Below are 71,796 nucleotides of genomic sequence, written 5' to 3'. Positions count from 1 at the left end.
CATTAATTAGTTCTTGATCAGTGAATGGAGGGTTCAGGTAATGGAAGGAGGGAGGAATGAAAGGACGGTGGGACGGATGGATGCAGGTGCTGTCTTCACTCTCTTCTCAGCCATCGCTATGCCATCCTCTGGATAAGGAGATGGCAGCTCCAAGCGTGTGTTCTGCAGACCACCTGTGCTCTCCGGGTTGGTCACCCTGTGGATATCTGGATCATCTGATTGGATCAGAGATGAGATAATTAAGTTGACCTCAACCTGGGCCTTTAATGGACAACCTGATCCCACTTGCTATGCTGTTACCTCTCCTTAATGTTTATCATCCTTCAAGTCCCTGCAGCGGAGATGAGTGTCACTGATGCTACAGCTGGCTGCCATTATGTTATCTGGGGGCACCATGTGACCTGATTTTAGGGTGTCACTGCTCACCCCGGGCGGGCAACGCTATTCCTGAAAAGCTCTCATAAGGGGTGAAGATACCAGGATCTTGTCAGTCACTTATTCTTGGATGTCACATGACTGGGGGGACAGCGAGATGGTGTGTGTATTTTGGGGGTCACGACCCTGTCTTGGTGTGTTATGGGGTCTCAGATCTGTGCGTTTCTAATTCTAAGTGGGCTCCCACCTTATTTCCTGCCCACCTTTTCATTCATTCATCCTTGCTGGTTGAACACTAAGGTCCACTTGTGTAGTTCCCTACCTGGCCTGCAGGCGGCAGCACCTCGTCCTGGCACGTCCTCGACGCTTCACAGTGTGGCAATGGAGGGTTTGTGAAGCCAAGGCTGCCCGCTCAGTCTGACAAAACTAAACTCCCTTGGCATTTACTTTGGGATGGCGAGATATCCGGCTATCTGTGCAAACAGGCGGCTCATTAATGGAGCCATTGAGAGATGCCAGCGCTGGCCAACAAAGCCACGACGTGCCAGCTATGCATCTTCTCATCTCATTTATTTTCCCCTTCTGCATAATTCTCACAAACAAAGGCACCAAGCAAAAGAAATGCCCGGCTGCGGCCCCTCGGCCCATCAGGCCTGGGCTCATTTACATTTCTATTCTTCGTTTCTTGCCATCGGGATGTCCTTGTCAACAATGGTGAGAAACAGAAATGGGCCCGCGTGACAAGCCGTAGTGCCAAGGGGGCTCATGGGCATCCCAGCCTTGATGAGATCTGCCCTGCTGACCTGAGACCCCCAAATGGGAACAAAGAGGTGAGCTGGATGGGTGAAAGCAGACAAGAGGATAGCCCCTGTCAGGACAAAAGTGGGTGCCATGATGTGTCACTTGTCCTCCAGTTGGCACCTTGCTGGATCTCTAAAGTGCTTGGTGCCTACTGTGAATGGTGCCATATGATGCCAGCATTGACTGATTGATTGATTCTTTAATGAACTGATTGATTGTCAGTTTGATTAATTAATTCATTAGCTCTAATTAACTGTTTGTGTGATTGATTGATTGATTGATTGATTGATTGATTAGGTCTTCACATCCCAGCATGCTCAGGGGTGAGTAATGACTGCTGGCCAGGCGCTGTGACCCTCAACAGCAGAAGGTCCAAAGAACACTCACCCAGTTCACTGCACATCTCTCCCCACCCGGAGCCCAGGACCTTGAGCCTGTGCCCCCCGCCACACTTCTCATGCCCCAATGGTCTTTCCCTGATTTCCTGTGCCAATCGCCTTGTTGTTTTTTGCCCAAATGTGAGCAGCTCTCACTCTCGGCCCATCGGCGGGCACCTTGAGTGGTACTCGGCCGCAGTTGTCTGCTGCACAAAGCCCTCCAGAGACGGAGCGGGGCCCCCGCGCTGGCCACATGTGAGGATCTTTCAGCTGCCATTCTGATGTTTAGTCTTGCCCTGTCAGCACTTTTTGAACCTGTTCCAGAAAAGCTTTTAATCCCCATCATTCCGAGGGGCTTTTCCTTTCGCCGAGCTGCTCCAGTTGAGACTGACAGGCACGGCTCGGCTCCCGGCGTCATCTGACTGCTCAGAACATCTGGGGGAAGAAATGCCAAGTGCAGAGTCGCCCGCCACTTTTTAGTTCTGTTGTGCTGGACAGAGGTTGGCACCTATGGGCACAAAGCCACAACCACTGTGAAGGGGGCACCAGAACACACAGTAAGAGCAGGCCATTCTGTACAATAAGAAATGGGCACAGCAGGTGGGACCTCACTGTGCCAGCCTGAAGTTCTGGGCTGTAAGAGGTCAGACATGCTAATTTTGGAAAGGGCAGCAAGGTGGCACACTTGGACATGGCAGCTCCGGTGACCTGGGTTCATGGCCTTGCCCAACATGGATTGGCCATTTGGCGTGTGCTTCACCCCTCACCCCAAAGACACGGGTTCAGGTCAGCTGTGCTGGTGTGCCATATGATGGACACGGCCCTCCTTCCTGTTAGGTGCGACCGTCTGGTGGTCTCCACATTATAGACCCTAATTGTGCCACCTCACATGCACCATCCATCATTTCCCACGCGTCACTCCTTTTTTTTTTTGCTCATGTCATCACGCGTCCCCTTGAGGTCATATCCTCAACACCCCCATGTGACCCCCTTCAGGTTTATTAGGAGCCACCGGCAAGAAGGTGAAGCCAAAGCAGAGACCTCATCAGGACGAAGACGTGGGTGAACCTGGGCTGAACCCTGGCACACTCTGCCCCCCCACTCTCCCACTACCTGCTGGGCCCATTTAACTGCTGATGAGGAGGGGGGAACAAAAATACTAAATTAGTGAGTGCCCACCTACGGCCAGCTAATGCCAGCTGTTTATGTCACATTAGTGCTGTACCCAGACAGAGAGTGGTGCCCGCCCCCCCATTATTTAAGGCACATCATGGCAGGCTCCACGTGGGAGGAGTCCGCTAGGGGGAGACCCACCACTAGGGGGTGCCACTACATTAGTTCAGGTGTGGCGGTGCCAGTGGTGGAGCAGGTGGTCCTGCTTTATTACCTTTCTTGGTGCAAATGAAGGGGGGACACACTTTACCTGCGCTCAAAGCGGTCCCTTTTCTAGAGAGTGGGCAGGACCCCTGGGCACCAACGCCAGTTGTGACTGCGGAGCTCACAGACGAGTGCGGCTGATGGTATCGCTTGTAATTAATGCCGTCATGTCCTCGCTGTCTCCCTCACTCAAGTATTTTTGTCAGCGGTGGGAGCGGCGGCCCCCCGTCAGCATTCAGCGCATGGTGCGCCTCGAGCCTGTTGGCAGTCAGCCAGCCCAGCGGTTTCTTTTGCCAACCTCAAAGGATTAGCGAGAACTCAGAACTCGAGGGGCAAACAAACCCGTTCCTTGAAAGTAGCCATGGTACGGGGGGGACTTGTGGGGGGCAAAGCATTGAAGCAAAGGTCATTTAGAGTGACTACCCGCCCGTCCCCAGGTTTCTGTTGCATATAGCGCCTTTTCACAAGTTACACACCTTAGCAGCCGTTTGACTGTAGCCGTGAATCGGAGCTCACCAAGTCTGAAGAAATCCAGCTGGGCTAGTGGGCATGGAGCTGGGGTGACCCCAATAGCAATGTGGCATCGTGGAGGTCTTCATCCAAAGGGATTTGACTGAGTTTTTAAATTGTGGATTTTGTTCATAAACGGAGCCGTGAAGTCCCTCAAACAGACTTTAGGGGGCGCTGGTGAGCTGTCCCTGATCCCTTAAGATGAGAAGAAAGACCAAAGTGACAAAAGAAAAACAGAATTCCCCCTCCTCTTTCTCCTCCTCCTCCTCCTCCTCTTCCTCACTGCTTTTGTAAGCCCCAATCACAGCACCCTCTAGTGATCTGGAGAAACGTTTACATGGTTAATAAGTCCTTTGCCAGGGCCACATGGGGGCTGCATCGGGGGGCTCTCTTGTGGCCTTACATCGTTTAGGGGAGCAGTCCCCTTACCTGCTCAGACTTTCCTCTTCTCCACGGCGTCTCGTGTCACTGGTGTTAATGCCCTTTGAGCGTGAAGGTTGCCCCCTGGCTGCGTCTTCTTGTCCGGCTGTGCTGCCCTTTCAGGACTCCAGGACCTCAGCTAGTGAGTGCCACTCTCTCACTTGGGGACTGGGTGGCCTCTGAGGATGGCTTGGCCATTCCTAGTCATCTTCAGTCAGAACACATTGGCCATTGACTCCGCATCCCCGCGGCCCCCCAGCTCAAAGCCTGACATTGTCCAAGATGGCCACTTCTTCACTCCTCCATCCGTCACCTCCTTCCTTCCAGGTGTTTCCTGGCCGCCTGAAGGTGGCGCTGTAATGTCTGAGAGGCATCAGATCAGAAGGTCTGTGGATGACAACAGGACCGGTGTGGCAGGATGGGTCCCCAGCTCCATTTCCAGACTTCTTTCAGACTGTGAGTGGTGAGGACAGTGACAAAGCATCAGACTCAAAGGTGACCATGTTGCCTGCTTGGATGACTGTGGACCCCCCACACCAGGAGGCCTCCCAGGGCCCAATCACCGTGTTGAATGGGTGCCCATCGACCTCCCTGGCACGCCGCTCCCCTTGTCCCACCCGTGTTCACTTCCTCTGTGATTTCTCCATCTGCAGACCTGAAGTGTTTTCGGGATGCCCCTCAGGACAAGTGGACATTTTCTGCAGCGCCCACAAGCATCTCAAAGCAGGCCCGCCGGTGTCACTTCCTGCAGCTGCTCTGCGGCCCTCGTCCAATGGCAGGACCCCCAGCGAAATCGGATCCCGTGAAGTTTACCGGGCTGGAATCCGGGGAATGTCTGTCCAGATTTCCAGGCAGATTGTGCAGAAATGAGGTGGGTGGGGGGGCCTTCTCTCTGAGGGGCCGGTGCATACTTGGCCAAGCGGTGGTCTGACGGCTTGATAACGGCCTCCGGCCCACTGCTTCTGCCAGCCCCTCATGTGGATCTCCTGGTGTCGCTTCGTTTAATATTTGGATTGAATGAGAAGACAAAGAAAAAGAAAAAGCAGAAAAGAGATTGGCCAGCCGGGTGGGGGGACTGGTCACATGTCCTGGTCACTTCTTCACTCTCCGCCCGTCTAGAAGGGACTTCTCTAAATGACGGCCCATGGAGCCCACCAGTTAGTGTTTGGATTGGGGGGGGGGTCTGACTCCCAGGCTGAGCAACAGAAGGGCATCACCCGGAATGTGCCCAGTGTAGTGTAGTCGGCAGGACCCACACACATCGCCCGGCCTCCAAGTTGATTTGGTGTGCGCTTTTGCTCTTTGTCCTGTGACTCCTCCTTTTTTATTGTTACTGTTGTACATTTTATTGTAATGATATTTATTATTATTATTATTATTTATTGTTATTTCTTTTCCTGTTTTCCCTGTTCCAGTTTGATTTTTCTCGTGATGGCAGCCATGTTATTTACGATCACATGATGCGGAAGTGATGTCATGTGTTACATCATCACATCGTCCTTGTCTAAGATGGCTGCCCGCGTGATTTGCCCCACTGAGGCAGACAATAATGGCTTCCTCTTCCTGTCTTCCTTTTAGTCCACGCAGCCGGCCTGGCAGTGTTTCTCACTTTTGGTTTGGCCCTCGCCAGGCTGCCATTTTGTCACGTGTTCTTTTTCTTATTTCCGCTCCGGTGGGCTTTCTGCTTATTAATATAATATTAATATAATTTTCTCGTGTTGATGTCTGATGTTAGTTTTGTGGCACCTTGGGAGACACCATGTGGGTGGGGGGGCAGGTTAGACACACAGGCGCAACAAGGAGTGAAATGTGAACAACCAATCAGACTACAGCTGAGGTGTCAGTAGGCCCCGCCCACTTAGTGTATACAACGTGCAGAAGCGCTAAACGCATTATTTATTAACAAACACAAAAGAAGGAATACACAAAACATTCTGAAATAAAAACAAAATTAAAAAACAAAGACAAAGGAGGCGGGCTTGAGACCCCCTAGCGCCCACCCACACCAAGAACAAACAGCCTTCACAGAGCAGCACAAGCCTGACCATCAGTCCACCCGGACCTCCAGGTCAGACCACCTGGCTGAGCCCCGCCTCCCTCCTTGACTGACTGGTGTCACCTCAGGCCTGCACGGCCCCACCGCCTCCTCTCCTACAGAACCATCTAGAAGGGTCTTCAAATGGCCGATCCCGATTGGTGACATTTGAGTTTGTAGTTTAAACCCAAAGTGTGCCACGTCAGTTCAGGGTGGCCAGCCAGCCACTTGTGTGTTGGGGTCAGAGCGAGTCCCCACTCATGTCACCTACAAAGGACAGAAAGGAGAAGAACATCAAAGCACTCAGAAGGTCTCAGACGGTCAGACGCAGTCTGCCTTCTTCACGAGGATGAAACATCAGGAGGGTCCCCGTCTGAGCTGCTGCCCCCGAGCTCTGGCAGTCTGCCACCTCCTCCTCTGATTATTTTTCTCCCCCTTCGGGTGGTTTTGTTACCTGAGCCCGGGTGGTCTCGCCTGGAGGCCATGAAGAGCCGACGAGTCCAAGGAGAAGTGAAAGCAGGTCAGCCGCGCCTCACCCCACCGTCACTTCCTCCTTCTGCAGAGGACCTCCTGAAAACAAACAACCAAACCTTTACACTCAAGGAACTCCGAGGGCACAAGTGGAAAGTACCCAAAGCTTGGCCTCGGCTTGTCTGGGCATCAAGTGGGCACAAAATGGGGAAGTCAAGCCATCTTCACTTAACGCTTTGAGAGCCACCTGACTGGCATGTTCTTCCTCAGTGAGTCTGTGCCCACCACACGGCTGCTGGCCCCTTCGTAATGAGATGACACTCCTTGTTGGGCAGCAGTGGGCAAAACAGCATTGTCACCCTTAACTTCCAGGCTCCAGTGGGCTTCTCAACGGGCAGTGACCGACCACCATTCTCCTTTGCTCAGGGCTTCTGGAAGTTTATTTTTTCAGGATGTTTAAAATTAATGGGACCCCTGAGCTGGGCACCAACGGGTATGGCCTTCCTGAGGCTTGGTGCCCACCAGGATGTGGAACTATCAAGCAGTGAGTGACCTAGGGAGACCTCTGAGCTGCCTAAGTGGGGCCACCTGGCACACAATCAGATGAGCCCTTTGATGGACTCTGATTGGTGATTGATTGATTGATTGAGGTCAGCCCATATGGTTGGTTGGCTCATTGATTATTTCATTGGATGCTGAGATGTTTGATTGATAGATTGATTGATTGGCTACATGATTGACAGGTGCATCAGTCAGGTGTTTGGTCGATTGATTGCTCGATTGATGACTAAATGATACATTGGCTAGATGGTTGATTGATCATTCAGTTTATGGGGAGTTGATGGGCTGATTGAATTATTGATTAGTTGGATGGCTAATTGATTAACTGATTGATTCTCTAGATGACCAGCTGATTGTCCCATTGGGTGGCAGGGCCAATATCATGAACGTTTATATAGCGCCTGAAATTTTCTTATTGACCTTGGAGGGGTCTGTTCCCATTTCCAGAGCCTGGCACTTCTGATCATTGTGGGACACTGGCAGCGGGCATTGAGCACAATCATCTTTACAAGTCCGACGTGAGTGGACAACAAGCTGCCCAGAGTCCTAACTGAACTCCCATCATGTCGGTCACAGCGGGCATGAAGGGGGTGCCAAGCTGAAGGTCAGAGCCGGGCAGTACCTCAGTGAGGAGACCCTCATTCTGTTCAGCCTCTCATGTTCTTCAGATTTGTCCCTCTGCTGTTTGCCAGTGTTTTTCCCTCTTGTCACTTGTGGCCTGGTAATCGTCCCATTTCTGAGCGACCAGCAAACACGCACACAATGTCACACACACTCACACACACTCACATACACACACACACTCACACACCACACACCCACACACACACGCACACACTCACACACACACACACAGTCACACACTCACACACACACTATGTCACACTCACACACCACACACACACAATGTCACACACAGCACACACTCACACACACAGTCACACACTCACACTGTCACATACACACTCACACTGCACTCACACACACACACACACACACTCACACACACACACTCACACTCACACACACTCACACACACACACTATGTCACACACACGCACACACATTTGTTATCGCGCGCCCCCCGACTTCCGACGCGCCTCGCTATCTGCCCGCGGAGCGGAGCCATCCTGAGAGCAGCCGGAGGAGACGTTCTGAGGGCCCGCCGGAGATGTTTTGGCTTCTCGTATCAGAGCCACGGGACCCCTGGAGTCGCTGAAATTACAAAGCAGCCATTACGCGGCTCGCCGAGGTTTTGCATGTTGGATGCGTTCCCGAATCTCGAGGGAAGCGCGACGCTGAGAACCTCGCCGGCGTTCAGCGAAGCCTCTGAGCTGTTAACTGCCTCGCTGCCCATCATCCGGACGGGGGAGGGGGGTGGGGTGACACTGCGCGAGGCGGGTGGGGAGGGAAGCCCAACGGGAGGGTGCAGCTCTGCAGGGCAGGCATTGTGATGCCCGACATCGGGGGTGCTCCTTGGTGTTCGCCCACAGACTGAAAGCTCACTCGGTCTCCATTCACTTCATTTTATGGCTTTGGTCCCCCCTCAGTTTCTTTCCCATAAGGCATTGCGCTACGGTCTGCAGTATAAAGGTGCTATATAGAAGGGCACACCTTACAGGCATGCCCATCAGCACTCCTAAAGAACCCCTGACATATCAGAACCACAAGGAAAAGTCTGCTCAGGGCAGCTGGGCACACGTGGGTACAGGAAGGGTACGGGGTGTGGCATCAGTGGGCTTCCCACACCGGGGCCAGAGGGAGGAAGGAGAAAAGGGAGAGCAGGAGTGACAAGGGGGCCAGCGGGGCCGCTGTTCAGATGGGCAGAGGTGGCTCCCCTTTAACTCTTTTGCTGTGCTTTGCTGCTCCTCCATCTCATTGCTGTTAATGGAAAACCTTTTTGTGGTGACTTGTATTGTTTGAGGAATGGCTCACAAGCGCCCCCTACAGTCCCACAGTGAATACGCCTGGACGGTGCCAACACCTGGTGAGCCGCCTAAACAGAGTTGGGCTCTTTGACTCTGAAGTCTGACTTCTGGTTTTGAGTGGTCTGTTACTGTGACACAGGTTCAAATGTGTGTCCCCAGCCACCCTACTACTGCTGCCCCTACAGAGAAAGTTCAGGACCACCTGACCCCAAACGTAACAAACACGAAGTGAAGCCCATCAGTCAGCCAGCTGCACAGAGAGTCACCACTGGCATCTCGACTGGCACCCCATCTGGTCTCTGTGTGCTGCTGTTATCTGCAGGAACACCCTGGCAGTGCCCAATGGCATTCACACTGCACTCAGAGAGATAGATGGCTAGGAAAGGCACTATATAACAGTCAGACAGATAGATAGATAGATAGATAGATAGATAGATAGATAGATAGATAGATAGATAGATAGATAGATAGATAAAAGGCGCTATATGATAGACAGATAAGTAGATTGATGTGAAAGGCGCTATATAACAGATCTACAGACAAAGGCGCTATATAATAGGTGTGAAAGGTGCCAAAATGGCTACTTTTCCATTGGCACTTTGGTGTCTCCCATAAAGGGTCTTTCTGACTGAGTGGTCTCTCTGTGGTCTCTAAGAGTCGCTCCTTGGCTGTTATGGTTCTATCCAAGACATTTGTTCACAGTGCCCACCTGGACTTCAGCGACAAGCCCACCGTCACATTTTTATTCAAGTCAGGTCCGGTGACAAACAAAGCGAATGTTCACACAAGTGAGAAGTGAAGTCGGTGTGAGTGCCACATCTAATAGCCAATGGGCATGCGCCCAAGCTGTCGCCATGGAGATCCCCATCCAGCACGCCGGAGGCCGCGAGGAATGTGCGGAGATGCCATGTCCGGGGTTAAGCAGCTCGCTGATTATTCAGGCCAACATCCTGGAGGCGATCAAGCAGCCGAGTCTGAAATGCCAAGAGGGCACCCAGGCACTTTCTCATTCGTCTCCCCTTTGCCCGGGTCGAGGCGCGCGTTTTGGCCCTTTGTTTGCCCCTCTGTTTATAGTTCCGGCAGATCGCCATCCGGCCTCTTCGCTTGTGAAGTGCATGACTGGAATTTGGAGCTGGGAAGTAAAATGAGGCTGACTGAGGGGGGCTTGGAATAGAAGTGGGGACCCTCGGGCGTCTGACGCTTATGTTGTGTTGAGTGGAGAGGTGAGGGGTTGGGGCTTCAGTTTTGTACGTTTTTATGTCATATCCCCACTGTGCCAAGGTAGTGGCGGGTTGTCAGGCTGCCCACACTCCAGGGTGCCATGTGAGGATATCTGAGGATCTTTGTGCCCCAAGCTGCACCCGTCAATGTGCCTGTTTACTTCAATTTGGACTTTAATGCCTCCTGCTGTTTAGTGCCCCCCCACACACACACACACACTCTTCACAGCTCCTATGACCTTTTTGCCAGGTGGTACCAGTGCTCAAGTCTTCGCCCTCAAAGAGCAAACAGAAAGATAAAATACCAATAATTACACAAGCAGCGGGCACCCAAGGGCATATGGAGCCTGACCAGCAACTGAAGGACACAGTGGGCTGCCATGCTGGGGGGTTGATTTGCCACCAAGAGGCTAAAATGAGAAGAAAATCCTGAAATCAGATGAGAAGTGTTGAGATCGAGATGATCAGTTGATCGATGTACCTCGAGGGATCTGCCAGGGGATTCGGGCTTCTTAACCCCTGCCCAGATTACGCCAGTTTGGCAGCGACACATTTTTTAAACACTGTTTGTCTCTTTTTTACAGAGAAATTTTTAAACCATAACAAGCTCAGCCAGGACCCCTTAAACAGCGCCACCTGCTGGCTTGAGGTCTGTAATGAAGCGTATGGCACATGGGCCTAAAGCAGCGCCCCCTGCTGGCTTTACCATGTTAACAAAGGCGAATGTTAGACAGCATAGTGCCATCTGCTGCCTTGGGTTGTATCATGAAGGCCTCGTAACACCCATGGTGAAGGCCATACAGCGCCACCTGCTGCCATAGGCTTGTTAATGCAGAGCACACCAGATGGCACCTCTGCCACTTGATCCAAGTGACTTAGCAGGTGTTTGACCCACGAGGACATCTGATGGACTCCCACCTTTGACAACAGCCTGGTGGTGGCACTGTCCCTTTGAGTCCCTTTAGGTCACGCTCCAAAAGCTCCTTCATCTTTCATTGGGGGGTCCCAGATGGAGGAGAGAGGTCCATCTGTGCAAAGCCTGGGCACACAGTAGACCAAACATTGATGAAGAAGTGTCACATTAGCCCAAACTTTGGTGTGTGTGTGCCCCTCTCAGACCTTCGGCTACCTCCAGAGGTGCCAGGACCCTGCAGCCAAACTTTGCTTTGGTTTCCAGCCTGACTGGCCAAATGTGGCCGAGCTTCAGTCCTGTCACATCCTGTCACCTCCTGTAACTCAAGACGTGTGTTCATTACATGGAGAAACGAGACCTTAGAGCAGCTTGTGTCCCAGTGACTGTGACAGGATGACAGCTTTCAGAACAGACCAGGGGGTGACATGACGTAGTAGGGACGAGCAGACAGAGCGGACCGGGGACAGCCTGGGGACAGGCCACCAAGAAACATGCCCAGAGATTCAGGTAGAGACTGAGCCAGCTGAGACACCACTGTGCCATCATTTCTTTCTTCTGCGATATAGCGCCTTGCATGTCTGTTTTATATTTCTTTCTTTCTTTCTTTCTTTCTTTCTTTCTTTCTTTCTTTCTTTCTTTCTTTCTTTCTTCTTCTTCTACTCCAAGTACAATGCCCAGAGGGCCGTGTTGTTGACAGCTGCAGCTCTCTTTTCAAAGCCGCCAGCTGCAGACCCCCAGCCCCGGACTGCCCCCCAGCGCCAGTGCCCTCGAGCTTCTGAAGCACCGCTGGCCTCACCCCAGCTCACCTCACCCTCTACTCACGCCTCTCTCTCTCTTTCTCTCGGAGTGTGACAGGAAGTCAGGGAGATTGGGAATCTGAACCCCCCATCCCCCGCCCCCGGACACATCGGCGGAGTCATCAGGATGAGAGGTCAGTGGTCACTTCCTATTTGGTGACTCACCCACATGGGTTGGCCGAGCCTTGAAGACTCCAATGGAGAAAGTCGTGTGTGAGTCACGCACTCCAGAGGCGCCCCGGTCTGTGCGGGTGACCGCAGCCCAGAGTCGCATGGCACCACACGGGCAGAGGCGTGCCAGGGCCCATCATGCCATGTGGTGCTCAGCTCTTATGTGGCTTGTGATGGATATGCCCTGCCACTAAGGGGCCATGCTGCCTTCTGTCCTTGTGTCACATTTACTTTATTTATCTGGCTGACGTCTTTATCTGTGACGAGGCACAACTGGGCCCATTTCTTTTCTTTTCTTTTCTTTTCTTTTCTTTTCTTTTCTTTTCTTTTCCTTTCTTTTCTTTTTGGTTTGCTTCTCCAATTACAGCACAGGAAGGCGCTGAGGGTCACAGACTGGTGTCAGCAGTGGGATTTGATCCCACAATGTATCCTAAATATGAAAGGTCACATGTGCCAATGGGGCACTGGCGCTACTTCATGGAGGCCCCGTACACCACCCAGAAGCAAAGGGACAAAGGAGTGCCAACGAGGCCCTTTTGTGGTGGCTGTCCTCCCTCCCTTGTCCAGACTGGCAGCCCGCCATGTGCCAGTCTAGTCAGTGCCTCAGATTGTGCCTTCTTGTCACAGTAAGATGGATGAATTACAGTGACAAGCCACAGGGCCACCCTTGAGGCTGTGATCAAATGTCACTTGGGTGCCGGTGGCAGAGGCCATGAGGGCTCATAAATGACTAATCAGAATTCACAACTGGAGCCGACCCCACCACTGTAGTGGTCCACCCGAGTGCCGGAGCCACTTTGTGTTGTGTTGTGCCCTCTGTCTGCCCAAGTGAAATCCCCAGGATCCTGGTATTAGTCAAACGGCAGAAGTGGCAAGACGGTGATAAGGTGCCCTGCACTGAAAGGAGCTCCACCAGTTTAGCTTTCTGTGCCCACTTAGATTGGCCAGTTGCCCCCTGAAAATCTTAGGGTTATTGGAGGAGTCCTTTTTCACATTCAGGTGCCCTTCCTAATACCAGGCTCCTGTATCCTCCTTTTATAACATGCATGAGGGATTGGCACATCATTCTAATGCCAGGCCTTGTCCATTTCTGATGGCTGTGAAAGGCGCCATATAAGCTCATTTCTGGAGGTTTTTGTTTAACCCAAATGCCGAGTCTGCATCTTCCTCTTCCTCGCCTCAGGACTTCGTCTTCTGTTTTTCCACAGCCTGCCGCTCCAGGCCTTATCTGTAGGCTTTCCAGATTTTTCTTAACAAGTGGTCCCGGGGGGCTTGTGTAAATCTCAGGATTTCCTCCACACACTCAGCTTATGCTGCACAGCTGTTTATCTCTTTGTACATGTGCGGGCGTTAGAGCAGCTGATCTGAGATGATGATGATGATGATGATGATGATGATGATGGCACTGGGGGTCTGGACTTCTCTAATGCCATGCCAAGCAGCGCTCCATCAGTGGCAGATTTCTGGGGGCCTGAAGTGTCTGTGTTAGGGTGGCACACGTAGAGCTGATAAGAGGAAATGACTCTCATCCCTAGGGGGTCTTAAGGCACAGAGAGCCCCCATAAGCTCATCTTCCAGCAGCTCATCTGTATGCTTCTACAAATACAGACACGGAAATGCCACAAACCCTCCGAAGAGAAACAACGATCAAAAATACACCAAAGGGGGTACAAGCAAATGAACTCTTGGCTGGCCCACTTGGACCAGCAGTAACCCGGCCCCCCCACCACGTCCCCCAAACTGAGAGGGTCTCTTGCTGCAAGTCCGCCTGAGGTGTCCTTTAATATTCTGTGCCAACGCTGCCTCCCAGAGGCCCACGGGGGCATTACAGTCCTGCTGCAGCTGGGCTCCTGCAGTTCCTAGTGGTCTTCTGTGTCCTCAGGAGGAATTATACCCCTGGCAGCACAGAGCGCCCCCTGCTGACCCACTGCTCAAGTCAAACACTGGTGTCACACCTCAAATGACAGAGATGGAGGGCACAGTATAAATGACAATTCCACATGATGTACACAGACATAAACTGGTCTATAAAAGTGACAATTAGCTATTATAGGCACAAAATAAAAGTGTGTGAAAGGCGCTATATAAATGACACTTACATAGAAAGGACACCTGCCGCTCTGTCTGTCCTCTTCATCGTGGTGGCCATTTCTACCCCGGCCAGATCAGCAGGTCTGTGGGAACAGCAAGTTCTGAGCTTCATCTTTTTTCCTTTCGGGCTTTCCCTCCGTGCCAAGGCGCACCCCCCAAAGTACCAAATGGAAAACAGATGCACGCGAGCGGCGGCCCCTGTTGTGGACGCTCCTTAATCGGCCGGCCGGCCCGCACTCAGCCAAGGCTCTCATCCTCTGGCCTCGTTTCCCCAAAGACGCTGATTGTTTTGCAGACCACAGGGTTAGAAATGAGACCCCCACACACACTCTCACACACACACACACACGTGTCCCTGGATGGCCTGAACACCCTGATGCTTTCTTCTTTACTTTGGTTTGGGTCACTAGGAATGTGAGAGGCTGCAACTGGGTGGGCACTTGCCCTGGCACATCAGTTGTGAAGTCCAGGTGTGCCAGTGTGACTGGGGTACAACCCAGTCATCCCAATGGACATCCATGCCAACATTTGCATACAGACCATCTGAGACCCCAGACATAACCATCTGCAGCAGAGCAGGGTAAAGAGCCCCAAAGGGAGAGGTGGGTGAAATTTGAGGCAGGACAAGACCACTCAATGTCGCCCTGAGGCACGTAGAGGGGCACGGGCACCGAGCTGTCAGATCTCTAAAGACAAGGCCATCATGACTGCTCTTTCAAAGGAGCCTTCCTGTCAATGACGAGATGCTGGACACTGGCCAGCAGAGGGCACTGTGGGACAGCTGGGCTACGCCTGTCCGGGATGGGTTCATGCCCCCAGGTGTGCCCACAATACAAGCTTCAGAATGGCATTATGGCACACCGGCAGCAAAGCACTGCAATGAACTTCTGAGGGAGCAGCGCGCACACTGGGGTCCCGGACCCTCCTCTAGAAATTAGAGCGCCTGAAGGAAGTGTTTTGTTGGGAATGTGTCCCAAGCACGAACTTCACATTAGCGGGAATTACATATTAAAAAGTGGACAGCGGGACGCGCGCTCACAGTAACCGCTTCCACATGTCAGCCACGCTGCACATTTAGGGGGCTTGAAATGACTCGAGTGCCCTTGAGAGGGGGCCTTCTGGCGGAGTGTCTACTGCAGGCAGTGCAGCGGCGTTCAAACCCGTGTCCAGCTCATCTTACTGGTCAGCACTAGTTCTGCTGCTGGGAGGGGCTGGGAAGAACGGGGCTCCGTAGGTGCCAGGTAGAGAGGTGAAAGGCGCTATATAATGACAAGCAAATAAAGGGCTCTATGTAAAGGACTAGCATATGCAAATAAAAGGCGCTATATTAAGGCACTGTAAATACCAGCTGGCTATGTGAAAGGCGCCACATAGTGGATAAGGACTGGACCTGCAAACCTGCGACTTATTATGGGATAGGCAGCAGGGTCGCCACCCCCCCCACTCCATTGTGCTGGTCAGTGTGGTCTGAGGGTCTTTTCTAACAGTAAAGTGACTTGAGCTGCAGACACAACTGGCGAGACCAGCACTGGAGGAAAGTGAAGGTGGGCAGAGGGCACAAGTGAAAGGGGCTCAGCACTCCAAGTATATGGTCTCAGGGCATAGTACTGGCAGTGCCCAATCTGGTAACTTTGTTTCCTGCATGCCACTTTGCCTGAGTTCTCAGGGTGTAGGGGGCACCAATGCAGGTGCCAGGACCTGGCATATGGGCATCCCTGCAGCTCCTCTTTTGAACCCAAATCTTCTGGATGGCCGAGCTCAGAAGGAGCCAGATCTTCAAAGGGGGCGGCTGTCGACACGCCACCGCACAGCTGCTTGATCACAACAGCTGGAGGGCGGGTGGGCGGCGAGACCCCGAGTCGTATCTGTTACACACGCCCCACTGATGGAGTGTGCGACGGGAATTCTGCATGTCAGGCTGCAGTGCGCCCACCGGCATGTGCGCCACAAGAGGGAGCAAAGGAGAAGCAGGGTGGGCATGTCGACTGTGATGCCAAGGGGTCTGCCATGTCGAGCTGCACACACCATTCATATGTTTGTGGAGCAAAGGTCAGATGTGGACACACAGGACGCTTTTGGCTTTCACAGGAGGTTCCAATGGACTTGACCCATGGGTGGTCACCCTCAGCTTGTTCTCCAATCCATTCATCCCTAACCTTCTGTCCACAAGGGGTCCATTTAGAATGGCCAAGGAAAGTGACACAAACACAAGGACACGGTACAAGTGACACAGAGAGAACACGTCCACTCCACACAGAGAGTGACAGGACATTGGGCCAGGACAGCACGCCCATATGCCACCCAGGTCACCTGGCTGAAGAAGACAGTTTGAGGTGGGCTTTTTTCATTTCATTAAAGTTTAAAAAATGATGTGGGCTACCTGACATGTGCCCACCACTCGGATACAGGATCAGCCTGGCAGCAGCATCTTCATTTGCCTTTAGAGATTTTTAGGAAATAAGCTTTTACTGACAATACAAGGCACTATAAAACAAAAGGAAGAGTGGTTGATTGTGGTTGGCACAGTGGCTTCATAGAATTGGCATATTGGGTTCATATCCTATGCCCAGTTGTTGCCCAAGTTGTTGTGATTTATTCTTTTATTTACTGAGCTCCCTTATAAAGCTAATTCTCCCTGGGCACAAATCAAGTCCTATCAGTCTGTTATATAGCGCCTTTCACATCTACCTACCTCTCCAACCCTCGATGTGTTTTCCACTGGGTGCCCCCATTTATTTCTGATCCCCAAAGCGATTCTGCACCCTGCCCCTGTGCCCTGTCCACGCCTCACACCTGATGCTGCCAGGATAGGCTCCGCCCCCATGACCCTGAACTGGATTTATCCGGAATGTGACGTTTGACTCCTCCTTCCTTGATCACGTCTGAGCCACTCAGCAGTCGCCCTCCCCCTCTCCTCGCCCCTTCGCGTGTCACGTGACTGATCTGGATCTCTAATCTCTGGAGACTTGATTGTCTGACCACAGCTCGCTACCCCCGGTGCCCTCGCAAGGTGGGCTGTGAAGTCTAACTTAGGAATTTGTTGTGTGGCACCTGGGCGACAGGTGAGCCTCAACAGGAAGGGGAGCCCAGGAATTAATGCAGGAAAGGAGGGTAAATTGGCCACGTCGGGCTTTTTGTGCTTTTTGTTTATTTTTTCAGATGCCAGCCCTGTCCAACACTTGGCACAATCACGCCGCGTCTGCTCTTCTCCTGCCCCTTCATTTTAGTGGCGTGCGGCGTCCCGTCCTGTCTGAATTCCTGCCTGGAGCCCATCACTGCCGGGACTTGGGAAACCCGAAGCCGAGAACGAACGAGTCGCGAATATAGCGCCATTCCAAAGCGTCCGCGGGCAGCGCCGCCTCGCGGCTCTCGAGCTCGTTAAAAATAAAGGAGCGGCTCGCGCGCGCAGTGATACGCGTCTCCGCCGAATGCGAATCTGCGTGCACGAGCCTCAGGGGAGCGCGGGAATAAGCATCTGGTTAATGAGACCGCCAATATAAATTCCATCCATCCCATCATTACCAGAAAGAAACGTCTAGGAGGCCATTAAAGCGCTGCGGAGTCACAGCGGCCATTATAGCGCCTTTCCTGCTCTATGCCTGGACACCTGACATTCTAAAAATGGCACTGAAGGGCAGCGTGGCGTGGCGGTCAAGGCTTCAAATCCTACAAGTGACACGGTGGGACTCTGAGCAAAGTCACTTCACCTACCAGTGAACCATTTGGAAAACACACAAGAAGAAAATTAAATAGTTATTAGTTATTACAGACAGGGAAGGCGCTATATAATGGACTGTGGACAGACAGAAACGACAGGTACAGTACGACAAATAGTGCTGTGTGACAGACATACAGACAGCTATGAGTAAAAAGCCAAATGTAATCGATAAGAGCAGGAACAATAGGATGGATATGAAAGGCGCTATACAACAAATATACGGAGTATGAACATGTCGAGGTGTGTTCTGTCGGGATGGCACGTGGGGTGTGAGATTCTTTATTTTAACACGCCAACCCATCTGACTGCCATTAACTCTCAGGTGAGCGTCTCCACGACACAAATGCCCATCGCGCTCCCCTGCAGCAGGCGATGCCAGCCGGTGGTAGCCCATGTGATCTTCGGGGACGCGACCTGGAGCAGACACAAGCCCTTAGTCTTCATATGATATAGCGCCTTTCACAGGGCACACCCAGGTAGCTATAGCCCCGACAAAGTCACCAGTCACGGACCCTTGGATCACGACTCACTGATTTGTGCCCTGTGACGGTGACCAGGGCAGAAAATGGGCAGCGGGGACAAAACGGCGTGACAATCGGTCACGAAAGGGATTGGGAACAACCTGGGGGGCTCACGGTGTGCCGGGCAGTGTGGTCACCTCAGCGGGCTCTTCTGTGACTATAGGCGGTGCTCAAGGACCCCCTCTGCCGGCGAATTCGCGTGTCGTTTCGGATTGATGTGTTTATTGATTTATTTTTTGATTGATGTGTTTATTGATTTATTTCACAGCCATCTCAAGTCCCTTGGTCAGTCAGATGTCCACTCTTTCATTCGTGATGACGTTTCCTTTCCCTGCCTTTAAGTTTTGGTCCTTTCGATGTCGCCATGTGGTCACTTTGGCCGGCGTCGGCTACTTCGGCTCGTTGTCTTTCAGTCCGACAGCGCCACCTGCTGCTGTCCTTTGTCATAACGGGAATTCTTTGTCGCGATCCGAGAGACTTTTGCTTTCTGCCATGTTGCGTCATTTTTCTCACTCGCTTAATCCAGACCAGGGTCGCAGGGGTGCCTGAGCTGATCCCAGGTGGCATTAGGTAGGAACACACCAGTCCATCGTTGGGGCGAACACACTGGCACAACCTAAACACAGGCATACACACAGGGGCCAGTTTACTGTCGCCAATTCACCTAACCTGCATGTCTTTGGCCTGTGAGAAGAAACCCACTTGGGCACGGGGAGAACATGCTGACGGTTGATTTTCTGTATGTGAAGTCCTTCCAGCCCAACTACAGAAGTTGACGTCTTCTCAACCCTTGTATCTCGTGTCACTTTAGGCCCCTCTCTGGTGTGCTGTGTTGAGTTGTGTTTCTGTAGAGACGGCGCCACAAAGAAATAAGACCTCACGAGTGGGCGGAGCTGATTAATGAACTTAATTCTTGAGACCTGACTGGCATATTGGCATCACAATAGCACTGGTGGTAGTGGTGGGCCACTCAGTACTGCCACCTCACTGGACTACAACACGGAGGTCAAAGCCCGGGCCTGCTTGTTAGCGGTGTGGAGCTCGTGTGTTCTCTTCATGTCCTACTGGATGCCATCATGTTGACTGGCAATTCTAAATTGGCCTAACCAGTGTGGCCACTGCCTTGATGTTTGTCTGGCTGGCTCTGAACCTCAGGACCTTGAACTGGACAAGGAGACACCATCATTGGGCCGACACCTCATAGCTTGTGCCACTCAGTTCTGTTTATATAGATAGGAGACGACTTATTATTATTATTATTATTATTATTATTATTATTATTATTATTATTATTATTGCTGCTGCGGTTTTTATTTTTCTCGTCATAACAGGCCACACTGTCCACTTTTCACCTGACTGCCTGGTCACCATCCTCAGGATCCTTCTCGCTGGTCCATGGCGGCCACACCGGTCATCAGGCTCCCCCGTTTTAAGGTCCTTTTAAGTTGAGTCCCCCGGGCAGCAGCCTGCGCGTTCGTCACCTGATGCAATTCCAGACGTGTCCACTGGGTGGCCCCCTTTCTCCATTTTTCCGGCGTCCTCTTTCCGTTCTCGCGGACGCGCACTGGTAAGCCCCCCAAAGCCTGCAGGTGCCGATTGGACTTTGTTTTTCTTTGTCCCTTGTCACTTAGTCCTTTCCCGCACACTTATTCCCTATTCCCGTTTGCTGTCACCGTCATCGTCCTCTGACACCACAGCTGTGACGCCTCCAATTTTCATTTTCTTTCTTTCATTCTTTAGCTCCGCCCTTTGCACCCCCAACGGCTGATTAGTTTGGGTCAGCTGACCCATTATGGGGGTGGGGGGGTCATCAGGTTACTGTACTGAGTTACACGTCTTCTGTCTTCTATCTGATGCCCCCACATTAAAGAGGTCCGCATGAGTTGTCCCCCGATGCCACCTTGAGAGACCGCTGCACGCCCACACAAAGCAGTTCAACTCCAGAAAGTCGCTCCTTTTGTTAGAAGCCCCGCCCTCACATGGCGCTGGTCCTGAGGGTCCCCACTGAATGAGTTGACTTATCCTGGTGTCATGAGTGCCAGCGGCTCCTGAGGAGTGTCTTAGACCTGGACGAAGGCCACACACAGCTGGCACACGAGTGGATGGGCACCAAATGTGGACAGAGGGGTCCACACACTTTTGGATTGTGGGGGAGGAGGACACATGGAAGTCACACTTGTGTCCTCGAAAGGAGCTATGAAAGCAGAGAGACAGACAGACAGACACAGAGGACAGCCTGGTGACAATGGCACAACAATGTGCTTCATGGCCTGTCCCTAGAGTTTTCGTTAAGTGGGCTTTGGACCAGAGTGGATGGTTAGACAGATGTGGCACGAGGGTGCCAAGCTGCATGTGATTCTGGGATGCCATGTCAGTGTGCCACTTGGGATGGGCCACTCTGTTTGAACCTGCTGATTGTCTGTGGGCCGTCGGTCACTCGAGGGTGAGAGAACGTTGTGCCTGAAGTTACTGGAAGTTTAGTTTGACAAAGTGTGGTGTTTGTAAGTGTGGCACGTCAGATGGCACAGACCAGCCGATGGCGCTGCTGTCATGGATGGTGTTGCTACCACAGCCAAGAGTGATGCCATCCTTCAGGGGCTGAAGGCGCTCTCAATGGTGGGGGTCCAGCTGATGATAACAGAGGAAATGGGGGAGGGGGGTCCCCAGTCACCACAGAGTCACCAACACTGCTGTCACACAGCTATTGTGCCCACAAGTTCTCTTGTAAGGGGCCGCCCTCCACTTCAGAGAATGGCACCAGAAAGAAGAAGATGTCACTAAGACAAGTAGCCTGGGGACGAGGCTCAGTGCCACCACCATGTTGGAGTGGTATTATTATGTAAGGCTGGGGGGCCTTAGGATGGAGGGGGTTCAATAGTGGACAAGTGGGCGGAGCCTATGACAATGACTTTTATTAATATGATTATTATTATCCATGCCCATTGATGAGACTACCAGTGCTGTGCGTATGCTTATTGTTTTTAATGCCATCACTTTCAGAGTCAGCGGGGTCAGCATTAGGTGGGCTTTTGTGGCTCGTAAAGGCGCTATATATCCTGTAAAGACTGACTGGCTGCTGGTCTCACCTGCTGGGGTGTAAGGCGCTATATGATGGACATCTGAAAGCCTGCCTGCCCAGGACTCGCCCAGGACCCCCTGGGGACACTGCGGAGCGACTCAGCTGTCACCGAGGACCTGCAGCACAGCGGGGTCTGCGTGTCGATGCGCTCGTCTTGTCCTTCTTGCTCACACGCTGTCATCATGCATTTTTAATGGAACAAGAGTAACGGATAGCAGCGCAGAGAGAGAACAAAAAGGAGGTCATGTATAATGAAGTGACCACCGGGACATCGATGTCACACACGCAGGGGGCTCCAAATGACAAGACTCCATATTTCAAGTAAATGAGTGCCCCTCTAGTTCAAATGCAGCTACTGGACCCATCTGATCATGAAGGTGCCAAAGGAAGCCTCAGACAAGTGACATTAAAATGTTGACGGGCAGCGGTGGTGGGCAACTGAGCTGTCAGCTAGCCGTTAGCCCCCCCGCCCAGGGAGTGCTCAGGGCTAATGAGGTACAAGCAAGCAGGCCTTTGGAATTTAGGGGGAGATACCAATAGGCACCCCCAAATCATGCCGGGACCCTCAGCGAATTCCTGTTCGAGTTCTCCAATCATCCATTTCCCAAAGCCACTGGCACCAGCCCCCCGAAGCCCTCCCAGAATGGAGGAGACCCGGGCAGAGCAGAGCCCACAAAGGGTTACAAACTAGCTGATGGAGACGCCTTGCCACGTGCCCAGATGGCATAGAGCTGGCTGCCCACCGAGCTTTCCAAAACGTAAGGTCCTTTTGTGAAGACCCCCACTGCGCAGGAAATAAGTTGTGACAATCAATGCCAGCGGGCTCGAGCTCATCCCTGTGTGCGGCACAACGGAGCTGCCAGCAAAACAAAACGCTCAGAAAGTCATCCTGATGGCCCCCTGGAGCTGTGCAGAAGAGCTCTTTGTTGGCACCTACTGTGTGCCAGTGCCGGGTGCTACTCCCATGGCACTGCGCCAAAGACAGAAAAACAGGGAGAGAAACCAGGAGAGGAGTGAGGAGAACGAAGATCATTAGGAGCCTGCCAGACATCTCAGAACAGCCAAAGGGTGAGAGGGACGAGCAGATGGGGTGGATGGCATCATTTGTTACCAGGCATGTGCTTGTGGGTACCTGATGGGCGAGCAGCCTTGAAGATCTGAACAATGGAGATGAGAGCAGGGCATTCAGCCATCAAAAAAAAAACAAAATGACACCCAGTTCAGATGTGAGGGTCCCAAAAGTGCTACTGCCCACCCCACTACCTGGTCACTTAGTCCACACCCTGTCCATCTGTGTCCCCACGGTCTGCATGACAATTGTATTTGAAAGTGACAGCCGGGCCCCACTGTGCTAATTCTCTTCAGTCCTGTTGTCACCTCCTAACGTCCATTTGCTGAAAGCTTCTTCCCCTTCAAGTCCTTCTTCTTCCTCAGTTGCTCTCCGTGGTCCTGAATGAGCCCTGGTGGTCTCCACTTGGACTTTCTCAGGTGCTGCTGTGTCTTTTTGTACAATGGAGACCAGACTTCACGCAGACGTCCATGTGAGGCCCCACTAGTGTCATATGTCCTCCACATGTCACGGGTGTCACCACTGCTCTGTCCTGATTGGCTGGACTCTCCTGTCGTTGCCCCTCCGTCGCTCTCCGCGGTGCTGACTCGGCTCGCGTTGTGTTTCTGTCCTTTCTTTGTGTTAATATGGCGGACGGTTGGCTTTCAGTGTGTGATGTGCTTTGTGGTCCCTTAAGAGAGTCCCTTGGGGTTCATTTGGGGGTCTTTCCAGTGACGACTCTGTGCTTCTTGTGAATTGTCGGGAATTTGGAGCTCGTCTTCGTTTTCTGCCCTCGCTTTCTGGTTTCTGCTTTCGGTTGATTTCGGTTCTCGGGGTCCTCAACTCCTTTCTGCCTTTTGTGCTCCACAAAGCTGACTTTTGGTTCTTCTCGAGTATTTTTGAGTAATAAATCTTTTCCTGCCCAGGCCGTTATTACTAGCTGGGGTTTGACCACCATGGTGGGCTTTGTGCCTGGGGACACCTTGACGTGCTCCACTGGACAACACCACGCTGGCACTAAGAGCAAAACGTAAAACAATGACAAACAAATGACAGCCTCCGACATGGTGGCACGGCAGCATCACAAGCACAACGTTAAACATCTTCATGGCCACCAAACCAGAAAGGCCAGGAGCCAACAAACTGCGGGGTCTGCCAAACCACCGAATCACGGCGGGGAAAAAAGAGTGAGAAAGGAGGCAAAGTCACCAAGGTGGCACTGAACGGGGGGCAATGAGAAAGTACGACTGGGGGTGCCAGGCAGCGGTGACCCCGCGTCCTACCAAGAGCGCATAAAAATATCTCAAGTGTCAAGTGCGAGGGAGGAAAAGTGTCAGCCTGTCACACGTCTCTGTCACAGCCCGGGTAGGTGGCAATGACATCTGTCAGTGGGGGAGGCTGAGCACAAGTCCTGATGCCCAGCACTGGCACTGCCATGCCCAGGGGGTGTAGAGAAAGACTTCAGCGGACATTAGGTGGGGTGTGCGCGAGGCTCAAGAGTCATTCGTTCATTCATTTCTTCATTCATGTGATCATTCATTCCTTTGCACACTCAGTCACTTTGTCAGTCCTTCTTTCCTTCCTTCCTTCTTTCCTTCCTTCCTTCGTTTCTTCATTAGTTCATCCATTCAAATCCTCCTTCCTTCATTCACTCTGTTGCTCCTCCTTTTATTACTGAATTCATCCTCTCATCTTCTCGTTCCTCCATTCATCTCTTCATTCATTCCAGCTCTCAAACACCAGGGGGTCCTCCAGCACTGCCAGGTGATGCAGGCACAATGGGCACCTTCCTGGGTCACTGCATGACACCGAGATTACGTTGCTGTGCCCAAAATGGCCTCCTGGAAAGAAAAACAAGGGTCTCAAAATGGGAAACAATGCAAATCAGCACATCAACAACAACAATAAAGCGCCATGCCAGTCTGAAGCTGGCACAATTGCTGGACTCTGCAGAAGGAGCTCTAGATGTGGGAATGGGTCGTGACGGGGATCACGAGGGCCTTGAGACCAAATGGGTAAGTGACCTGACTGGCAGAGGATGGGCACAGGGGGGCATTTGTCTTTTGCTCACTCCAGAGTCTCCTTTCCGTCTGTGTGCCTTTATAGAACAAACGCGCCACTTTCGAGTTCTCGTTGACTCCCTTGGCACTGTTCTGAGCATCGCTGCCTCTGTTAAATAATGCAAGCAATAAATCCCACCTGATCAACAAGGACCACCAGAACTCGCTAGACACAGCACTGGCTACACCTGGCTAGGCCAGTGGCACTCCTTTCTCCGGTGGGCTTTTGTGCCCCCTTAAACGTGGAGAGGGACACGCACACACAACGGGCCAGTGTGGAGACGTGGGAGGAAATCAGAAGACCCAAAGACAGTTGACACGATCAGCGAGGACAAGCAAACTGCAGGGCGAGGGGGCACATGAACCTGCGCCTCACGAGGCACAAGGTGGCACCTCCTGGCAAACACAACCCCCACAGGACAGCGACCAGCCCTCAGGTCACCGCCCTCCATCACTGAGCACCAGCTGTGCTCTCCGCTCACCTTCTGGGAACATCAACGCTGACCCCAATCAAAGAGACATGTCTTCATGGTCGGACGCCACCTGTCCGAGCGGCGGCATCGCGTTACCGCACTGAAAACACAATCATTGAGGCGAACAAAGCAAGCGTGGCGCGGTGTATGATTGCCATCTTCAAAAGCGGCGGGCAGTGCAGATCAGCTTACGCTCAGGACGGCCACCAGCACCGGTAACCCGAGAGGACCGAGGGTAAGGAGACACTCGTGACAGGCCTTGACCTAACTGTCTGTTATATAGCGCCTTTCACATGTGTCTGTCTGTCTGTCTGTCTTTCTAGCACCTTTGAATCCTACTGTGCTTTTCACATCCATTAATCATCTAACATATTTCACAGCAGTCTGTCTAGCTGGGCCTCATATAGCACAGCAGTCTGTCTGGCTGGGCCTCATATAGCGCACGTCTATATAGCACATGTGTCTGTCTGGCTGGGCCTCATTTTTCACAGCAGTCTGTCTAGCTGGGCCTCATATAGCGCCTGTCACACATGTCTGTATGGCTGGGCCTCATATAGCGCCTTTCACAGCAGTCTGTCTAGCTGGGCCTCATATAGCGCCTGTCACACGTGTCTGTCTAGCTGGGCCTCATATAGCGCCTTTCACAGCAGTCTGTCTAGCTGGGCCTGTCACAGCAGTCCTTCACCGTTCACAAGGGTCTGTCTGTTATATGGCGCCTTTCACCCTCAGGGGCTGCAGACGATCGTTGGATTCTCTCGGACTCCGCCTGACCAGGTCATATGTGTTTGGCACTGAAGCTTTTTCAGTGCTTTGCAGTGGTGGCTGTGTCACTGACGTCACACGCTCACTCACTTTAATGACACACATGACTTATTCATGACGAGGCTCTGCACACAATGGCCCTCTCCGTCTGCTCAGTTCACACTCGCAGGTCACGTCTCACAGTCAGGGGTTCATGAAGGCGTCTCTGCCTTTAGCCAGTCAGTCGTTATTTTATGGGACATAAACACAGAACTGTAATGCGCTATATAAAGAAATGTGAAATGGGGTCCAGGAGAGATGGTGGACAGCATGAGTGGGCAATCAGAGGCTAAAGTCAAGTCAGTGTAGGGTCACTTGGCCACCATTCTTGGCCCATGTCCAGATGTTGCATGTGAGAGGACAGTAAGGCGCTATAAAGCCATTGTGGTCACATGTGATGCGCTGGCATAGTATGGACTTCAGGTGTGGGGCTGGAGGACAATGCCAAACAATGCTGCTGGTGTCTCTCACCTTCTGCTTTCTGGCCCGCTTGTTGGCTGGCATTGCATGATAACAGGCTTGGGATGGCATCTCCCAGGGTCACTTCATGCTGCAGTGTCCCAGTTGTGGGCCTCGCAGGGGCATCTCTCCTAAGACCACATCGGGTTGTGATTGAGTGCCACTGGAGGTACACAAAGGCCATGGCACTAGAATCCAAATCCTTGAACTACAGGGGCCATGTGGTGTCACCAGTGTGCTGCCTTCAGTTTGGTCATCTTCAGACACTTTGTCACCATGCCCTTCTCTACCACCCTGTGCACTGGGATACCTGGCAGTGGTCATTTTCCTTGCCAGGCCACAGCATTCCTAGGTGTGTGGTGTGGGTACAACCTGGCATTATGAGACTCCCTCTTATGTGCCCAAATCTGCCTCTACAATACCAATTCATCAGTCCACATGAGCCAGTAGCTGCCATTTATGCCCGTGTCCTGCTTGTACTTGGCACTAAGACGTGCCATGAGATCCCAAGACCTGTGAATTTTTCTATCAGCTCAGGTAGCAGAGCCCCAGCACCATCAACTAGCATGGCATCAGGACAGTCTACAGGAGGGCGTGAAAATATAATACTGGCAGCTCAGCCTTTAGAACTTCACCATCTGTACCTGTGAAAAAAAAATATATGCTGTATATATATATCAAAAATAAAAAAATGAAAACACTTTTGAACTGGAAAGCCCCTCAGAGTTTCATTGAAAATGCATGGCGTCAAGTGACGGGTAAGCAGCCAATTGAAACAAATCAATCAATTAAAGAACCAATACGATAAGTGGGTGGGACGACCAGCTGCCAGCTACACAACATGTCAATATGGCACAAGCAGCGAGACACTAGTGGGCAGCAGTGAGACCTGCCAACAAATGAATGGCACACTTGTGGGGGGGTCAGATGGTAGGGAGGTGCCATGAACAGTAGGGCAAACTAATGGGTATCATGGGAGTGTGGAGGAAACCCAGCAGTCAAGCACCTCTGTAGGTGTGGCCCCCTAGTGGTTAGGACTTGGAGACGCCACCACTAACCCTTCAGGTAGGTCTTCAGCTGGCTGGGGTGCTGAAAATGGAAACTCAGAGCCATCTGTGCTGTGAGACGCTAGGAAAGGTGCCATACCCTGCAAGACACCATACCCTGAAAGGTACCATACACTGAAAGGAGCTATACACTGATAGGCACCATACCCTGAAAGGTGCCATACACTGATAGGTGCCATACCCTGAAAGGCACCATACCCTGAAAGGTGCTATACACTGAAAGATGCTATGCCCTGAAAGGCACCATACCCTGAAAGGCGCCCTACACTGAAAGGAGCTATACACTGATAAGTGCTATACCCTGAAAGGCGCTATATAGAACCCGTGCACTTCTCACACTTCCATCTTGCTGATTTTCAGTCTTCAGACAAAAACACAGAGAAACAAAGAAACTGCCCCAATGAGGGACCTGGGCAGGTGGTCAGTGTGGAGGTAGTAAAAGGCGCTATATAAGATGAAGACCCTCTCAGCTGCAGCACAAGGTCAACTGTTCTGTCCACTCTGCTGGCCTTTGGCCTGACGTGCCAGAGTGAATGTTGCAGTCATATAGAGCCTTGAGATGGCGCCCACTATGTTTTATTGAATCATCATGATGGTGAGCTGGCCCGCATTGCTGGCTCCGTGGTGGCATGAAGGAAGTCCATCCAGCCACCAGTGCAGACGTCTAAAAAGAGCCTGAGCCAGTGCTGACAATGGAAAGGTGCTATATGAAACCCAGCATCACCTCCGCTCCCTCCCTCCCTGCATGCCCCCGAGGAAGCCAGAACACCTGCCAGGGCTCAGACGTCAAAAAGTGGGCACATATGGAAACTCCTCAACCATGGAAAGGCACTATACAGCATGCACTTGATCTGAGACCCCAAGGTGTGGGATTCTCTGCAGTTGTCACTGTCACCTGCTGATGGATTTCCTTCCTAATTCGCCACTTCGAGTGGCCTCGCTAATCCGTGAACGTCTCCACTTCTCGTGTTTGCTGGCGGTGGGCTGCCCCATTCCTGCTTGTTCTGAACATCGACATCAAAGACCCCGTGAAGGGTCGCCTGAATAGATTAAGAAGGGCTTAGTGCCGGTGGGCTCAATTGAGTCACTTGTGGGGGTGCTGGTGTGTGCAGGTATTTTTTTTATTATTTTGTTTTTATTGTTTTTTTTATTTATTTTTATTTTTTCTCCAGCCGTCTGGAGTTTTTTTTTGTTCTTTCTGTCCACCCTGGCCATCGGACCACCTTACTCCTTTTCTATGTTAACTAATGTTGTCTCATTTTAATTTCTTATTTTGTCTTTTATTCTTCTTTTCTTCATTGTGTAAAGCACTTTGAGCTACTGTTTGTATGAAAATGTGTGACAGAAATAAATGTTGTTACTCAGAAGGCCTGGGGACACAGGGGGTCTTCTCAGGGTGGTCTGTCTGGACTCCTCACAGCTCTCCCAAGTCTTTGGTGTTCTTATTTATGGTGGGTTCAACACTCAGTATGGAATCGGTGGTCCTATGGTGCTCATGTCCTCACCAGTCACCAGTGTCTGCTGCCATAGCTACTGCTGGCACCTAATAATGGTGCAGACTGAACCCTGAAGCTGCCCAGGCCCCCCTGCCACCCCCTTCAGCCTCTGCGTAGCTCCACTCGATTGATTTTCATCTTCTCTGCTCGGTGACGTTGGCCACAAGTGCCAAAGGGATCAGAGCCCCCCTTCAGGCGATGAAGAGCTCGCCATCCCGGATTGGCGGATTAGTGCCATCCTATTTTGTGAGCGGCAGGACGGGCAGAAGAAAGCCGAGTGGAATCTGCTAATCATGCAATAATAGCGGCTGCTGGTGCGTGAGCCGGCGGATTAGGGGCGCCCTTAGCGGGCCTGATGGTCCGGGGGGCTTGGCGTGTGCAGAGAGGGGGGGGACTGGAAGGCTTCATACAACTGGGCTGCTGTCCACTCCAGAAGGCTTGTGAATTTATATAGCGCCTTTACGCTTGAGTGACCCCGCTGCCAGCTCTGTGCCAAAAGATGAAGTGTGGACAGCAGGAACAATTGAAGCTATGAGTTTATATAGCGCCTTTCCAAGTGTGATCACCCCCACTCCAATGTCATTTAGCAGGCACGTTGTGGTGACGCCGGCCTCAGTTGAGGGTCTGTGATGTTCAGAGGAGGGCAGCAGGGTGGACCCCTGCTACTGCAGTTTCTTTGCTGGTATGCTCATTTAGAATGCCCGCTTTTTAGTGCCCGCCTCCCCCTGACTTACACAGCCTCTGGGTGTCCTGACTAGGGATCTATGGTGCCACCTATTGACCGGGGGTTGACATAAGTCACCGGACAGGCAGGTCCACAGTGGACAGGTGGCATGGGAGTGCACTTCCTGTATGTCACTGGGTAATTGTGGCCTTCTTAGACCTGAGGGTCACGCAGGAGGACACTTGTGGCAGACCCTGGTACGCCGAAGTCAAGCAGCTCCCTACCACCACTGGAGGGTAATGGCAGCTAATGGCAGGAATTTATCTTCTGCTTGTCAGGGAGGCAGATGGAAGCAAGAAGTGCAAACTTAATTAGCGGCTTCATTTGAGAGGGACAGACGGGGGGGCAACGTGCTGGGGGTCGTGGGGGGGCACATTATTAACAAGACAAACATAAAAAGTGCTGCGTGAGTGTCACACATGGGACGGGGATGACTGTGCGGGTGGCGTGCATTTTCCTGACAAGAATCTATCCAGATGGCCTACTGGAGGCTGGCAGAGAAGTACCAGGGTGAGGACTGGCCCAGGGGCCACGGAGTCTCCTTTAAGGGAGGGTCTGAAACTGGAGCTAATCATTGGGATTGACGGTTGTTTCATTAATGACCCTGGTGGCACAAGAGAAACAAATCTGCGCCATTCAATTGTTTTCTGCTTACCCGCCATGCCTGGCACATCGACATGGCTTTTGGGAATGGGTAAGAAATAAAAGTACGCCCACCTGTGGGAAATTTAGTGCTGCTAAAGAGGACCTTGGGCACAGGCAGGAAAGGCGCTATATGCTGCTGTGTTCGAATTTACAAGTGGAAAAGACAAAAACTGGGGGCTTGAGTGCCCCCTGGAGGAGCTGTGCAAGATCAGAATATGCCAATCATCCATGTGGCGCCTTTCATGTCTTCAGTTGTCTGCTCCCTGCCTCGCCTTTTCCTGCCTTAAGTGTCGTAGGGCACCATGGGTGACATCTTCAGTAGACCTGAGGGCACTCGTTCATTCATCCATTCATTCATTTGTTTATTTGTTTATTTGCTTGTTTATTTGTTTGTTTGATTGTTTATTCTTCGCCCTTTTTTTTGTCCTTTTTCATTTTTCAATCCTTGGTTGTATATGTGAATTCCCATTGGCTCCCCACCACAAATGCCCCTCCAAGTACCCCTGGTCCTGGTCCTTCAGTTTCAGGTGGGTCATTGAGGTGATTGACCACCCGGGTTGAGCTGCTCACTGGACAGCCAGCCTCCCAAGACGTCTCAGCCCCTGATGCTGCGTCTCCCCTCGGACCACTGAGGCAGTACGCCGAGTGACGGGCATGCCACCCTGCTGTGGTCCTTCCTTGGCAGCTGTTTCTCATGTGGCGGTGGCAGCGAAGCTTGATGTCCCTTTTTTTTTTTGCTGTGCCTTTCAGACTTCACTGCACTCTCTGTGGGGTCTCGAGGGTCTGCAGCACGGCTTTTGTTTGATAAGAAGTGCACAGGAGGGAGGATCACAGGGAGAGAGCACAAAGCAAAGTCTGCTCCACGTGGGCACACCTGAACCTTGGTGGGTACAAATGGGCCAGTAGATGAGGGGTGGGTGCCCGGCGAGGTGTTCACTCTCAGTGCCAAGTGGAGTGCCCATCCGCAGGTCCGCCAAGTGGATGTTTCACAGCTTTGCTGCTTTCCAGGTCAGTTCAGATGCCTTTTGATTGTTTAATGAATGACTTATTGGCCCATGTTAATGTGCTCGTTCAGGCTGGCACTTCATTAATTATACTCAGCTGCCAGCTTTGAGAACGCGTGGAGGGCGCAAACTCAACGCTTCACAAATCAAGAAGCGACCTGCGATGGACAACAGGAGGGTCCGGTGGTGAGTGAGGCCTCCATGTGGGTGAGGTCACCAGTGGTCACCCAACCGATACACAGTGGAGGTCCGGGTGAGGCTCTGCCAGGCCACTCCACCCAGGTGACGTCAGAGCAGCCCCTTGTGTCATAGTGGTGGTCTGCTCTTTGGTTTGAAGACCTCAGCCACATGTCACCGGGGTCTCTCATACTCAGTGTGCTGCTGGCCAGTGACAAAGGGCAAGAATCAGAGGCCCCAATCCAGATGGCAGTGCCTCCTGGTGTGCCCACTGCAGTAGCACCTCTGGAGATATTTGAAGTCAGGAAAGGTGACCATGCGAGGGACTCTAAAGGTCCATGGACAGCCATGTCGATTAGCGGGGACTAAACTCTGAGGTCCACAAGTGACGGCCCCCATTGTGGCCATTTTGGGTCCCTTGTTGTGAGGTCATTAAGACCATGCAGGCTGAGCAAAGGACCCTCGAAATGGTCCAATGATGGCTTCGTAGATTAATATGGGGGATTGGGCCACAAATCCACTGGAATGGTTTGGGCTATCAAAGTGAACATGATGACGAAGATGACGATGACGAAGATGATGCCCCTGAGGACCTGGTGAAGGTGCCCGAGAGTGGCCTTCACAATAAACTTTCAGTTACTACTAGAATGATGCTGGCATTACTATTAAGAGCATTGATCAGAAAGATACCATCATCATCATCATCATCATCATCACAACATGTTTAACCCGCTTGTCAAACCTTCAATGGAATCTTAATATTAATTAAACAAATCTGAGGAATAATTAATATTAGTATACTATTAGCTATGCATTGTTAGTATTCATTCACTTCAGCTTGATTTGCATTACTAATTGTTAGGAATTGTTATTGTTTATTTGACAGTATTTGAATTTTAATGCTATTACTGCTATTATTATTATCATTATGTTTATTAATATTAATGTTATTAGAGCAGCATAACACAACATGCCTGCAAGTTATTATTATTATGATTATTAATTAACCTGCTTCTCCTGTTTCCATTAATTCCATTATTATTATTATTATTATTGGTGTTATTATTCTTATGATTTCTTATACTTACATAACACGCCATTCTAAACTGTTATTATGAATGCTGCCACTGCTATTGTTATTATTATTATTATTATTAGGACTATTTGTGTGCCCGTATTCTTCTTCTTATTATTAGAACCAGCAGAGCCCACTGCCACCCCACCGCAGCCCACCACCCATTCCGTTGTTCTCGTTCTCCTTTTTTTTCCTTTATTTTCTTTTTGTTTGGATTATTTTTTTGGATTTTCGTCTCCTTGCCTCCCGGTGGTCTGCAGATGACTGCAGTGGACTCCAGATGTCCCTTCCTTTTCTGAAGCCACGATTACAGGGGGCCAGAGGCATAAGGCTGGCGTCAGTCATGGATGGAAAGCCAGTGTGTGACAGGTCACAGCCACATGTGCCCACACAACACAGACTGGCAGCATTGCCATGGTACTTGGCACATTTCTAAGTGGTTGATTGCCACCTGAGTCAATGGCAGACTCGTGAAGAGGCCGGAGAGCAGTGACCCGTGATGGCCACCATACAATACAACACAAAGGACAGACAGTCTGCTCGTCTCCCTGGACTTTTGTCACCTCTCTTTGTTTCCCCAAGGGGAGCAGGGCATCTCATAGGTTGGTGGAGGTGACACATGGTGCCCGTATGTCCAGGGCATTTCAGGATTACTAAAGGGCCTGCGTGGTGGTGATTCAGGGCCAGCAGACTGATAGACACGCTTTGTGCCGAGGCCACCTTGTCAGACTGTCCTGCTGTCCCCGATCCTCCGTGGGCTGTGGGCGCACAACGTGAGAAGTGACACAGAAGGCAAGGGCACATCTTAATAAGAGACGTTGTCATTTAATAAACGTGTCATCATCCATTAGAGTAAAACAATAATAAAAACAAAACAAGAAAAATCCCACCCAGCTTGTTCTTGCCAGTCCACATTCTGGGCAAAGAGGAAGACTTCTAGAGAGGTCAAAGGTCATCCAGTTATCCCTTCAAGAGAACGAAATCAGCCAATCGCGAGCGTCCGTGCTGCGCCAATGTGGAATTCAAGAGCCCGATTCGTCCGTCTTTGGATCAACAAGCCAATGGGGCACCGAGACTGGGACGCCTTAAAAACGGTCAGCAGACGGGTGTCAGTGCCCCTCAGAGGTGTGCTGTGGCACCACAAAGTGGGTCGCCTGGTCACTTCAGCCCCTCCATCCCCAGACTAAGGCCTCAGCGTGAGCCCCCAGTAAGGTGGTCCCATCCTGACCGCTAAGGCACTCGACAGCTAGCTTGGTGACTGGGGTGCCAACAGGAGGAGCCTTTCTTGGGGGTTGGGGGTTTTGTCCGAATCAATTCAGCGCCCACTAGTGACATGAGGTGTTACTGCAACGAGGCCCAGTGCTGGCCTGTCACCTGACCACAGTCACTACGGGCACACGTTCTTTTACTCTCCTCAAGGAGATTCCACCTTAAAGGAGCAGACTGGGCAGGCAAGGACATCAACACTGGCATTCCCAGAAGGCCACCAAGAAGCTGAAGATGCGTTGCTACGGTTACCTCTTGTGGGACAAGTAACAACAATCCCAGCACCGTCACATCCTTTCGAAGGTACAACGGTGTCACATGGCAGGTCAGCAGTGCCTTCCCAGAAGGCAGTGCAAAGGATTAAGGGAGTCACAGCAGGATGGCGTGTGGCGCTGACCCTGTGGACCTCTGATTCCTGTTGAAAGTGTCTTGGTGTGAGGGGGGGGTCACCTTGAAAGGCGCTATATTAAGGTGCTCTCTTAGATAAGGTTTGCTGTGCCCTCCCTTATTGCGACTTGCATTGAGTGCTGCTATTAAACCATGAAAAGATCTTTGTGAGGAAGGCGCTATATAGCTGCCTGGGGGGTCTTAATTATGAAAGGTGCTATATAACCTCAAGATGGATTTCATTCCAAATTGATTGGCGGTGAGTTAACATGAAAGGCGCTATATAACGGAAAAGTTGATCTCATGAATGTGCAATGGGCGCCCATTTGAAAGGCGCTATATACGGTTTGGATTGCTCTCCCTTTTCTCTTTGTACGGTGCTGTCGGCTGTTAAGCTATGAACGAAGAGAAAGGCGCTATATAGCATGAAGGCTGATGCATGTACTTTTAATTAACGTGAAGAGCTGTGTGAGGGGCTGAAAGGTGGGTGCTACATACAGCTAGAACTGCTTTGTGACTTAAGTACCGTGAAAGGCGCTATATGACATCTCAGCTGGCAGTGCATTTACTGGGAAAGGCGCTATATAGCAAGCACTGTCATTGTGCTTTACTGTGACTGGAGCTCTGAAAGGCGCTATATAGCAAGCACTGTCATTGTGCTTTACTGTGACTGGAGCTCTGAAAGGCGCTATATCGCTCTGCTTTACTGGATTTGTATTCATTTACATGGAGTTGAAAGGTGCTGGTATCCCTGATATTCGTATTCAGTCCCAGTCAGCTCTCCTTACAAGGCGCTATATGGCGCACGACTGTCTCGGCTCGCTAAGCTTCTTCCAAATGTGTTCATCTTTGCAGTGCTGGTTATTGCTTCATGGTGGAACTTACGCTGAAAGGCACGTTATCAAGTGATGCCCGCTGTGCGCATGTGGGTACAGCTAACTGACACAGCACGGGCCCTTTGAACCCTTATTGGGGTTTGGCAGGTGACAATTTGAAGAGCCTGAGCCACAGGATGCAGACTCCATGGGGACCCAGAAGGTCTTGGACTCCTGGGGCACAAGCCTGGTTTGAAGTTTATGGTGCCTTTACATGACAGAGGGCTTGATTGCGGGTCCAGGTGCCAGCCACGTGAAGGCACTCGAGGGACCTCTGGCTTTTATTGCTTCAATTGACCGGGTAGGGGGTGCAGTGATACCATGTCGGTGACCCCTTGGCCTGGACAACGCCAAAGTCCCTCCAGCTCACCCAGCTGTCTGACTGGCCGAGAGCAGTAGGCCTCTGATGGTGTGTGTGCCAGCTGTGCCAATGGGTATCTGGGCAAAAGTGAAACTGAGCAAAGGTGACACACTGTGGAGTGACGATGAAGACCCACTGAAGCTTCATTCAGGAATGCTAGACATCCTGGATGGGTTGTGGTGCCTCCACTGTCCCTCCCCTGGGAAATGCCACCTGTGCCCCAGGATTCATGGACCACCTACAGTCTCAGGCATGAGTGCTGACTTCTGGGGGATGTTTAATACGTTTGTGATGATTTTGCTAGCCAGCTGATCAAGAGGAACCCCCTTAGCGCAGAACAAACGTTGGGCATTTCAAATGTCCCGCACTTTGGGATGAGGGGGATGAAAGGCGCTTTATACGGGGAAGCTGATTGATTGATACGCTAATGTGGCCGTTAAAAGTCCACATCCTCACTGGTCTGGATTTCGGCTCGGCGCACATCGCCCATTGGATTTCAGAGCAGAGTGTTACACGCACGCCAATCACGTCCACCTGACCGGGCAAATGTGCGCTGCGGGGCACTGTAGGATGGCGTGGATCGTGCTCGATAAAATAAATGGTATGGAGACTTTTCTTGTCTGGCCTCAATAAACTTAGGAACCTCAAGTTGTGTGAGAAAGGCGCTATATATGAGGAGGGGGCTTGTGAGATGCCTTCCTCTTCAGATGTCCTCACCCGTCTGTGACGACATGTGAACCGCTTGGTGGCTGAATGTCAGCAGGCTGTCCTGCCTACTACACCGTCTGGGACTCCATGCCCGCTGCAGCACACAATTAGAAGGTCCAGTGAGTGGACATCAGTGCTACGGAGGGTGGACTGCTTTTTGGTTGCTTTGGTGACGTCATCACAAATGCCATTGTATGCTCTGGATTGCTTTGTGGCTCCCTCTGCCCGCTATTTACGTGGCAATGCCAGCTGGCAGTCACGCGAAGTGTCAGGTCGAGTAAGACGGGAGTGTGCGGCTCACAGGGTCCGAGCCTTCTGGTGGAGCAGTGAGACTTGGCGAGGAGCTCGTGGCTCCCGTTTCGTCGACTTTGCTTTTCCGTCATTAATTCTGCGCCCTTTGCCCGCCTTCGTGATGCCCTTTTTGGGTTTCTGCCTGTCAACTCCAGTACTGCTGACCCTAACGCAGGGTAGACTACTAGGGGGAAAGTGGGCCGATGTCTCAGAGCGTGGCGTGATTGGTGGGGCGATCTGGAGGACGAGAGGAAAGCCCAAAGGTACACAAAATAAAACCGTTTCGGTGACTCGTCAGCATATCACGCTAATGAGTTACGACGCGAGAGAATCACAGTCTGAGACCACTGAAGACGGGCGGCTGTTCAGGAGTCATGTGGTCGGCGATAGCAAATCAACACGTCAGGGACCAGAAGGGGCCGGCTGTGCCATAGCAGGCATCGTCCCAGAGTGCCGAGGGTCAAAGGGATGAGGGGGACTTTGGAAGTTTCACATGAAAAGCAGTTTACCAATATGGCTGCCGTTTGGAGCTGCTGGTGTAGTCGGCAGGATATCCCGCTGTGTGCCCCACAGGGAAGACGTCCAGAAAGCCGCGCCCACTGATTTCATGCCCTCCGGCAGGACGCCACTTTAAAACCGAACTCCTACCCTGACGTCTCGTGGACGCCGCACGTGATTGGACTTGTAGAATTTGTGGGGCGATTTGGTGGACCCTCAGGACGAGACCGCCGGTCCGGTGGGCTGTGAGCGCCAGTCTGGACGTTACATTGGGGTGCCTTCAGTTCTCGCCTTTCTTCGTAACACTAGAGGGCGCTGCACGGATTAAGAAAATATTCACACGTGAAAACGTTTTGATGGCAATATTGCTTTCTGTTATTGGGATGTCTGTGAAAAGCTAATAAAATTTCATATATAAATATATATTTTCATATTTACGTATATTTATATATATATATATATAGAGAGAGAGAGAGAGAGAAGTGTATTCCTAAATAAATAACTCTCTAATAACAGCTACCCTTAACACGAAATCCCCCGATGTCCCTTTGTGCCATTCAGCGTATCGTTTCTTTGTTTTCTTGCATCGTCATGGTGATGCCGTCCACTGCAGATCCCGTACCGCCTCTCAGAACCTCACTGGCTCCGCCCTGCTTGGATTGCGGTGCACCCTGGGAGCCGAGACGGCGATACCAGAAACGACTAAAAAGTCACCAAAGGAGGTGGAGGAGGAGGAGGAGAAGGAGGAAGAGGAGGGGCCGCGGCAGGCTGGCTGTCTGTACAGGCCGAAGCGAAGCGGGCAGGCGGGCGGGTATTTAGGCGGGCGCCCTCCTCGTGTCTCGTCTCCCTGCATTGCTGCACTTAAAGCTCCTTACAAAAAGAAATTCAAGTTTTCTCAAAGGAAGGCGAGGATGCCGACTCGAGTCTCCTTCTGCCCGCAGGTGGCACCCGTGTCTCCTTGCCCCGTCATGTTTTTTTTTCCCCCTATGGCACTTGCACCGATGTTCTCGTCGAAAGCCACCCTCGGCCCTCAAATCTCCGACTCCCTCCTGTAGGACCTCTGGTCCAGCGCTATGGTCGCCTGCAGCCGATCGAACTCGTGCCGGCTGTCCGGGCTGAGGTCCCCCAGGACCCTGCTGTCCTCGTCTTCCTCGTCTTCCTCGTCCTCCTCGTCCCTGCTCATGAACGCCAGCTCGTTCTCGTAACAGAAGGAGTTGGCGCTGGGCACCAAGAACTTGTTCTCCACCATGTCCTTGGCACTGCAGCGCGGCGTCGACGGCACCTCGTAGGTTTTGTGGAAGTGCGAGTAGTCCACCTTGAACTGGTTCTTCTCCTCGAAGAGCACCGGCTCGAAGCGGTGGCCCCACAGGATCTCGGTGGACAAGTAGGAGCTGCGGGCCTGGGTGGTCATGGCCGTCGCCTCCACCATCCCCTCCAGGATGACCACGATCTCGAAGTCGGCCGCCTCCAGGTCCTGCTTGCTGATCCCGTACAGCGGGCTCTCTTCGTCGATTTCGTGCAGGATGGTGATGGGCGAGACCAGGAAGATGCGATCGAGGCCCTTGTCGAAGCCCACGTTGATGTCGATTTGGTCGAGGGGTATGTACTCGCCCTCCTCGGTGATCCGCGGCTTTATCAGCTGCGCCCTGACGTGAGCCTCCACGATGTGGCTCCTCCGCAGGTTGCCCACCCTCCACATGAGGCAGAGTTTGCCGTCCCGCATGGCGATCACGGCGTTGTGGCTGAACAGCAGCGTCTGGGCTCTTTTTTTGGGCCGCGCCATCTTTGCCATGATGGCGCCGATCATGAAAGAGTCGATGACACAGCCGACGATGGACTGGAAGACCACCATGAAAACGGCGATGGGGCACTCCTCCGTGACGCAGCGGAACCCGTAGCCGATGGTGGTCTGCGTCTCGATGGAGAAAAGAAACGCGGCGACGAAGCCGTTGACTTGCAGGACGCAGGGTTTGAAGTTGTCGTCGCCCGTCGGGTTGTCCAGGTCGCCGTGGACCAGAGCGATGAGCCAGAAGGCGAGTCCAAAGGCCAGCCACGACACGAGGAAGGCGAGCGAGAAGATCAGGAGCATGTAGCGCCAGCGAATGTCCACGCAGGTCGTGAAGATGTCCGCCATGTAGCGCTGAGACTTGTCGTCCATATTGGTAAACTCCACGTTACACTGGCCATTTTTCTTCACGAAGCGATTCCTGCACTTGCGCCGCGTGTGGATTTTCCCGTTGCCGAAGCCGTTCACTCCGGGCATGGTGGTGAGCCTCAGGCCGTCTTCCTCCGAGGACACGATGCTGTAGCGGTTCACCTTGCCGACGCTCATTCCTACCACGGGTATGAGAGGCGATCCCGGGGGTCTCGTAGTCTCCTCCGGCACATGGAGAGCGACGTGCTGCTGCCGGCCCCTCTTTGCGCAGTTGACATCCGGTGGACCCCTGGGAAGCAAAGAATATCAGCATTAGTCTGGCACGAACGCGCACACCTCAAGGCAGACCACCACGGCAGACCCCTCGGACTTATTGTTTTTGCCTTTTCTTTGATCCTCTTTCATTTTTGGATCACAGCGAAAGATCCTCGATTTGCCTCCGTCCCGCTGTGCCAGGGGTTTTTACGGTTTCCCCTCCCTTGAAGGGCCTTTTTTACGTATGTGCAGGCAGCTTGTGGAACGGTGGTGGCACCTGTAGGGGGACTTGGGACAGCTGACATGTGGGCACACTTTTAGGGGTGGGCACAGAAAGGCTGCCCCACTGAGAATGAGAGGTCATAGAGGAGTAAGGGCCTGAGTTGGGACATCGAGGGAGGCACAAACAGGCCAATAGGACCAGTCACCCAAAGCCAAGAGGACCTCACCCCGCAAATCGACTTGTGCGCTGGCATAGCCCACTGCGATTTGGGATCCTGACCAGAAACTTGGACGCCAATGGCAGCACAGTGCCATCTTAAATATCGGCAGAGCAACCGCATCACATGTCATGGCATCCAGTCGTCAGTGGGCAGCAGTGGTGGTCCGTTACGAGCAGCACATGGAAGGTGTCACAAAAAGTGACAATAAAATTATCAATCATGACACAAAGTCAGGCAAACCTCAAGACCTCACATTGTGAAGCAGTGCTGTGCGCGTGTGTGTGTGTGTGTGTGTGCGTGCGTGAGTGTGTGAGTGAGTGTGTAAATGTGTGTGTGTGCGTGCGTGAGTGTGTGAATGAGTGTGTGTGTGAGTGCGCACATTTGAGTTCTGATGTGTCCCTGCCAGTGTGTATACACACATACGCGTGTGTGTGTTTAGATGCAGGCGGTGGGAGTCCAGTGAGTGTGCACACGTGTGTGTAGGTGTGTTTGTGAACACGTTAAGCGTGTATGCACTTGTCCATGAGAGTGTATGGGTGAGGGGGTCTTTGTGAGTCCCCCATCCAATCAGCGTTGTGTGCTGATCGAGGTCTCTGCCTATGAGTGCTTGAATGCCCCCTGCCTGCCGGCCGCCCCCCTGTGCCCACAACGGCTGCACAGAACTCCAAGGTGCACGACTGCCTTTTATGATCACCGATGCCCACCTCGCTCCCCCCAAGTCTTCCTCTTCGTCTCCTCACCTCTTTTACTCAGGGGATCGGCACCAACGCTATCATTCGTGCTTCGGTGGTCTTCACACCACGTCGACACACCGAGTGCCGCAGTCCCCCTTCTCCTGCTCTGTCTTGTAATAACTGATCGCTGTGAAAGGCGCTATATAAAATGAAGACTGGCTGCTCCTCCGTTCCTGCACTGCCATTCAGGTAAGCGGTGCTTTTCAAACTCTGTGTGTTGGTGAAAGGCGCTATATTAAATGAACGCTGCCTTTTTGTCAGTCTGGCCCCCAAATCTCCGGCCCACCTCTGTGGATGCATTTTTCATTTAGGGGTCACTTCAGTCGTCTCTCACGGGTTTTCAAATTCACTCCAGTGGGAGTTCTGGGGGAAGCTGCTTTGGATCTCTCTTGACAAGTACGGGGATGAAGCTCAGGGTCGGGGGGCTCATGCAGGTCCCACCAGCCGTCCATCCATTCACTTACTGATCTCATAACACCAGCTGAGAGTCAGGTAGTCCTGGCAGCACAAGGGCCAGCACCCCAACTGAAGTAATTGGCACAGCTTGTGGGGTGTGGAAAAAAAAAACATGAGGGGCATGGGATGGACACACAAACTCCAAAGACAGACCCAAATTTGGAGCCAGGGTTCTGGTGCCAGGACATAACAGTCATAAACATTGTGCCAACATGCCATCATGCCACTCCTTGAACCAAACAGTCGATTGGTTTGCATACAAAATCTCACTGACATGGTGGACATGTTGTCACCAGGATTCTGACACCAGTATAACGTGAAGGGAGGTCAGGGGTCTTTGGCTGTGTCCCTGTGCCATCTAAGTCTCTAACTGGCACCCTTTAGGACCTGCCTGTGCCGTCCATTGTCACCATTGAGCCCAAAACTCGTCACACTCCTCAAATCCACGGACAGTCGCAGCCCTGCAGGTCCTGTAGACAGACGGGCGCGGTCTTGGTTTGATGCCGCCTCGTTCTGTCTACACTTGCGTGGTGGGCACCAGCTTCGCTTTGAGACCCTCTAACCTCTACCATCAGATGGACTTGGCTGGAGTGATGCCAACAAAGAGCCGTCCGCTTATTAGATTCGAAAGAAAATGAGGAACGGGGAAACCCACCGAAATCCAGCGCCGGTGTCACATGCTGTGTGACACAAAAGGGCCAAGGCATAGGAGGAGGCACTGTAACTGCGAGCAACGCAAGAGCTGTGCCCACCAGCCCACCAGCCAGATAAAAGTGGCAGGCGTAAGACAAGGCACACGAATGCGCATTCTTTTACACGAACACATGCGTGCAAAACGTGACGCGATCATCCCTGGGGACTTTCAATCAAGCTGAACTGAGTGTGGCACATGCGCCATGGAAAACCCGCAAACACCTCGTGGAGACAAATAACAAAAACTGTTATTGGAAAGTGATGAGCGGGGAGGACTTGTGGGCAAATGCTGCTGCTGGTGGAAACCCAGACCAACATTTAGACCCTGGCATCGACAACTGAGGGCAACAGTAGAGGCTCCGGAGTGAAATCCACTTGTCTGCACAACGTAATTAGTGACGTACTGGACACGGCGGTGACTTCAGTGACATCTGAAATGAAAGGCTGGCTAAAGACATCAGTAAATGAAGATCAGTTAGGAAAGAGTCCGGCGTGGGTGTCCTCGGCGAACGTAACAATATTAAGAAGAGGCTGGCATGATTTGGGCATCTATTATATAGTGCCTATCTATCTATCTATCTATCTATCTATCTATCTGTCTGTCTGTCTGTCTGTCTGTCTGTCTGTCTGTCTGTCTGTCTATTTTATAGTGCCTTTCACATCTATATATCTGTTATATAGCGCCTTTCATTTCTATCTATCTATCTATCTATCTATCTGTCTGTCTGTCTGTCTATCTATCTGTTATATAGCGCCTTTCATTTCTATCTATCTATCTATCTATCTATCTATCTATCTATCTATCTATCTATCTATCTGTCTGTCTGTCTGTCTGTCTATTTTATAGTGCCTTTCACATCTATATATCTGTTATATAGTGCCTTTCATTTCTATTTATCTATCTATCTATCTGTCTGTCTGTCTGTCTGTCTGTCTATTATATAGTGCCTTTCACATCTATATATCTGTTATATAGCGCCTTTCATTTCTATCTATCTATCTATTGATCTATCTATCTGTTATATAGCGCCTTTCATTTCTATCTATCTATCTATCTATCTATCTATCTATCTATCTATCGATCTGTCTGTCTGTCTGTCTGTCTGTCTGTTATATAGTGCCTTTCACATCTATCTGTCTGTTATATAGCGCCTTTTTACTTGCCTAGATACAGGGTATGACGTGTTGATTTCCCAGCTTAGTCGCTCCAAGTCGCTGAGCCCCCTAAACGAAGATCAGAAAGCCGCGCAGTTCCTTGCTGGCCCAGCAGCTCTTCAAATCCCCGCTGCCCGCCCCTCAGAGCCGCACATGCCATCCCTTCACCCGCTTGTTTCTTGGCTGCAGCACCGGACGACATTAGTCATTTTACGGTTTGATCCACGACACGTGAGTCGCTTGGTTAAAGGCCACTGTCCCCTTGTGTGACACGTGTGACAAGGCGGGTTGCCGTCACCTCCGCTTATCTGTCTGTCCCTGTGAACACCCAAAGATGCCTCCAAGGGTGCCCCCATGTAGTCACGTGTGTGACAGACTGCCAGACCCTCCAAGTGGTGGGCTGGCTAGGCTCTGCCCCCCGTGACCTTGAGCCGGATTAAGCGGCAGATCGAATGCCTTTTTGGGACTCGGGGTCGTGTTGCCCGTGTCCCTCGCGTTTCTTGTCACGTTTCTGTGGTCCGTGTACTCGGTGCAGCCGGGAGATATTTGGGTTTAAACTGAGTTTGTTCCTCTGGGTGCCCGCGACGGCTGCCGAAGTTGTTGTCTGTGGCACACTTTATGCCAGCGCTTCTCCACCTTTAAGTATTTGCGACCCGGGTTTTCATAACAGTTTTAATTGCCCCCTAAGGTTTTTTTGAAAGGAGCCCACTAATACCAGTTTGTTCTTTTTTTAATGTATGACATATCCTGATGCATATTTTATTATACCCACTTAACTTTTATCGACATTTATCTAACTCTAGATTTATTGTTCTACTATCAGAATGCAGTTTAAGTTCATTTGTTTTGGTTTCAATTGATGTTTTTTTTTTCACATCTTCGCCCCCCCCGTTTGTTACTTCACACCCCCCTAGGGGCGCCCGCCCCACAGGTTGAGAACCACTGCTTTAGGGCACGTGCCCCCGTCGTCACCCCTGTCCCATTTCGACAGCTCTCTGGTGAGCACAGTGTGGCAGGCCGACCCCTGGCATTCAGTCTCTTGGCGCCTTAGCAGACTGACGTATCCGCGACGTGGTGCCCAAGCGGCTCTTCAGAGTGACGCCTTTAAACCCTCCACATGGGGGTCCCAGAAAGCGCCTTTTACTCGCCCCAATATAGATAACAACAGGGGGGCTCAGCTCAGGGGGTCTTCATCTGTCAGTGTCCCGGTACGCCGCCTCCCAGACCATTCAAGGTTTCTGTTTCGTCCACACATTTGGGACCTTTTCAAACCAAAGACCCCGTCCTGGATGAAACGGTTCTTATCGACCCCACAAGGAACTACACGACCCCGAAAAGAGCCACCAGTGGACCGGAAGTCCTAACCGAGTTACACTTTTGTGGCACAAATGCACTTTGTGTTCATCGGTGGTCTCGGGTCTGCTGTGACCACCGCTTTTGTCCTCCGTGTTTTGTAAGACTGGGCTGGAAAGGCTCTATATGGAGGCCCCCGACCCCTCGCCACGTTCACGTGGCACAGTCAGTGTCGCTAAACGCTTGTGACAGCCTCATCGGGATTTTGGAATACATTAAAGCCAATCAAATTTAGCCGTGTGACAGCACTGCATGATCAGCGCCACCACCGCCGCCACCGCGAATATCCGGCCTGAGGTCGTTTGTAGCGTGACAGCGGGGACCCGAGGGCAGCTTCGGCGGAACTCAGCAAAGTCATGCAGGCTGGCAGTGAATGAGCCAGGCGTCTCGGGGCTGGGGGGGCCTGGGGGGGTCTGGGGCTGTATTAGGAGCTCTACAGCTGCAAAGACATCGGGTTCGGCTTTATATCGTGCCCCTCAAATGAAACCTGGAACATCTGGAGAGTGGGGACCACGTCGTATGGGACACACCTTCCTGTGACGTCACTAGGCATTGTCCCTGCTCAGGTGGTCAGCTGTGCCCCCGTAGTTGTTTACGTGAAGGAGGAGAGAGACAAGAGCTGCGGTTTAGGGCTAAGCGTCTCGGCCAGAATTCGATTCGATTCTGCTGCCCTCCTCCTCATCTCACGCCTCGAGGGCAGCGCTGCTGGGCAGCAGTCACAGGGGGCGAGGTGGGAATACCACAGGGACAGAGCGCCAGTCCTTGGTCCGGTCCTAAGAGGGTCAAGCCCACATTAAGAGCCCCAACTCTCAAGCCCACGGACTCCCATTATTTTACCGTGGCGTGGGGTCTCCCACCCCTGTGATCAGCACGCAGAGACTAAGGGGGGGTGCGGGGGGGCGGTATTCCCACTTGATCATTTTGGCACACTGTGACTTGATTGTGTCATCAAGGGTGTAGGGGGTCCTCCTTTGGTGATTTTCTTTCATCGAGAGGTGGCATTGGTATAAAGGGGCACCCAGAACACCCTGATGGCAGACCCGCCTCACTTCAGGTGGCTGAGGACTGTCACAATGGGTGGGCCTACCTGGACAAGCCGACCGTAAAGCAGTGAGTGGGGAGTTCCTGGAGGGAACGCAGACCGGGCATCTTACAATGTCACGTTTTATAACTTCCGGCTTGAGGTGGGTGGTGTCGTTGCCCGGGTTTGCCACCCAGTTTCACACTTCCGAAGCAGTGCCAGCTCGCCCCTTTCTCTGACACAGGCATTTAGGACGTCATACGGGAAGGGGGCTCACCTGTCTGATGTCTCAGCTTTTTCAGACCACTCAAAGCCTTCACGCTCAGCCGTCACTAGCTGAGATTGCAATAAAGAATGTGCCAGTCACACTGCCAGTCGCCCAGTCTGACATCCTGTCCAACTGGAAGCCCTCTAAAGTCCCATTGGAGTCAGATGCGACTTCCAACTCCTAAAGTCTATCAGCGTGGGCACATGGCCACTGGTGAGCTGAATGGGCTCACAAAGCTGGGTAGAAGTGTGGCAGACAGGTGGTACCAGTCCTTGAGTGAGCAAGGTGTGTAAGGCGGGCACAGGTACCATGCAGCTGGACAAAAGTAGCCAGTCCTGCTGCAAAAGAAACCAACGGTCATCATAAGGGGCAGCTCTGGGCTGTGTGCCAGGTCCAGTGGCCCATCTCTGGCCCCCCCAGAGTGTTACCTTCTGTTCTGTTTTATTAAAGACCCCTTTGCACCCACAGATGCCATACCCATGAAGCCTCGGCACTCACCACTATGCCCCTGTACTCCTGTCTGTATGCAGCACTTTCGTTTAATTCATGTCACAGCCTCTCCCAGCAGCAGTGAGCACCAGGCAGGACCCAACCCTGGTGGGCACACTCACACACACACCCACAATCAAATTCTTATGGTGCCAACATGCACAGCCTTGGGGACATGGGAGAAGAACTGGGGACCAGTGACCGGCAGCAGAGGGAACAAGGCCAGTGGGGAGTGCCCAGTTGGTGTAAAGTCTTTGTAAAACTGCCAAGGACATGTGGACACACACACACACAGACACTGAGTGGCCAGGGTAGGACTTGAGCCCAGCACCCCGGGGCAGCATCTGTGCCAACCTTCTAATTCATTATTTTACAGGACCATGGGGGCACAACCATGCCCCTTCTACGAGATGACCCTGGGTGGGCTGCCAATCAATCACAGGGCACAGTCCTCGCATGCTAATGCTCATTTATGGAAGGTCTATTCAGAAATGCCAGTCACATTTTTGGTAAAGGAGACCTGGAGTACCAACCTACAAAATCACAGGGAGAGCATGTCAGTGCTAGGCTGGCGATCACGATGCCAGGGCTTGAACTAAGGTCACAGGTGGGCTTGGGTACCCTGCCAGCTCAAACTCATTACAGTAATGGGTGGGATTCACGTGGCCCCCACATGTTCACCCATTGTGATCCCATGAGGTGGGCTAGGCGGGTGTCCCCTCGGTCACTTGCTGCCCTCCCAGTCCTCCTGATACGTCTGATGGGTGAAGCGCCTCGAGCTGGTGGTGTGAAGCTGCACTCAGTAGGATGAAGAATGGTCAGCTCGTCCAGTCCAACATGGTGTCAGTCAGCTGCGATTTACTACACCAACTCAGACTGGCATAGTCTGTGACCCTCGCTGTCCTACCAAAGATGCAGATGGTCATCGGGGGGCAGCAGCACATGAGGGGGTCTGGTCACTTGATCTGGATGTGACGCCTCCACAGCCGCTTTAAGCATCAGATTCTCACTCGCTCACTCACTTGACTGAGAGTGCCCACTTGCAGCCCACCCCACAGATGGTTCTATTTGCAGATCGTGGCACCCACTTTGCCACCCTGCCTGTTATTTTTAGCTTCAAGCTGGTTATGAAACTCAGTGATGGCCCAATTGCACCCGAGACGTCAGCAATGGCAACCTGGCCTCTTCCTCATGCTCAGTGGCAGGGCTGGCAGAGGCTGGCACAGTAGCAGGACTGGCACACACAGCTATCTGCAAGCTGCTTTAAACCAGCTGACCCTTGAGGTGGGCTTGCTGAGTTCTGCCTACACATTCAACCATTTATAACTGGCAGCACTGGGCACAGAGCAGGGCTGCCATGCAGGGTGTGCCAGCCCATCTGTAGGTTTCTGTACTGCCACACCAAGAGAGGAAACTCACAGAAGCTAAGAGGAGCAGACAGCCACCTGTAGGGGGCACCACAGCATGCTGTAGTTCAGGCTGTTTAACACATCAGTGCCACCCACTGTGCCAGCAGATGGCAATGCTTTCTTATGATCCTCCCATCTTTGGACCCTCATCCCCCAGATTTAAAGCCAGGCGAAAGCTCAGTTTCTATGTCTATGATGCCCACCAACTGACATTGTCCCTTTGGCCTGCTGCAACTCCTCAGGTCTTTCTGTGTCACTGACAGCACTGGCCTGCATGGTGGACACTCACCGTGACAGGCGCTATATAAGCCCTTCTGAGGCCGTCCCTGACTCCCAGTGTGACTCTGAGTGCGTCAGTTCACCTGAAAGTCCGACTGCATACAATGAGGGTCTCAGGGCAGTGTCTTCTGAGAAAGGCGCTATATAAACTCATCTCAGAGTGGCCAGTCCAGCAGAGGGTGCCTCAGTGGGTCAAGTATGGAAACAGCAGGAGTTTGTGTTCACGTTGAGCATTCTGGGATTTTGAAAGGCGCTACATAAAATCAGAAGTGTCACTCAGAGGGACTAAATTCAGGCAGTGCACACGCTAAGCATTTTGGCATAGTGCTGTCTATAAAAGGCGCTATATAAAGTGAGACATCTCCATCACTTGATGTGAGTCAAATGTTTGATGTTGGCAGACACATGCCAACATGACACTCTTCTTTAAGTGCCCCCTGTTGACATGTGCCCATTGGCTGGCTGTGCTTTGTGGGTCATGTTATATAAATCTGGTGGTCTTTGTGCCCCCGAACCCTGTAAATGTCCCCTGTTAGACTGTGATGCTGCCCTTCCTGTCTCCGTCTCTAAGCGCTGATATTGTGGCTCGTTGGCTGGCGTGACTGGTGGCCTTTTGATCGTCACTGATGTTTAGTGACAGTCTGTACTCGGTGGGTTATAGTGCCTTTCACTATGTAAATGACACAAGCCTTTGAGTGTGTCACAAGGTCCGCGTGTCAAGGCTGCAGCAGGCTCAGATGTCCTGATGGGCCCGTCCTCTGTGGTCGGCTCGGATCGGCGGTGATAATCAGCCATTGTGTTCCAGAGCTGCTGGCCAAGCGTGGCACTTCCTATGAAGAGCTTTAAGCGGACCAGCTGGCCACGTTTCATTCGATCAGCTCTTCTCCTGTGGGGCGCTTTATATCGCCAGCATAGTGCATGAAACCGCATTGGCTTAAATAAAGGCCCTACATGGCACAGGCCACTTGCCAGGCCCACTATACAAATTCAAACACCAGGCTTGGTCTGGCCTGTCACCCTTATGGCGATTGTTCTAGAAATGACAACAAGATGGCAGTTGGCAGCCACCACAAACGGCCAAAAGGTGCCGAACCCTTTAGGGACGTCAGAGTGAAAAATCACATTCAACCTTTGGCTTGCAAGGGGCCTGAACATCAGGCAGGTGCCATGCTGAATGGGCACCCACTCCCAGAAGCTCTCCTATTAAGCAATATTTGGGGGTGCAGGAGGAAAACTGGCAGAGAACACATAGATGCCACACAGAAACAACCAAGACCAGCATTTCAATGCAGGAGTGGCATCAGAATGACTTATAAATCAGCCTGGCACAGACAAATCAGCCTGGCACAGACAATCAGATGCATTTGTGTCACCAGTCCAGTCACTGATGTGACAAATCATGTCGCTGTGGCCCGATCTGGACCCCTTTGTGGTTTGCAGCATCTCATCGTGGACACTGGTGTCCCAGTTTTTGTGGCCCTTTGGTCAGATTGACAGCCCTGTTAGCTTATCATTTCACCATCTCAGCAGACTCAGCCAATCAGGTGTGAGGGGCGGGGTGCCAGATTTAAGGTACAGAAAACTACAAATGTGTGGGAGCACTCAGTGGAGCATCTGCCTGTCTGTCTGTCTGTCCACATCTCTGCCTGCCTGTCTGTCTGTCCGTCAGTCCATCTCTCTGCCTGTCCATCTGTCTGCTTCTCTGTCTGTCTGTCCGTCCATATCTCTGTCTATCTGTATGTCCGTCAGTCTGTCTGTCTGCCTGCTTGTCTGTCTGTCAGTCTGCTTCTTTAACTGTCTGTCTGTCTGTTTGTCACTGCTGGCTGTCATTCTGGAAATCTATTGTCTGTCAACCATAAACAATGTCTACATCTGTCTCCGCCTGTCAGCTACTGTATATAGTGCCTTTCATATCACCCTGCTGTACAGTTCCTTTCCCATTGATGTACTCATTTTATAGTGCCTTTCATACTTTCATTTTCCTATTATATAGTGCCTTTCATTTCACTCTGTGCCATATATTCACTGTGCCCACATGAATGTGTGTTTTTGCATTTTATGCTCTGCCAGTCTCTACTGTCCCAGGTGGGTTTTCAATGCCCCCCAATCCAAAGCCACTTCTTTTGTTTGTTCATGTTGTGCTCGGACTTCATTTCCGTATTTCTGTGAGATGGCAGACCTGATGGACTCGACTGCTGAGGTTGGCACTGACAATCCTTGAGCTGCGCTGAATGAAGTTGCCCTCTCTTAAGGGGTCTTCATTCACCTAATGGCCTCAGGTGGTGTCAGAGCCCCTCAGAGTGAATGGTAAGGACAAGAAGGCGCCATATGCGTGTCAATAAGACGAGGTCCCGGTCCCGACTCGTCAGTCACACCCTAAGCCACACCCCAGACAGGTCAGGGGCCAATCAGAGGTGCCCGCCTCTCCCAGCTGACGCGGGCCGATCAGGAGGCCTCAGTCTGAGCAAAGAGAGACGTTGAAGATGCCGCCGCGAGGAGGCCGAGGAGGCGGCGGTGACATTTTCTGTTTCCTGGTTACTGTCTCCGGACTCGGCTAATTGCGTTTCGCCGGCTCTCTGATTTCCCCTCGGATTTATAGAATTATCGGCCTCCACCTCCTCAGTCATGCTCTGCAATAAATGTCAATTCAGGCAGAAATGAGAAGGTCAAACATGAGAGCCGGCCGTCCGACGCGGCCCCAGCGTGCCGATGCTTTTCCTCGCCAGTCCATTTGCAGAGCGACTGATGCATTATGGATACAAATTGATTGTTCACGGGGTGCCCGATGACGGGCTGGCAGCATCAACTCAACAACGACCTTTGGATTAGCGCATTTCCCAAATTTGCTCATTTTACGGTTAAGGTTTGATTTTGGGAAACACGTGCCACCTGAAGACTGGCAATGCCCTCTCAGGGAGGACATGCAACTCAGTGGGCTCATTGGTGCCAGCTGGACTGCGGCATTGTGCTGGAAAGCACTTTATTGAGGGGGTTATGGCAGCCCTCAAACTCTGAGGTCCGCTCGAAATTGTGGCGATGGGCACTTCTAGGTTCTGAGGCGGGCATAGTGTTGAGATATCCTCTGAATTAGGGGGCCTGCGTTCTGTGTACATCGGGTATCGGTTCTCAAGCATAGCGTGAGGTGGCATGTGGATGAAGGACACTGTTCATCCATGTGGCATACTCTGACCCATCTGTTTTCATCATGCCATGTGACCACGCCCACAGAGACCCACCCTTGACCACACCTCCAGACACACACTCACCACACAGTCACGCCCACCTAGTTTCGCTCTAAATACACCACACACAGCCCCGCCCATGTCCCGCCTATAGTTTTGTTCAGGCCACACCCACTCCTGATGTGCTGCCAACTGCCATTTTGTGACCCTCATTCCCTGGGTCCTTGCTGCCACTGTCAATTATGTCATAGCCCCCCCTCGACTTCCACATGTCTTTCCTTTCTGCCCGTGCTTCTGCTAGTGTCATCACCTGCTCGTCATTGGTCTTTCCATGCCATTGCTTTGATAGACACAAGACTGTCACCACTCATCTTGTCACTCTGCCCCCATTAATCTTCATTCTGAGGGTAAGGCTGGGTACATCGAGCAGGTGGTGGTGGCCCAGAGCAGGCTGGTGACACAACACACTTCCTTGATATTCCTGCACCACCACATCCTTTATACTTCAATGCCAGTCAAATGTGAATAAAGGGCCTCATAAAGCGCCTGGCAGCTAGCTGGCATGTTCTCTCCATGCTTCTGTGGCTTACTGCCAGCTGGTGGCACTAGTTGGCCTTGGTGTGACTGTCAGGGGCTGACTGCTGCTGGGACTGGGTGTACACCAGGATGTAAGGCGCTATATGTTGAGCTTTTTGACAAACCAAAACCAAACAGCATGGACACACCTAGCAAACCGTCAGTGTGGAACACAACCCAAAAACTGATGGGGGGCGGCGCCACGTGTGCCAAAGTGCCACAGCACCAATCTGAGCCCGCCCAGATACAAGCAGGAGGACTCGCCCAGAGAGTCAAGGGTCACCTGGGGTGAGCACTGGACACCCCTACAGAGTGTGAAGCCCGCCATGCCAAGTTGCCACCTTCAGCGCCCATGCAGGCTTCACCTGCACTTTTTCCAAACACCTCCTTCACTCTTGCTGCCCTTCAGCCAACTGACTTACATCACACCATACATATGCCACTCCACGCCCTGCTATGCCCACCCTGGTGGCAGGTTCAGCCTCGATGTCACGTATCTCTCCACATTCTCCATAGCCACCCAGATGATAGGCAAGGCCCTTTCTGTGCCCCAAAGTTCCCCCATATTTACCAGCTGCTTTGCCCAGCCTCATGTGTCTCCTCACCTACCATCACACAGTGGTAGGTGGTGGGCACTCCCTGACCTGTGCCCCAGACTACACTACACAGCTGTCACCCGGCTTGTGCCAGCGTCAGGTGCCCCTCCACATCCTCCGTATTCTACCAGGTGACCTGCCGTTTGCCCGACTGTCAATCGAGATGTGAGGTGGCTCATATGTGGCACCTGAGACTCTCACTTTCAGGGTCTGCCAGACCGCACTAAGTGACATTACAGCTTGCCCGACCTGGCATGTGAGTCACCGTTGGTGACATTCTGATATGTGGATGAAGGGGCACTTTGACAGATAGCATGTTACTTGGGGGGACACGGCCTCTGAAATTCCTGATGTAATAAAGGCCCCCCCTTCTTCCCCGATACGCCTCTCTGGGAAGTCGCCCGCCGTCCGGACGAGAGTCGGGAATCGCTCGACTTTGCTGCGCTGGAGTTGTGCCCCCGCGGTGCGCTGCCTCTGCAGTGTTCTTTATTTAAATCTTAATTGCTCTGATGGAGTGGGCCTGTCTTCCATATTCGGAATCCCATTTGTCACGGCGCCCCCTTTGGCGCCACGCGCTCCTGAGCGACGATGTCACGAGACCATGAAAATATCGCAGGAGCAATAAATAAAAAGTCGAATGGGTCACAAGGGAGATGTGCCACTCGGGCATCTCCGCCTCCGTCGGACCGTCAGTCGGCCTGCTCACCTCTCAACTTCTTTTGATGCCCATCTGCTTGCCCACTTAAACCAATGATCCCTGCAGCCAGCAGAAAAGAGGGCCTTGTGGTGGCCCTGTGAGGACCTGGCCTGGCTGCTCAGGAAGCCCCCCACTTTGAAATGCCCAGCAAGGGGCATTCCACCAAGTTTATAATAAATGAAATGAAGTGTAACTAATGGACTCAAGATGGCCAAAGGGGCACTGGGCACACGACTGGGCAGGCTGCTCCAGCCACTCCACTGACTTGCTTTACCAGTTGCGGCCCACGGGTGGTCCCATGCGTCACGCTGACACATGAAAATGCCAGTCAGGCATCTGAATGCGCCTCTCAAACTGTCCTCACCATGAGCCACCATCACGGATGACGTGGCACTGAAAATGAACCAATGCTGTCAATGAGGACTTGACGCCAGTGTCCGGCTGACTGTGACACTTTGTCTTTGCATGCAGTCACAAGGAGACCAATGGCCAACCAGCTGTGTGGAGTGCCATCAGAGTATGCCAGCAGAGTGCCAATGGCATGTCAGTGATGCAGCAAAGCACCAATTTGGAAAGACACTGGAATGTCACAAAGGACACTGCTCTGTCACCACAGGGTCAGAAGAGCAGGACACCAACCCACTCAGTATTTGTTTGGCCTCCATACCACTTGGCAGTCAGCTGAGGGGGGCACCACCACAGGTTCTAGAGTACCATCCATATGGGGGGTCCCTGACGTGCCCACATTTTCTTGTTCTTTAATGTGCATGTGACTGCGCTTTGCCCCACTTGGTGGCACCCCCCAGGTGATGAGCTGACACCTGTCCCCATTAGCATAGGCGCCCAGACTCTAGGATTTGAACCCGGGCTGCAGAGTTCAGGCAGATCCTTGCCGCCTGTTCCTCGGCGGTCTCTCGAACTCGGCTGGTCACACTTTCATTCTGCTGCACTGCAGATGTAATGAGCCGTTACCATGGCAACCCGCCTCACCTGCCAAATAAGAGGAGCGAAGAAAGCCGACACACCTGAGCACCGAGCCCACCTCATCTCCTCAATCGGGCCTTCAGCTTAAGACCACCATGATATGACAAGGGGCCTGGCAGTGGTCAGAGAACACAGGGACGGGGGCCACATGTCCAGTAGTGGGTGACCCCAGTCATGTGACTGTCACATAAACCATAGGGGACCTCAGAACAAAGGTCACGTGGACAGGGGATGGGTGACACAGAAATGTAAGGCGCTAGATGAACGCTCAGTCACACAACATGGACGCCAGACATTCTGACAAGTGTCCAGGGAGAGTCGAACATGGCATGGGCAAAGCAGCCTGGGCTACGGGGGTACAGAGATGACTCAAGGGGACAGCAGCCATCAGGTCAAGCAAACAAGGTGGCACAAGGGGCACACCTAAGCAGCAAGTGAGGCGCAGCTCCAGAAAAGGGGTTTCCTGCAGTGGCTGGGAACTCCACTAGTGTTTGCCTAAGAGGTGCCAGAAGACGGGTGGCATATGCTGGCACGCCTGACGTGCTGCTCCTCCTCTACAACTGGCTGAACCCACCGGAGTGCGAACAGCAACACAAAGCCTGGCAGGCGGCGCACACATTTCTTGGATGTTCTTGCAGTCCTCCAGACTGGCATACATGGCACCGCTCACAGCTTGAAGCTTTACTTCAACAGGACCAGTGTGCAAGCTGGCGGAGTAGCCCCCCTTATGTGAGATCAGCCAGACTGACCAGACTGACCACAGGTAAACTGGGAACAGTAAGGGGGTCCAAGATGAGATGAGGAAACCCCACAGGCCTGAGAGGGGACCATGAGACTAATAGGGGGACCTCGGCCAAGTTGACAGGCTGGTGACCATGTCTAGAGCCAACGCACACAGTGTGACTCACTCCTAACCTCCAGGCAAGGAGACCACCTCACAAAGTGCAGCAGCCCCCCGTGTCTGCCTCGCTCGTAACGGCCACCGTGAAATGTGGTGGGCTCATGTCTGCTTCTTGGCCAGGCCTGGTCAGGCCCGCCACCATCACCTGCCTCAGCCCTAGTGCCCCCATGCCAGTCCCTGCCACCTACCTCACTTTTACACTTCACCCAGTCTATGCCAGCTGGCCAGGCTCTGCCACCAGGGCCACTTTTTGGCTGGCCTCACTCCAAGTGCTTCCATGCCAGTCCGTGCCTCACTTTTAACCTCTGCCAGTCTGTGTGATCTGACTCGCTCTTGACTTTTGCCCAGTCTCTTTTACCTGCCTCACTTTATGCCAATGCCACTCCACTGTTACTTCCTGGCCAGTCCCTGTCACCTGCCTGACTTTTAGCTTCCAGTGTTCTGCATCTCATTCTTAACCTCCCTCATTTTTATGTCGTGCCAGCCTCCGTCACCGTGCCATCTGGTCCAGCTGCTCTTCACCCTGAAAATGGTTGACGGCTCCAGGTGGATTTGCGCGTTCTGCGTTTTCTTTATTTGTAGCGTTACGGTAGGTGAGTGCGCGTGCGCGAGTGTGCGTGCGCGCGCGTGTCCAATCTGAATGCACGCCTGAAGTGCGTGTGTCACGTTACACGCTCTTGTGTTCCTTTCGCTCGTCACAGGCGCTCCTGCGCAAGTCGCGTTCGAGGACAATCTGCTGCTTTGCTCCGAAAGTGCTTTAGATGACTCAAACACAGTCCCTGTCTGTCACCCGCCTTCCCCCTTTTTGTCACCTGCCCATGCCTTCTTGTCCTTTGCTCTTTCCAGCCCTAAGCTTCGTCCCTTTGTGTTGCTCTTTTAGTGTCCCAGTGGCATGTCTTGAAGCCAAACGGTTCGCTCCTGAGAACAGGTAGGGCGGTCACTTTTGACCGTGTCGTGCCCGGTCCCCCCTCGACCGGACTCGGTGGTCTCATTATAGATGGGAGTCGACAATTCGGAGTCACTTCTGACCGGCCTGTCCCGTTTACTTCCCTTCATTTCGGCAAGTGACACGTCGATTCGGCCGTCCTTCGTGATGCCCTGGCCGGCATAAAACAGCAGAAGACGACGGGGACCCACTGGGTGCCAATCGAGTAGCGCGCTGAGGTGCGTGAGTGCCACGCGGCCGTCATGTTCTTCCCTCGCGGCTTCACACAGCGGGCGTCTCGGTTCTCTGCGGCAACGCAGGCCGTGAACTTTCGTTGGCATTTTTCAGCAGCGGGTCCCATGCTGTCAGTGATGTAACGAACCTACTGAGAGATGGGCACCTCCGCGTCTTCACGCTTTGTTTTTTAAATGCCAGCGAGCTCCGTTTGCGAGCCCGGAAGCGCAGGTGTGACCTACCGCCACCAGAGGGCGTCACTCGGGAATGACGAGGGGTATTGGTGAGGGCAGCGGGCGACGAAAGGGACTTAGAGACGCGAAAGGCTAAGTCGTCTGTCTTCCTGTCCATCTGTCCGTTTGTATGGACCCCCTTTATTTGTTTAATAAAGCCCACCCTTCAGCTCACGCCCCCCAAAACGGTTATTTATTCTCTGGAATGTGAAGTCTAAGCCATAAGATGCCAAAAATGCACAGTGACACGGAACGAGGGTGTTACAGGTGGGGACACAGGAGGGTCACACTGCTGACCCGTCAGCCATGCTACTGTTAGGGTCCTCCGACCACCCATATGCCAAGCCTCCTCTGTCCATTGTAGTGAACTGCAGCCTGTTCTGGATAATAAATAGAAATGAATAAAGAATCGGGTGCAAGGCAGGCCGTGCCACATATGCCCATCACCTAATCAGCACGCCTGGGTACAAGAGGGGCTTCAGGAGAGCAAACCGATGCCAAACAGAGATACAGACCATGGGAGCTGAACCCAGGACTCTGGAGCTGTGCCACCACTTTAGGTTGGTTTCAGGATGAAAAATGGCACACCAGGTACAGCGGAGCTGGCACTGCGTGCGAAGAGTGAAGGACTGATAGGCTGATCAACTGATTGATCGATTGATTGATGCATTGATGGACTGATCGATTGTTGAACTGATTGACTGATTGATTGATCGTTGCACTGGTACGATGTCTCCTTGATCTCATCTTCTCATTTCAGTGCCTGAATGCTTTCACTGAGTTTGCTGGCAGATAAATTTCAAAGCTCCAGCCATCTGAGCCACAGGAGCACCAGAGACCATCCCAGCAGCATCTGGTAAAAGGCAAGGCCAGACCCAGGTGGGATGCCAGTCTATCGCCTGGCACGCTCCCTCGCCCCCACTTTACTTGAATGGCACATCCAGTTGGTTCTTTGGGCCATGAGAAGGTCCCTAATGTGTGGACAGGACGGTGACATCTTTACTTTCTAGTAGGCGACCAAGCAGAATAAACAGACCAAGAAAGCCTGCAGTGAGCGGCACGACTGTCCTTTTAAAATCAGGAGCCCTTTGGCACTTCATGAAGTCCATCCATGGATATTTATGGAGTCTGTTTAGGCCATTAGGGTCTTCCCGGAACCTTCATACTGGTTGCTCTGGCACCCTCATTTGTAAGAGTGCCGGTCTGCCCGCAGTTACTGCGCAGACTCAGACAGACGGACGTGAGGGGTGACAGCGCTGACTGCTGCGCCGCCGTGCCATCCAGGCCAGCTCCCTGATAATGATGGCCGGCTCGCGGTGCAATTGCGCGTTTTCTGTCTTTGTGGCGGTACGGTAGGTGTGTGTGTGTGGGGGGGCTCACGTTACACGCTCGTGTGTTCCTTATACTCTGAGCGGTCGCGCGTTTGTCGCTGGCGCTCCTGCGCACGTCGCGTTCGAGGACAATCTGTTGCTTTGCTGCGTTAAAGTGCTGCAGACGAATCAAATACAAATTGAATTTCATGTCAGGCAACACAACTCGGCGCTGGATTTCGCCATCGCTTCTCCTCCACTTAGGGGGCTCTTGATTTTATTACAAATACAGCGGGCTCCTCTGTTTGCCGCTCTGCGCTGCTGACTCACAAATTCATGGGGGGCTTTTCGGAGAAAGTCAGTTTAGTGGATTATATAACGGGCCGGATGAGGGCAGCGACGCCGAAAACGAAACTCCTTTCACCTGAGGAGGACCCCCGAGTGCCACAAACCGAGCCACCCGCCCGCAGGTGATTTGTCGGCCATCGCCTCACGATGAGACCCCCGGCCTGAGAAGGGGACCGCGCGTCTGTTTAGACTGTCCGGGTAAAATAAAAGAAAAAAAAAAGACAGAAGCCCCCCCGACAGCAGTGAGCCATTGTGAAGCTTTGGATGAAAGGACGCCTTGAAGGGACTGAAACTGAAACCCTCAAAGAGGACGTGAAGTGCGCCGCTGCCTGCTAACATTCCAGAGACGACCGGCGGTGTGGCGGTCAGTTGGACTATAGGGACCCCCGAATCTCGACTCGGTCTTAATTGGGATAGATTAGGCGAATGAGATGGGTGGGCGTGTAGGGCTGAGCGGCCCGCTCTCTGCAGAATTGTCCTCACGTTGGAAAGTTGGAAGAGGCGCAATGGTGGCTTTAGACGAACAGACAAGCACGAGCTGAAGTCGTGTGGCCCCGCTGGTGTCCTTCTTGACTTTTTATTTATCATCTGCTAAACAACCACAACAACAACAACAACAACAACAATAATAATAATAATAATAATAATAATAATAATAATAACAGATGACGTCCTGTCACTAACCGCTCAGCCAAACAATCCCACAGCGCATTACACTGAACACCTGAACAGCTGACTCGCTCAGGGGGCTTTTTTGGAGCGAATCATCTCGAGACCCTCAAAGCCCTGACCTCCCGTCGCAGGGGTCCACTCTGTCTTGCCGCCGCCATAACTAATCGTTGGCATGAAACTTGAAAAGAGACAAACGGAGAAGTCAGTCCTGGGGGATGCCCAGGTGGGCTGGCTTAGCTAAGCAGTTCTAGCGGAGAAAGCAGGTAGGCGCAAACACTCGGCAGCCCACCGTTAAGTACCGCTGGAAGCGCTTCGCTTTGATCCATCCGGGAGGACGCAGTCCGGGCGCACTGGAGCTCCGCGATGTGTAGGCTGCTGCGCTTATCTAATAATAATAATAATAATAATAATAAACGATATGATGATGACGATGCTTCTTGCGCTCCTGTCACTTCGCTTGTCCCTCTGCCCCTCTCCCCCGATGCTCTTTCGTCGCACCGCCTTTGTTTTCGAACTTGAGCCCCCCGTTTCTTTCTCCGCCCGCCTCTCAGCGTCTCTCTCGGCTCCCGCTTGTGTAGGCGCCATGCAGGCTGCCTCGGTAAACGGGGATTAGTCGTGTGAATCAGCCGTTAATCAAGGGGCTATATAACACACGCGCGAGGAGGAGGAGGCCGGCGACACGTGTGTCCACGCAGGTAGGACAGGTGAGGCTCCCTAACAACTAACACCCACAGAGTCCCCACCACTCTTCAAACAGACAACAACTAAATCCACAGGTCTCACTAACCTGTCGGTGCCCTCCGCTCGCGCCGCTCTGTTCCGGGTCTCTGGAGTCGTCCACAGCCGACGCCGCCGCCGGGCTTAGCCGCACCTCAGCATCGCCCGGCCTCAGATCGCCTTTTTTTTAATGCACCGGTGGCTGAACCAATCCATCCACTGCAGACCGCAACTGAACGATCTTCTCGGTTCCTTCATCTCCATCAGTCCGCCGGCGCAGGTGTACGTACTCCGTTTCCTCGGTTCTTCTTTTCTCAGAATTCCAAAATTTCCTCCAGAATCCCCAATTTACACGCTCAATTTAAAGAATGTTCTTCTTTTTTGGAGGGTGCGGGGAATGGTAGCGGGAGGGAGGATGAGGAATGGAAAAAGGAAAGGAATGGGGGGTCGGGTAGGTGAGGGGGTTTCTCTTCTTCTCTTCTTCAACTTAAGTCTCCCAGTTTCTTTCCCATCCGAAGTCGAAAGGAAGGACAGCAGGACGGTGAAAGTGTCAAGGTCGGCAGCCCCGCTTCAGCACCGCGAACAGAGCCGCCCAAGGGTGCAGCGACCGGGCCGAAGGGGTGTCCAGCATTACTCCCAAGACGAGAGCCTGGCGGTATCCATGCGTGTGCTGCGCGAGCCTGGAGTTGTGCCGGCTGGTGCGGACTTGGGGCTTGTTGGGATTCAGTTGTTCCTGTCGCTCTGCGCTTCTAATTGGCCCCGCTCGCTCTCTCTCTCGCTCTCTCTCTCGCTCTCTCTCTCGCTGTCTCTCTCTCGCACGCTGTCTGACACGCGCGGCGCGCTCTCGTCCGCTCTTGCTATCTGATCCCGATCGGATGGCGCTCGCTCTCGCTCCCGCTCGCTCTCGCTCTGTTCTCGCGTCACCTCCACCCGCTGCTTTCTGTCCCCGTTCCCACTCCTTGATTGATGTTTCTGCTTCTTTTTTTTCCACTAACCTGCCTACTGACTGCACTTTTAAACTAAAGAAAGCGGCCACGTCTTTCTCTTCTTCTTCTTCTGCATGACCAGGGGCCGACTTCAGGGCAGGTGGGCACTTTGCAGTCCTCTTGGCAGATTCTGGGCAAATGTCTTCACCAGATTTCTTTGAGACACTTTAATATCCCAGCAGGACAGTTTCATTACGTTCTGGACAAGCCTCTGTTTGATCTTCGGCCACCATCGGGAGTTGGCATCAGTCTGGTGTCAGTCACCAAGTTCACAGATGGCTTTTATTTCAGCCCAGTTGCTATCCCTTGGGGTGGCACACTGGCACAGTGGCAGTGCTGCTGCCTTACAATAAGGAGGCCGGGCTTTCACCCTGGGTGTTCCCTGTGCAGACTTTGTATGTTCTTCCCGTGTCCACACGTGGGTTTCTTTTAGGTGGTCCAGCCCGCCTCCCCGTCCATTCAGGGTAGGTGGACATTACTAAGTTGTCCCTGGTTGTGGGGGTGCTCACCCTGTGATGGGCTGCCGCCCTGTCCAGGTGTTGTTCCTGCCAGCACCCAATGCTTGCTGGGATGAGCTCCAGCTGCCCTGCCACCCCACCCTGGATAAGCGGGTTAGGGAGATGGATGGCTGAACAGCAACGGTTAACCTCACTGAGGGCACTTATTCGTCTTCAATACTCATTCTTGAGGAGTTGGTCAACAGACAAGTCCCTGCCAGGTGCAGCCCCCCCACCCCAAGACGTGTTTATAGTGCCACCCGACACTCATTGGCATTCAATGGGTGTCATTCTGTGACTGGCATTTGGATATGAAGGGAGGGCTCCTAAAACAAGCTTAACATTTACCTTATTTGGGCAGAGGCCCCTTTTGTGTGGGCACTGCCCACATCCCAGACCAGCCCGTTAGTGTGGCCCGGGCACTACTCTGTGGAAAGGTGCTATATAAAACATAAAGGCCCTCAAGGTGACTTCACCCGCCAGCCTTCAAACTGCCCTGGCACACTGGTAGACCCCCAGAAGCCCTGGAGCCATCTTCACTCCGGGTCCTTAAAACCTGCCAGAGCCAATGTTCTCCACATATGCCAGCTAAATTGATATAGCGCCTTGAGCCATGGTCCATGTGTGACCCTCAGAGTGTCCCTGCCACCCTGTCACCATCACATGGAGACTCACTGTGGCCCCCTAGTGACTGGGAGCCTGTAATGTGAGTCACAAACCCAGTTGTTCAGCCGCCATCACCGACACAAGAGGCCACTTACACGGCACTCTGGAAAGGCGCTATATGAAGCCACACAGCCATCACGGCCTGCTTGTGTGACCCTGAGAGACCCAAACCGTGTTAAGGGAGATCCAGAGAGACCGGTGCTAGATAACGCCACATGCTCTTGTTTTAATCCCTCCAGTGACTCCTTGTGTGACTTTGAGGGGGCCGCTTCACCTGCCAGGACTCCCACTCAACATACATGAAAACAATCGTGCTTAATGTAGAATGGCGATCATCGAGGAAAGGCGCTATATAAAGCCATGAGGTCACACCAGCGACCAGCTGTCTGTCCCTGAGAGTCACTTCACACGCCAGCACTCAGATTCTGGACAGGTGACAATAATGGCACTTTTTGGAAAGGCACTACATCACCTGCCAGGGCTCAAAGAGTTTTGGTACGGAGCTCAATATGGAAAGGGGCTCAAGGTGCCACTTGACCGAGTGCCGAGGGCAAGGTCACTGTGGGAAGGCGCTATATAAAGCCACAAGGCCCTGAATGAGCCACATCACCTGGCAGCCCACTGTTGGCACCGTGACATGTATTTCAAATTTAAAGGCTTACATGGCGGCCCCCCGAGGCCCTTTGATTTCCGGCCATTCACTAACCGCCCTCCACATTTGATTCATTATTGATAAGCCAGGCCTGCCGCACTTAATGGGGTCAAGAGGGCTGGGCATGTGCCATGATGCCAGCTCAGGAGCACCCCACATCTAATTGGCGCCAGGGCAGGGCAGTGCCCACCTATGTTAGTGAGCCTCTGCGGTCCAGTGAGTGGGGGTCTTTGTCCCGTACCGCGTGTATATAGTGCCCCAATGCCCTGCAGAAGTGAACATCCAGGGGAGGACGTGAAGCTCAGAGGCCAGCGCTTTTCAAACCGTGATGGGCCCCCGGTGGCCACCCTGTTAGCATCACGGCCCCCCAGAGAGCCGCTTCTCAGGCAACGGCACAGGAGCCTAATGAAGTGTGAACTGGCACACCCTTTCATGCCCAAATGCACCTCAGCAGGCCGACGGTGCCCACCGCAGCCTGGGCACTCGGCGCCTTTAAGGTGAACGCTGCGTCTGCAGACATAATTGAGAAGATCAGGAACAGTGAAGACTTCGGTAAAACTCGAGGGGCCGCCTGCAGCTTTGTTTGTGACCGTTTTAGCGGAACTCAGCGGCACAAAGTCGCTTTAGCTTTTGGCAGCACTTCCTTGGCAAACTCGGGAGGTGGGGGGACGGCGCCCACTCCCCCCACTTAAAATGTTCAGGTGGTCCATGAAGGTGCCTGACTCGGCCAGACAGCTGCATTGTTGGGCCCAGCCTGCCCTTGGCGTGTCCCTCGGGGGTCTTCTCGCTCGAGGCGCTGGCTCTGAGCTGCGTTTGATATTCAATATGGCTGCTTCACCTCGGGGTCTCACTCATGGGGGGCCGCAGCTGTGGCATCTCACAGACAGAATGCCAATCATCAGGTCTACAGGGGGACCCACGTGAAAGGACAAGGGGCCTGGGGGAGGACCGTTATATGAGCTGCAGGTCCGGGTTCAAGGGCACACGTGAGGCGTTCAAAACCAGCAGAGGAGAAGAGTGTAGCAGTGCCCGCTGCTGTGCCAGAGTAGTTAGGACTGCCAGTCTGGGAGACAAAGGCCACAGCTGCTCGAGGAGGACAAGCAATGTGGGGGGTGTGAGGACAAGGACGGGATGGCCACAGATGTCACTTGTGCATGAGGGACAGAAGTGGGACACAAGAACCTCCATGGATAGGCATGAGGAACAAAGGATGGGCAAGCAGATGGCAGGTGGATGGGCAGATAAACACGTGATGGAATATGTGGGTGGACAACGATGTGGGCAAAGAGACTGATGAGCTGACAGGTGGACTGTGAGTTTGGTGACAACGGGACTGGGCATGAAGATGAGCACCAAGGACAAATGAAGTGGAGTGACGGATAACAGGAGGGCAGACTGGCATGTAGGCGGCCATGTGAATGGACTACAAAATGGGCAAACAGATGGGGAGGACCTGAGGATGGTGGGTGGAGGGGCTGATGTGAGAGTGGGCCAGGGGGTCCGTCTGCCCTCCAAGTTTGTTTCATTATTGATATGCCAGGCCTGCAGCGCTTCATGGAGGACAGGAACATTCACTTGCAGGAAAGCCACCAGCGGTGAGGGTGGTGGGCAGTGGACAATGAGTGCTGCCCATCCCTTTAAATTGTGGCGCATAGTGCCACCCTGTGCTCTTCACACATTTTTATTGTCCTCCTACTGTAAAGTGCCCAGGCCAGCCCACCAGAGCTGGTATCAGCCTGCCTTTGCCACGTGGCACTATAAATGCCCATTCACAAATGCCCACTCCTCTCATGTCATTTAGTGGGCTGGGCAGCCTGACTTTAGGAAGCGCCGTCACATGAGGACTGGCGGCGCCCGGGCGCTCAGCTTCTCGGCTACAGAACGAGGAAAACACCATCAATAATAGATTGGCAGGGCGAGGAAGCTGCCAGCGCTGCTCTTGTGATTTTGGTCAATAAATAAATGAAGACACAGAATTGTCGAGAAAGACTTCGGGGTAGGTGAGGGGGTGCCAGTGCAGGGACCAGGACTTCTTGAACCCTGGCATACTAACTGGATCGGAAGTTGTGACTCGCCAGCCAGCAGCTCTGGCGGGTGCCAGGCTCCAGCTCGTCCTTGAATCAGTCCTGCTAATCGAGACTGCTGAACACATGGCTTATCTGGCACACGAGGGGCACTATATACCCTGTGTGACAATTTGAAAGAGGCAGGCATCAGGACCCCCAAGAGCCCATAACGCCAAGTCAGCCTGGTCCTGCAGTCAAGGAGCTCGAGCTTGAGTTGAACCGCTAAAGACCCCCGGCCAACAGCTTTAGTCCACAATGCTGGATTAAGAGCGAAACGCAGAGAGACGGGCACAACGGCTTCGTGTTTGTGTGGCGGTGCCACGTCTTCTGCTCTTTCACTTCTAACCTTTTCTCTCCTCGCTTTGTTCCTGTCGATTTTTTTATAAGGCGTAATTCTGACGTGCGCCCTGGGGACACATGAAGGCCCTGGTGGGGGTGATTCCTCACCAATCCACAGGGTGGCACCGTATTCCAGCGCCTCCCTCTACAGACCAGACAATTGGCACCTCTGACGTCACGTCCAGTGTCCGTCCACCGGGACCCGTCTCTTCCTGCCTGGTGTGCATTCAATCGGGAGTGCCGTCATCTTGGGTGGTCTGGTTTAATGGGCTTGGATTCTTGTCTGACGGGTGGTCTTATTGGTGACAGCCCAGCGTGTATCCTTGGCGCTCATTTCATGTCCTCATCCTGTCACTGAGATATTTTCATGGTCCCTGCCGAGGCAGACCACCACGAGACTAAGCCAATCCAAAAGCCCAAACCTGAACTGGAGCGAGGGGGTGGAGCCACCGGGACATCCCAGTGCAGGTGGGCAGCTCAGCGCGTCAGCTGTCGTCCTGTTACTCTGTGACCTTCTGAGTGACGCGTGTCATTCTGTAAGACAAACTGTGACATGGACGGTAAGGCGTTCACTTCCTGTTTCCTGTGCTGACTCCTCCCTCACCTGCCAGTCATTTACTGTTTAAATAAAGTACCCCCTCCCCACCCCCCATCACCATCACAACAAAACCTAAAAACAGGCTCCCATGAGGCCCAGAGTCCCAAACTCGAGAAGCAGGCTTTGTGGCCTGCAGAGGCTAATGAAGGAGCAAAGGCTTCAAAGCTGCCAGGGAGAGGAAAACCACGAAACCCCTGGCGCAAAATGACAAAAGCAACATTGTCAATAAATATGAAACGATCAAAAGCAAAAAGCAACACAAAGACACCATCTGACGATGAGGGTCCAGTTACAGGAAGGACAAGCCCACAGCAAGTGTGCACACCGGGGTCACCACGCGGACCCCCGAGCTCTCCAGATTCACATCGACTTGGCCCAAGTTGTGACTCAGGCGCTCCAGCCCAGCCCGGACATCGACAGGTGGGCTCTGCAGCCTGCACAAGTGGGCCTAACTAGAACTACTGGGCCCAACTGCAGAAGAATTAACTGAACGAGCCCCCAATCCCCCCAAGCCCCCCAAAAGTAAACATTCAGTTTGGTCCAAGTAGGAATGTCCACCGTCAATAAACATAGAAGCCTCATCTAAAGTGCTCAGGAGTGGTGGGAACGGAGCCCCCCATGTAAAGTACAAAGCCATGGAGTTGCCCTGGTGCCCACACTCTATGTTTGGAGTGTGCACGGTGCCCTCATGTTGAGTGTGTGTGTGGGTATGCAGTAGACTGGCACCCCATCCAGCCCTTGGTGCCCTCTAGTGGCCCCTAAAATAGTAGCACTCCTCTGAGCCCACTTCACTCTTTCCAACCCGCTGGCAGACATTTGGGCCTCTTGTCACTTGGCCAGCACGATGCCCCCGTTGAGCCCAGACAGCCCTAAACACCATGCTGGGGGCATACAGATTTCAGCTCAGAATAGATGCAGTAAGTGGATTCTAATTGCACCTTAAAAATCAAATGTCACTTTGACACGAGGCCAGGGTGCTCAGATGACGGCCCCTGAAAGATGACCTGTCCACCCCTCTGCCCGACACCACAGAGCCCTCAGTGAGCTCAGCGAAATCCTGTCAAGTGGGGTGCCAGAGCCAGGCTTTATTTAAAGCTAATGACTTCAATAAATGGCGCACAGCCACTTCAGGCCCACCCTGGATGGAGTAGGTCAAGAGTGACAAGGAAGAGGAGGAGGTGACCAGCCTTGACACAAGCAGGGAGCTCCTCATGTCTTGGGGCAACACAGCGAACATCATTGTGAGTGAGAAAGGACATGGAGGACAGCACAGAGAAGCACGAGTGTCCACTTAAGGTGACGAGCCACACGTGAGTGACATGGGGGGAGCACCAGGGGGTCACGCCACGCACACACCAGTTAGTTGTGACCATCACTCTTACTGCCATGAAGGGACTATTTAATGGGGCTGTCATCTCAGGGCCACTTAGTGTGACAGTTACTAACATCAAAGGGTCCTTTAGTGTGACTGTCATGGTGAGGTCACTTGTAAACATCGGTGGGCGCTATATAAAGTAACAATCTAATAGCCTTTCCTTCTGCTCAGCAGACTTTGCATGGTGCCCGCAGAGTGAGGGGCACGGTGGCACAGATCCAGAGTTGGACGTGTCATGTTCTCTGCGTGTCACTTGTGTATTTTTACCCTCCCCCGACACACATGCACATGTGGCAGTGGGTGACCCTTTAGGTGGGGCTGTCAATAGGTGTCCCATCCCAGGTGGGCTCCTGCCTTGGACCCTTGGCTCTGATGGTGGACTCCATGATGCTGTATTGGACAGCAGGGAGAGCCAGAAGGACCTCACATGGCGAGGGGATGCCACATCACAGACGGGCACAGCAAAGTTGTGCTTTGAAGTCAGTGAACTCCAGAGGTGGGCCTGAGTGACTCTTTTGGGGGTCACATAGTGTGTGAAATAGCAGAACAGCTGGAGCCAATCAGGGTGACACCAAAGACCCCGTGAAGTGCATGTGAGCGGGTGGGCTTGTGGCAGGATAATAAATGAGAGTCAAATTAAGAGAATATGGAGGAGGAGATGATAAATGAAGAGAAGCCTGAAATAAAGAGAGGACGGGCCGTAATACACCTAAGAGAGTGGACCACCCAACATCTACAAGGGTCCCCTTAGGACACCACTGAATGCAAAGGGGGGTCATGGAGAGTGTGGTGACTTTGCGGGTTTGTAACTGGTGACGTTCTGAGAATCGTCTCAGAGTCGCTTGAGACCCTCAGTATGCTATGGACGCCATTAACAAGAAGCAAAAGACGGCTTCAAAAATGACAAAGTGCTGATGCCAAGGTCACCAGAGGGCTGGGCTGGGCTGGGCAAGGCCAAAGGTCAGGAGACCAAAGTGACGTTAAAGGCAAAATGAACACCGACAGTTTGGAGAAGCCCCAGAGGGACACCGCCACTGCTGCCATGTCACTAATAGTCACACCTGTGACAGCGTGTGGGTAACATGGCATCAGGTAAACACAAAAAACAAGACGGTCGGCAAAAACAAACAGGAAAAAAGAAAACCAAAGTCGGAAATGACATCTAGACGTCTGAACCTGGCAAAGTGACTAAATGTGACAGTGACAAACACGCACCAAGGATCTGTAAGATTTATCGGCCGCCTTGAACACTGTACTGACGTAACCCTACAATAGAAGACAAAGCAGCCACAGCAAATATGACAGATGATGTAATGTGTCTCAAGGAAAGTCACCTGAGCACTCAAATGTCCCACTTCTGAATAAGGAAAAGGAGTGCAGAATAGCAAGAGAAATCCAAAGTGACAACAAATAAGTGACGGCAAATAAAACAAAAAGCACCTCAGGGCCACCTCACCTGAATACCCAAACCTCGAAATTCAGCAGCTAAAGGGGCCGCGTCAAGAACGAAATGAGCAGAGCAGCATGGAGGGGTCAGAGGGAGGGGCTTCATGAGGCCGGGGAGGGGCCTGATGGGACCAAGGGAGGAGGAGCCTGATGAGAGCTTGATGGGTCAGAGGGAGGGGCTTGATGGAGATGGGGAGGGGCTTGAGGAGCCAGACGAAGGAGAATCCTGACGGAAGGCTGATCAGTCAGAGGGAGGAGCCTGCTGGGGCTGGGGAGGTGACGAGTGGCCCAGGGGAGGAGCTTAGGGCATTATTAGGGTCTGAAATTACATTTTTTTACGGCAAGCGGTAGGAGACAAACAGCCAAGAGACTCTGAGGAGCAAGAAAAAGCGAAGTTGAAACTGCAAGTCAAGTGAGGTGCCGCAGTTGTGACTCAACTCCAAATATCCAGATGGCTCTCAGGAACCCAGAAGCTTGGCTGCTGCCTTTTAAAATGGTGGCACAGTGATGTCAGTGACCCTGCCCCATTGTCATCACTTGTCACGCCTCCTAGTGGGCATCACCACCATACAAAGTCAACCACAAAATGACATTGAAATGGCGATGAAAATAGGAAAGTGTCACCGATGCCCTCCTCAGAGATACAGAAAACACTCCTGACAGCAGCCAAGTGCCCTCCTTGAAGAGGAGTGTGAATGTCCCACACTGCGGCAGCCATCTTCCTATTTGGTGGCCGGTCGTGTGGCACCCATTGCCGTGTGCTGCCATGGATTTGTGTTCGTTTGGTGAAATGTGAGCGCGTTTGTCTGATTGGGTGCCTGGCATCAGCACTGGGTGTGGCACAAATGGCACCACATGTCACAGGCTGAGGAGACTGAGGTGGCATCGACACCTTAAAGGCAGAGGACGTCGCAGTGTGTCAAACCAACGTCATCTGTTGGCTCAGTACGTGGACAGGACCCCCCACAAGACTTCAGATGAGACAGTCAGACCTCCGGGGGGACACAGAGTCCTCACCAGATAAGCAGTTGCTGTCCTCACAGATACTGTAGAAGCCAAAGCAGACACAAAGTGACACAAATGAGAAAAGCCAAGAAGAGCAGAGGACTGCAGAGCGAGGAGCACAAACACGAGGAAGGAGCGGACAGACGCGGCCGAGAAGAGGCGTCAACGGCACTGAGCTGAAGGAGCAGCAGCAGCCTCGTCGAGCCCAAATGAGCCTCAGGTGACACAATGAGGGTGACGAGGACTCGCCAACATGTCGGCTTTACTAGAGGATTTCACACCGGATGGACCTCTGAGCTCGGGACACCTAGCGGAGACCAAGTGACTTTTACAAGGACGTCTGGGAACAACTGACACCCCCGCCTTTATACTTACATCAAAAGAAAACGTCCTGTTACCTTAGGACACCTAGTGGAGACTCGGGGGACTGCATTTCACAAGGACATCCAGGCTAACGCTTAACTAAGTTGCTTGTGTTACTTACACATTAACAGAAAGTCGTCGTGCCCGAGGACACCTAGTGGAGAATTTTAGACAAACACCAGGGGGCATTTCCTCACCCCTGTAATATCAAACAGCCTTCAGGTCAGGGTGGTCCCCAGGGGTCACCTAGAGGAGACTAAGGGAAGTGCATTTGATCACTAGAAAAACCTCTAGCCTGGCCCACCCACCTTAGAAGTGATCTTGGGTGGGTATAATGATGCCAGGGCCTTGGCACAGTGTGACAATGAGTGCAAATGAAGAAACCACCACGCTGGCAGTCTGGCACACAGGATGGCCCACAGTGGTTACAGGGGGTCTCGTTCTGTTCCTGTTATTATCTGAAAGTCAGCTTATGGCCTCCTTATTCAGGATGAGAAGCTGCCATAAGAGCGCCCCCTACTGTTCATGGTAGTTAGTTGCATTGTTCAGGGCCGCCTTGTGGAGACTAAGGAGGTGAAGAGTTGAAACAAACGGCAAGCAAACGTCTGCATGACATCTTGGGACAACTCCGCCAACCAAGGGAGTGACATGAAATGGAGGGTCACTGAGTGGCATCAAAGTGGGCGTCGCCAGCGGGCCTCACTGTTGTCTGACAGGAAAGCGTTCAGCTGGCTAGGCGTCTTAAATCCGGCAAGGCACTATAAAAGTGACGGGTGAAGCCAAACCTCCCGGGCAGCAGATGGCCTCAAGTCCACGTAGACGGATTCCGCCACAGAGCGGTGGGAGAACGAGGAGCCTTCTCGCGTTTCGTGTCTCCAGATGGCGTCTGCAGGCTCGATTTCTGTCGCCGTTATATTTAGAAGATGAGTCTCAAAGTGTCTCCAGATGGTCAGGCAATCGTGAAATGCTGCAGTCAACTCGCAGTCCTGTACTTCACGGCACCGAGAACATTTCGACACAACGTGCAGGGCAGGCAGAAGGGGGCGCCAAGGGACACGACACCGAGAGCCGGGTCACCCGCTGTTTCCACAGCTCTGGCATGTATTGATTGCTTTATATAGCGCCTTTCATTTTGGGCACAACCCACAGAGTCCAAATTCATAAAACAAAGACAATCGGGAATGGATAAGAAACACAGGAGGAAGCACAAGGTGGGCAGCAGGGGGCACTGTCACTGGATGGGGGCCAGGCGTCAGATTGGGGGGTTCTGTTTGAAGTTCAGGGTACTGCGTGTGCCAATTGCTGTCCTGGCCCGCCCCCTGCCAGTGTGCTGAGTTCAGGTGACACCCCCATCTTCATCATCCCCACTGGTCACAGATCTCCGAGACTTGCTGCCGATACTGGGATGAGGAGCTCAGCCACCCAAGTAGACCACCACTGTTCCTCATTTTGGAAGTGAAGAGCCTTGGAGGTCCTGGAGAAGGACAAGCCCAGTTCACCAGACCAAGTGGACTCGAAGATGGACAGATGGATGGGTGGGCAGCAGGTCTGAGGTGGGGTGGTGAATGGAGGTTGAGCACTCACACCCCATGAGGCCAGCCAGATGTGCCAGTCTTAGGGCACAAACCCCTTCAGCCCCCTGCCAATCATCTCACACACTTGCTAAAAGCTTTCAATTATTTGTGTTTACTTGAAGTCCAACTGCTCTTTGTATCTGCAGCCAGTAGACCCTCAAAGTCAGACTGGCACTAAGACCCCCATAATTATGTAGATGTAGGACCAGAGGTCCTGTCTGGGCACATTTGAATTGAACTACTGAACTCTATAAACTAGTGGTCACCTCAGGGGGTGACATGTGCTCCATGTGCGTGGCAGCACAGGTGGCTAATCTTTCTGCTTTGGCCCTCTAATGGTTTATCATTCTTGGGCACTGTTAGCATGGCACAGTTAGCCCTCCATGTCATCATGGGCACATTGTGGATGCCCTCATTATTTTCTGAGCTATCCTTCTGCATTGCTAGGAGTTTAATTGTGTGTGATCACCATCACGTCACTTGTGCCTCTCAGCTGGTAGCTCCAAAGGCTGGCAGGGCAAGCGCTTCATAAAAAGAAATTAATTAGTAAAGAATCACCGCGCCAGCACTCACTCGATAAAGACTCGCCCCGAATGACCTGGCCTCAGGGTGCCATGCTGTTGTAATGCAGCCCTTGACTTACATAATGCCAGTTTCACTTGGTGTCAGCACTGGGATCAGTGCACTGCTCTGGCGGTCCTTGGGGGTGTGACGATGCCCGAGCACCAGAGCCATCCTTACAGCAGTGATTATAACAACCTCAGCTTTGGCACTGCCAAGGATGCCAATGAAAATAATGGAAAATGTTACAGAGATGAGAGTTCCATTGTTATACATGAGGTGGTCACAAGTTCACAAATACCAAAACACCAGTGGTGGGCTGAGCATGGCAGAGGGTGGCTAACCTGCTTACCCGTCCCCTGTCCGCTGCCACTTTTCTTATAGTGACTTTCATCCTCCTCCTCCTCCTCATGGGGTGAAGCCTGGGATGGTCATATGGGAACACTGCCCTCTAATGGCCTCTGGAGACACTGCGCTCATAACCTCCGTGACTGGGTCTGCTTCTCTGTGATTGGACTGTGAAGGAACTCCCCGTGAAAGGCACTATATAAGCAAAAGTCTGAGGAGTTCCATTGAAGCACCAGAGGCTGCCAGGCACCCACGTGGAGGGTCCATGTGACACCCCACTGGTGCCCTCTTCAGCCATGCCTGGCCTGCAGTGTGATACCACACTAGAGGGCACCCCAAACGGGTCACCTGGTGAAGAACGGCTTCTGTTAGACAGACTGTGAAAGGCGCTATATAATCGACAGATGAGCAGGACAGAGCTCCACATTGTTATTAGATGTTGATCTGAGAATGCT

The 71,796-nt window shown here is 52.5% G+C and overlaps 1 protein-coding gene across 1 annotated transcript; it reads right to left on the bottom strand.

Annotated features, from left to right (window-relative positions):
- Window positions 1-34,304: 34,304 nt before the first annotated feature.
- kcnj12a (potassium inwardly rectifying channel subfamily J member 12a) lies at window positions 34,305-59,255 on the bottom strand. Its single transcript, XM_039774846.1, has 2 exons — window positions 58,936-59,255; window positions 34,305-39,224 (listed from the first exon to the last, which is right to left on the bottom strand). Exon 2 carries the CDS (start codon window positions 39,110-39,112, stop codon window positions 37,811-37,813), a length of 1,302 nt encoding a protein of 433 aa, XP_039630780.1. The 5' UTR covers window positions 39,113-39,224; window positions 58,936-59,255; the 3' UTR covers window positions 34,305-37,810.
- Window positions 59,256-71,796: the final 12,541 nt, after the last annotated feature.

Source organism: Polypterus senegalus, chromosome 13, assembly GCF_016835505.1.
Source record: "Polypterus senegalus isolate Bchr_013 chromosome 13, ASM1683550v1, whole genome shotgun sequence".
Lineage (NCBI taxonomy): Eukaryota > Metazoa > Chordata > Cladistia > Polypteriformes > Polypteridae > Polypterus > Polypterus senegalus.
The sequence above is the reverse complement of the archived record's forward strand: the minus strand, read 5'-3'. Positions and strand labels throughout refer to the sequence as shown.

What these genes read in the sequence shown, in the direction of transcription:
- kcnj12a (XM_039774846.1), bottom strand. Translation starts at nt 39,112, where the DNA reads ATGAGCGTCGGCAAGGTGAACCGCTACAGCATCGTGTCCTCGGAGGAA.